The 72089-nt window shown below is 35.9% G+C and overlaps 1 long non-coding RNA gene across 1 annotated transcript; it reads right to left on the bottom strand.

Annotated features, from left to right (window-relative positions):
• Nucleotides 1-34966: 34966 nt before the first annotated feature.
• Nucleotides 34967-47994, bottom strand: LOC134738035 (uncharacterized). The gene is made up of 3 exons (XR_010123506.1): nucleotides 47864-47994; nucleotides 41656-41771; nucleotides 34967-35271 (listed from the first exon to the last, which is right to left on the bottom strand). It is a non-coding gene; the product is annotated as an uncharacterized LOC134738035 (long non-coding RNA).
• Nucleotides 47995-72089: the final 24095 nt, after the last annotated feature.

Raw genomic sequence — 72089 nt, 5'->3', positions numbered from 1 at the left:
GCACTAGGAACAGGGAAAATCAAGCAGAATAAAAACAATTGTTAAATTTAGAGGAAACAAGAGAGTGATGTAAAAGCCAGAGAATCATGTTGAAAGACTCAAATTTAAATAACATAGCTATAGTTTTTAAAATATAAAGATTAAATATTGATCAAACTAAAGTTGTTACATAAGAATATTGAGGCTGCTTTGTCTATGGAGTAGCCATTCTTTTATTCCTTTACTTTCTTAATAAACTGGCTTTCAGAAAAAAAAAAAAGAAAAAGAATATTGACTGAATTTGTATTAGGTTATTTACCAGGGGATAAATAAGATAAAAGTGAACTAAATGTATTTTCTATAATAGGAATTCATTAGGTATTGTGTAAAATGAAAACTCAAAATATAGTCATTTTAATGTACTATTTAGACATATAGAGGTGAATCCTAGACTTAACAGCTAAATTCACAGATAACAGATTTTAGAGTGGCCAAAATCAGGGCATGCAGGAGCTGGACGAAGAACTGCTAGAGTTTAAGATTTATCGAATTATTTAAACATTAAAATTGGGCACACATTAATTAAATAAGAATAAAATTTCAATTTAAAATATCTTACAAGAGGAAAATACACATAATTTTGTGGAAGATGAGAACATAAAGAAAACTACTGTTTAGATACAAAAGGGCAAAAGACTAATAAGCATCTGAAAAATTATAAACTCTGTTAATGATTAATACATGCTTATTAACACAACAAAAATAGTTTGTGTTTGTTGACCTGATACAAATTTCTTTCTTCAAGTTTTAAAATTATTTACTCATGTTTCTGCTGCTAGTCTAATTTTTGCAATCAAGGAGCTGCCTCTTCATCAAACCCATGGTCTAGTTACTATGGCATTTCCCATATGTTTGAACAGCCATTGTAGAGTTTTGACATCTAGCTTTACTTGTGCCCTTTGGAGATTTGCAACCTGAAACGTAAGTTTACATCTCATGGTGTAGTTGGGAAGAAGGGAGATGAGATGAATGATATGAAGGCATATGTGCATGTCTTGTTTGTAGAGCTCTAAATGCATAATTTTGATTTTAGTGGTTGCTGGGTAGAATGACAAGAGAATTGAATCAGTGAATAAAGTTCTTTCTTTTTTAAAAAGACTAAATTTTCTATACAGAGACACTCATGAATTCATTTACATATAATTAAATATGCTTTTTATAAAAATAATAAACTGTACATATGAAACAAATGCTTAATTACACTCTATCTACATACTTGTTTTTATCCAATGACTACTCTACCCAACTCTCCTCTGCTTACTTCCTATTTGGTTCTTGTTCTCTCTCCCATTCTCTTCCACTCATATCCATCACCCAGCACCAAACCAGAAAATCTATTTAGTAGCTATTATTCTCTGTTTTCCTCTAGGCATATATAATAATAGATAAGCATATATATATATATATACACACACACTATATATAATATATATATATAAAATGTGTGTCTTTGTGTATACACATATATGCACACATCTCCTTATCAATATATATATACATACACATATATAGGGAAGTTTTATTGATTTATAAAAGCAATAATTACTATATAATTTTTCTCTATTTTATTTTCTCACTTATTATAAACTCATGGAAATACCCTAATATGGTGACAGCATAATAATTCATGATAAAATAGGACTATTTTTACACAGCCATTTTCTTTTGATGACCATTCATTTATTTGCTGTTTTGTCTCTATGAATGAGACTTTGTAAAACAATAAGCTTTTATAACAAATATTATTAATCTCTTAATTTAATTAAATCAGCAAAATTAAATTAGATGTTTGGTTTAATCATAACAAATTATCATCACTTTATTATATATCATTGGCTAAGGTATTTTTTTCTCCCTTAGCTTATAAAAATAGAGATTCCTTCCTCTGTGGTTAGAGAAGATGCTCTTCTCTAGTTCTGTAGCTATAGAATAAGGATTTCAAAAAGTTTGACGTATAACCTGTACAGTAAATATGGTTAACAATGCTCCTGATAAAACTAATGTTACTCCTAGCTTCCCCTTCTCTCCTTCTGCCCTCTCCCTTCCTCTCCTCCTTTCTCTTTTCCTGTCTTCTCCCCTCCTTTATTTCCCTCCATTGTCCTTTATTTTCTCCTTTTTCGTTTTTCCTTCTCTGGATATTGTTTCAGATACATTATCTTCATACTCTTCACACAATCTTCACCTAACCTTGCCCCTTCAGCTAAAATAAAAGATAATTTTCAACTTCCTCCTTACAAAAGTAAGTTTCAGAGATTAAAATTTGTTTCAAACAGGTTCCACATGACGCATACTGAATTCATTCCCAGATGTATAAATGGCTGAACAACTACACCTGAATAAAGATTTACATGAGGGCTAAATCCTTCTCAAATTAAATGTGCATTACATGTACCTTCTTTTGGCAGACAAAGAAAAACCCATCCTTTACTTGCTGATTCAAAATGAGGCTGTGGAATGCTGAAGTTGAAATAAGCTAGAAGTTGTCTTTTAGAGTTTTATTAATAATAGCTAGTTAGTCCACACTACAGAAGGCTCCCGAAGTGGTGGTAGGTGTGAATGCAGAAAAGCTATGGCAAGAGAAATAATGGAGATGGAAAAAAAGGCTGGCTTGAGCAGAGTAGGGAGAAAAAACAATATGAGAAGAAAAAGGTGGAAAAGGAAGTCTAGAATGTAATAAACTCAAGGAAACACAGATCAAAAAGGTAGAGCTAAAATTTAATCAGTAAAATTAAAGGAAGAAGAACAGATTGTGGATAGTGATCTAGGTTCAACTGAGGAAACTCTTGCCAGAGTCTATGAGCCAGAGTAGTTGGAGCAGCCTTGTTTTCCAAGGCGGGGGATAATCAAGTGCAGAGTTTTAACTTTTATTTTGGAGCTGTGCCTGAAACCCGGACTGAAAAAGTTTGCTTACTTACATGATCAGAAGCTGAAAACAATGTAATTTAATTTAGGCAGCCCATGTGTGAATCTAGTTAAAAACCAATACATTTGGATTAATTATGTATTTTCCAGGTCTGTATCAAATGCAGTCCATTCAGAAAGCAGAGATAACATCTTCATACTGGATACATCAAGGGAACAAGAAAATCTATTTTGTATCCTTGGCATTTGATACAAAATGACTTGAATGATTCCTTTTAGAATGCTGTTTTGTTGAGAGTTACAATGTAATTGAAAAAGAAGCCTCCTACTTTGTCTGTTTCATGGGGCAGCATGGATGTGAGCAGTGGCCCAGGCAAGAATGTTTCCGCTGGATATTAGCTTTTGCTGTTTTAAAAAATGCTGATTTTTATTACTTTCTAAAAATGAGCTATGCCATGTAAAAAGGCAAGTTTAAACCAAAAATTGGAATTTTAAAGTTTCTCATTGGAGACATTGGTCAATAGCTGACTAAGAATGGCAATTTATGGCCCGAGGTATATTTAACAAGACTGTTTTCTGTGTGGGTAACTATTGATGCATGCATTTGGCTAATAATGGGCACTTGAAGGATGTGTGCTTGAGTCAATACGATTTCTTAATGTGTTCTCTTAATGGACCATTTACTTTCTATTTTGAAGGTTATCAAAGCTGCATTATTTATTTAGTTATATATTGGAATTAGAAAGTAGGCTTTCAAAGCCTATGCTGTGCATGGCGTTTATTGAGTACCTACTCTTCTGAACTCTTAAATATAATATGCTCACAGCTTGGTCCTTCCTTTCTAATAGCATGATTATATACTGTTTTAATATACTTATTATTTTTCTATTTGATAATATAATTCTTTAATAGCCATATGGGAATCTCCATGAAGCTAGTTAAACATGGAAAAACACTTAAAGAGAGCAATGTGGGTGAGCTTTTTCTCCCTTGAGCCACAAGAGGTTGTAAACTTCTTTTTCTTTCTGTTAAAACTCATTTCCCTTCCTGGTTCCCACTTTGTCTAACATTTTATTGTAATGTTCCTGGAATCTATTTTGCAGATTTTTGAGGGACTATAACTGTGCATTGCAGTTTCCATTAATATTGTTTTCTGGTAATGGACTCTGTGCCTTCAAAAGAACAATAATACTTAATCTTTTGTATTATAATTATGGATCCTTCTGTATGTAATAAATGAACAAAGAAATATAAGAAAATAAAAGATCAAAACTTCCGTCTGAGGACTAAATAATGTTTAGATTTTTTTGTTTTGCAGAACTGTGTTTTGAGCCAGAAACTGTCAGAAGAATAGATTTTTCAGCTTTCTTCTAGGATATTATTTCTGGAAAACTTCTCCAACAGCTTCCATCTTCCACTCAATTCCTGCCATTGACCATCTGAATCCCACAGACTTTCTGCCTTGTTAGGGTTTTTTGGTTCTTTATATTTCCTCTCTTTCCCCTGCCTTCTGCCTTCCTGTCATCAATCAAACTATTAGCAAATACTTCGTCCACTTTGCAAAGCTGCAAACAGAACACAAGACAGTAAAAATTCAATAAGTGCTATAAAGGGTAATAGAGTCTAATTAGGGAGATAAAAACATCGCACATGAATCGATTAAGTAGAACTAATTACCACCATTACCTATAATAACAGCTAACACTCAGACCCATTGCTTTATACTAAGGGCTTTATACACATCATCTCATTCAATGACTATGAGCCTGGGAAAGCTCTTCATACTTTCTGAATTGAGAGTTCTTCCCTTACACAAGTCAGGGATCTTACTGCCTAATAACATAGCACATATCTTAAGGCAAGGGTAGTTTTGTGAAGGGAGCTATTACTGTTGGATGCAATAACCAAGGAAGGCTACATGGGAGAGACAAAATAAATATTTATTGAAAGAATTCATAAACGTTGCCTAATAAGTATATGTGAAAGTAATACAAAATGGATAAAAATGCATTTGCGTGTATCTATGTGTGTTTTTAAGGACAAAGCCATAAGAAGATATATCTATCGAAGAGGTGTTTCTGCCATAACCTACATCATCAAGCTCTTTGGATTGTGGGACTACATTGTATAAAAGGGGCAGAAGACTCAGGAAAATTATGGGACTACACAAATCAAACAAAAAGATGCATTGTTTCTCTCTTTTTTCTTTCTTTCTTTCTTTTTTTTTTTTTTTTTTTTTTTGAGACTGGATCTTGCTCTCTTGCCCAGGCTGGAGTGCAGTGACACAATCATAGCTCACTGCAGCCTCTAACTACTGGGCTCAAGCCATCCTCCTGCCTCTGCCACCCAAAGTGCTGGGATTACAGGTGTGAGCCACTGCACCCGGCGCAGTATTTCTTCAAGGAAGATGGTGGCACCACATAAAACTATTTGATCCAATGACAAAATGAAATTCAACAAAGGATATTTAAAAAAGCCCCAAACACACATGAAAATATGGGAGACAGTGGACATCATGTCTAAAACACCAAAAGCAACGGCAACAAAAGCCAAAATTGACAAATGGGATCTAATTACACTAAAGAGCTTCTGCACAGCAAAAGCTGTGAACATCGGAGTGAGCAGGTAACCTACAGAATGGGAGAAAATTTTGGCAATCTACTCATCTGACAAAGGGTTAATATCCAGAATCTACAATGAACTCCAACAAATTTACAAGAAAAAAAAACCCCATCAAAAAGTGGGCAAAGGATGTGAACAGACACTTCTCAAAAGAAGACATTTATGCAGCCAAAAGACACATGAAAAAATGCTCATCATCACTGGCCATTAGAGAAATGCAAATCAAAACCACAATGAGATACCATCTCACACCAGTTAGAATGGCAATCATTAAAAAGTCAGGAAACAACAGGTGCTGGAGAGGATGTGGAGAAATAAGAACACTTTTACACTGTTGGTGGGACTGTAAACGAGTTCAACCATTGTGGAAGTCAGTGTGGCAATTCCTCAGGGATCTAGAACTGGAAATACCATTTGACCCAGCCATCTCATTACTGGGTATATACCCAAAGGATTACAAATCATGCTGCTATAAAGACACATGCACACACGTTTATTGCAGCACTATTCACAATAGCAAAGACTTGGAACCAACCCAAATGTCCAACAATGATAGACTGGATTAAGAAAATGTGGCACATATACACCATGGAATACTATGCAGCCATAAAAAAGGATGAGTTCATGTCCTTTGTAGGGACATGGATGAAGCTGGAAACGATCATTCTCAGCAAACTATCGCAAGGACAAAAAAACCAAACACTGCATGTTCTCACTCATAGGTAGGAATTGAACAATGAGAACTCATGGACACAGGAAGGGGAACATCACACACCGGGGAGCGGGGAGGGATAGCATTTGGAGATATATCTAATGTTAAATGACGAGTTACTGGGTGCAGCACACCAACATGGCACATGTGTACATATGTAACTAACCTGCACGTTGTGCACATGTACTCTAAAACTTAAAGTATTAAAAAAAAAATATATATATATATATATAATCAGAACCAGCAGCTTCTGGACAGAGGTACATAAAAATAAATGCTAGGATTGCCCATAACAGAAGGAGTGTGATCTTGGAAAGCATTAGGAAGATGAGGTTTTTTTTTTTTTTTTTTTTTGAGACGGAGTCTCGCTCTGTCGCCCAGGCTGGACGGGGTGCAGTGGCGCGATCTCTGCTCACTGCAAGCTCCGCCTCCTGGGTTCACGCCATTCTCCTGCCTCAGCCTCTCAACTAGCTCGGACTACAGGTGCCCGCCACCACGCCCGGCTAATTTTTTTTGGATGTTTACTAGAGACGGAGTTGCACCTTGTGTTAACCAGGATGGTCTCGACCTTCTGACCTCGTGATCCGCCCGCCTCAGCCTCCCAAAGTGCTGGGATTACAGGCGTGAGCCACCGCGCCCAGCCAAGATGACGCTTTTGAGCAGCATTTTAGGAAGAGATGGAAAAAAAAAAGCTCAGTGGCAAGGGTAGAGTGGGCAGAGGCAGAGATTTTGCTTAATGTAGATGGTCCAAGTCACTAGGCACCAGCGTTGGAAATAAGAAATTAATAAATTCAATTCATTTTGCTCCCTGCAAATGTGCATGAAAATGTTACCTAAAGGAAATATTAGTGTCAGGTAACTTTTTAACATTTATTGAAAAAAAATTTTTTTTACTAAATGTTTGCTTAGGAATATTCAAGTTAAAGAATGTTCTAAATTTCAGTTGCATTTCCTTTGAACATTTCTGTGTTTCGTTTATATTTGGTGTGCTTTCTCTTTTACATTGCCATGCCATTTTATTTACCAGTTTCAGAAGTTCACAGTCATCTTGCCTTTAGCCCTCCAGACACACACGCTTTCATGTTAAAGCCCTCTATTTAGAGTTCCTCTTGTCCTTCCTGGAGCACTCTTTCCTGCTGTTTCATAAGACAGCTGTTCTTCGCTGGTGGTCTCAGCAGCCACTTCTGATCCTTCCGCTCAGAGCCAAAGGAAAAGCAAGGCAAGGGCTTTTATTTTAACTTTTATTTTATTTTGAATTATCCGGTAGACTTTGAGTATTTTTAAAATTAGAATTCAAGAAAAATATGTGGTAGAAAATCCTCAAAAAAGACACCAAAACCTTGAAATACATCTTTCTGTCAAAAAGGCACATTTGAGAAAACACATAACTGATCTGTATTAAGTGCCCTGTTCAACTACGTTCTTATTCTGAAGTATTTACAACTAATAACCAGATAATCGTCTAATAGTGTAAAATTATTCTTTGAACCGTACATGAATTTTAATTAAACTCAGGGTTTTTTGGTATAATACCACAATATCTTATGATAGTGCTACTATTTTTATTAGTGTTCTGATGATCATTCTTCTTATTGATTCATCTGAAAAGGCCAGAATGCTTTTTATGCACTAGCTTATATTACTTATCCTTGACAAAATTAAAAGAAGCTCTATTTTTCCACAATTATGGATGGATGTATTTCAACAAGAAAAGATCAAACAAGAATCTGTACTCTTTATTAAAGCTAAGATAAGAATATAGGTGTTCCAAAGCAGGATAAGAACTACAGCTGCCATTCACGTTTCAAGTGTTTCTTACTTTCCCTTTTGGAAGTCAGACATTTCTACCTGTTCCTTTCCTGTAATCATTAAATAATAAACGCAATGGAGCCACATATATAAATAAAAGTATCAGAAGAGAAAAATGTGACTTTACGACAGTAGATAAACAAAATAATATTATTCATAAATAGAAACCAAAAAGGAAAACAAATAACAAAAATATCCAAACAAAATAACCTAGTCAAAATTTTATACATACTAAAGATTAGGTAAAATGTTATTTTTTCCTCTGAGTATAGAGTTCCAACTTTTGATATAATAATAGTTTTTTTTTTCTTTCTTGAGACAGATTTTCACTCTCTCACCCAGGCTGGAGTGCAATGGCGTGATCTCGGCTCACTGCAACCTCCACCTCCTGGGTTCAAGCAATTCTCCTGCCTCAGTGCCCTGAGTAGCTGGGATTACAGGCGCCCACCACCACACCCGGCTAATTTTTGTTATTTTTAGCAGAGACGGGGTTTCTCACTGTTGGTCAGGCTGGTCTCAAACTCCTGACCTCAGGTGATCTGCCCACCTCGGCCTCCCAAAGTGTTGGGATTACAGGTGTGAGCCACTGTGCCCAGCCTAATAATAGTATTTTTAAATAAAGTAATAGTAATAATAAATGGTAGATTAAAAAAAATTTTCTGTTTGGAAAAAATTAAAGTGGAATAACATCTATTAAAAATCAAACAAAAAATCTAATTACCTACCAAATACAACCTTTAGTTCAATGGCGGCAAAATAAAAACAATTTCAACTGAGTGTGGTAAATCCTCCAAAGAAGGAATCATTTATTCCAGGGTGTCAAAGGAGAAGTCTCAAAGGACATGACGCTGATCTGGCTTATATAAGAACAATGAGTGGAATTCATTGTTTAAAGAAAGAGGAACATGGGCTGGGCACAGTGGCTCATGCATGTAATCCCAGCACTTTGAGAAGGTGAGGGAAGAGAATCACTTGAGCCCAGGAGTTTGAGACCAGCCTGGGCAACATAGAAACATAACAAAAATAAAAATTAGTGAGTTGTGGTAGCGCATGCCTGTAGTCCCAGATACTGGGAGGGAGGGTGGGAGGATCCCTTGAGCCTAGGGGGTCAAGGCCGCAGTGAGCCATGATGGTGCCACTGCACTCCAGCTTGGAAGACCCCTGTCTCTAAAAATAACTAACTAACTATATGCTAGGCAGAGAAAACAATCCGAAAGCACGAAGTCATAGAAGCTACTGGCACTTCCCAAGAAGGGCAAGCAGTTTCTTATCGTAGGAGTGTGGGAAGGTGATGGAAGAAAAGGGAAGGAGAAGGAAGGGAAGGGAACGGACCAAGTGGAAAGCAGATTTAAGAGGTCAAGAACAACGATTGAGAAAACAAGTTCAAAACTATGATTATTATAATAGTTCAGTACAAAGGATAATGAAGGCCTGAACCAAAGCATGAAGAAGAAAATAACAGATAATTTTCAAGAGCTATTTAGGGGGTAGAATTCATAGGAACATGTAATTGAGTAGATGTGAAGAATTGAAGAATGAAATCTCTCTGGCATACACAAGAAAATCAATAGTAATTGTTGAAGAATATCAATTTTTAGAAACAGGTAAATCTAGTCTAAACAATGCCCAGGTAGATATACTTGAAAGAAGAAAGTAAGGCCTGCAAGTTTCTGTGGTTCACACCTGTAATCCCAGCACTGTGGGAGGAGGAGGTGAGAGGATCTCTAGAGTCCAGGGATTCAACGTTACAGTTAGCTATGATCACACCACTGCCTTGCAGCATGAGCAACAGAGCAAGACTCTGTCTCTTTAAAAAAGAAAGAAAGAAAGAACATTTATGAAGGCAGTTTTGGACATACTGAGTTTAAGCTCTGTGGAATAGCTAGACTATGTTACTATGCCCATACATGTCTTATATACATAAAGTGGAGGAAAATAGAAGAAAGACCCTAGTAGTCAAAAAAGGCTCTATAATAGAGGTAGAACTGTAAAGCATTTATTCTGTTGCATTTATTTGCATTTTTGTGATATTATAAATCACAAACAAATATTTGTCATCTCTTGCTATTTCTTTTGTAGTAAATTTATTAGTTGGTATAATATAATTCATTAAGCATTATGTTTACAGCTATATTTTGCTTTTGAAAAACCAATTCAAATTCAAAATAATAAAAACATTTTTAATATTTAATTATGAATTACATAAGGAATTTCTTTTAAATGAACAAGGAGATTTTACATATTTTATCTCCTGAAATCATCAGAAACCTGTGAAATATGACACAACAGCAACATCACTGATAATAAACAAATCGTATTTGATGTGTGCCAGCACTTGACTTACATTATGAGACTGACACACTGCCTACTGCTCTAAGGAGGCAACTAGACTTACATTAAATATTATAATTTCACAAGTCTATCAGGTAGTTGCTAGTATTTGCCCACTTTACGGACAAACGAAATGTGACACAGTTTAAGAAATTGGCTTTCAGTCACACAGTTCAAGTTGTAGACAGGTTTTGATCCTGGCTGTCTATGTCCTTAGTCACTTTGCATACCTACTTGACTCTAAACAAAAGAATATTTATCCCTACTTACAGACATAGAAACTCTGGTCTAAGTATTTTTTCAGTTGTGTTTCTATAAATTTCAAGTGAAACATTCAAATTTGGCATAATATTTGTTCAAAGAAAAGGTATTTAAAAATAGGTACCAATGAGATTATTGGGATAGAGGCAATTATGATTTACCATTTTCATCATACAGTTTTACTCCTACAACTTCTAAATATGAAAAATTTACTCTTCTTTTAGTAACAAATGCACCTTCTGTTTTTTAATGTGAATTTTCACATATGAGTGAAAATGTGTGATTATTTTCTTCCTAAAACATTTAACACAAATAAATAATATTTTAGTCCTTCTTGTAGAATCATATGATGGATGCTTTCCTTCATTAATTCTAGAAATTTAAATTTTAGTAACAGAAATTTAAAACACGATGCAATAATTTTATTTTTTCTAACATGTGTTTAAAATGTCTATGTTATAAATCTAAAGGACTGCTTGAAGAAACCTATCTTGAAGAAAGAAATAACCAATTAGAAGATTTGGAAATTACATATAGGTATCTTGATGATTGTTTATTTTTAGGTAGATAAAGAATTCATCTTTCAAATTTTAGCATAATTTATACCCACAAATCTGAATGAATACAATGGGTTATCTAATTAGCAATCAGATATTTTACTCATTAATGCCATTAATTATCAGATTTGTGTAAAATGTAAGCTACTTTTAGTTTTTAAAGAAGAAAAAATAGATCCATAGTATTATAAAAAACAAACTACATTTTTATTACATCAGGAATATTTATTCTGAGTGTTCAAACAAATCAAGTAAATATATTTTCATCACAATCAATCACTCATTCACAAACATGCACCTGTATTGTAAATACTAGACTTGTAGAAAAACTTCTGTTTAATCTTGGGTGGTCTCTTTGCTCAGGTTTGATTAAATATGTCTTTTCACAACAGGTGACTTTTTAATTGTTTTCTTATGGCAACCCATTTATTCCTTAGGCTTTGTTTGGCTTGCATTAGTTTTCAGAGTTAATGGCCATGTGTGAGAACATGCTGAGTACAGGTGGCCAATGGTTATGCTGAGAATGTGGGTGTTACAGCAAAGGCAGTGGGCAAGTGATTTAACTTGACCAATTAATACAGTGTTTGAACCCTCAAGGTCTTTCAAACAGAAAGCAAGCTCAGAATAGGCACTTGGTAATGCAAGTATGAAATGAAGAATAAAGTAGCTTGTTCTTTGCATTTATTGGGTTTTCTTTCTTTAGTGGGTTGAGCCTTTTTCGTTACACAGCTTAAGGGCTCGACTCAACTTTTTCAGAGTGGCTTCTTTTCTGTGTGGGCAGTTCCATTAGTATACTCGGTATTTTCCTCACTCTGACTTTTGCATTCTTATTTTGGTCCTTCTAGAAGCCTATCAGGCTAGCAATTTAAGCTCTGGGCCTGCTTTGTTTATTTCTTCCTGGCCAACAGGTATGGGAAATTCTATATAAGGAGCATTATGATCCCTAGCACCCAAAAATGAATGCTAATTTTATATATGCTTAAGATAAATTAAACAGTAGAAGCTGGATTAGGAGTAAAAAATTATGCCCAGGCAATCCTGACTGAGGAGAACCAAAAGGAAAAATGAGATCTTTGGATGACCTAGGCTACCAAAAACTAGCACCAAACACAGAAAGAGCTTTCCCACTGGGCTTAATTTTTTTCTTTTTTCTTTTTTTTTCTGACAAAAGGAACATTTGTTTGCAATTAGCTTAGGTAAAGAAATAGCATCTGAACTCTTATTTTCCAATTGGAATGACCCCATGACCTGCTGTGAAGACACTTGGAATATTTATTCAGTCTTGGTTAGAAATGTATGGGGTTGGGGTCAATTTTAACAAATGTGAATGCATTTGCCAAGTGTTTTTCAGTTTCAAAATTATCCAAGCACCAAATGATGAAATAGTCCTTAAAATTATTTAAAAGTGTTTTTAGTAATATGTACTGAATTCAATTACAGTACCATTGCATGCTGAAAAAAGCCCTTTGATGTGTGATAAATTGACAAATATCAATGAAGAAAGCAAGTTTCCACAAATGTCAATATAGTAATCTGCCAAAAAACAGGAGGAGGAGAGTTGAAAACTATGTCTACAAATAGGTGAAGTTGATTTTAAACCAACAAAGAAATAATAAACAAGAATCATGTAAAATACAGAGAAATCCATGTAAACTGTACTGCATCCAGTTTCTTTCAGTACATCAAAAATTGTCTGACACTAAAAAAGGAAGAGTTGGAATTTTACTTTCTTTCTTTTACAAACAGCCAACTACCTTTGAAATGATTTCTAAATGTTGGATTTTTCAGATGTGGCCATTTGGATTCTCTATATTGTTGTGGCCTAACTAACTTTAAAATTTTGAATACAAATAGTATATGCATTTTCCTTCTAGTATATTCTTTAATTCTGACAACATAACAATTATCTTAATAATTTATTTCTATAAAATTGAACTAATACAATTTAATGGGAAAAAGAAATCCTCGATACTAAAATAATTTAGGAAAGAACCAACCTGCTTCCCACCTTCCGCTATTCCAACTTGTCTTAATTCAGTGTTATTTGCAGTATATACTGTGTTCCTCATCTTGGAAACAAGGGAATAAATAATACATTGGGAAAGGGGAAAGGCGGTTCTCAGTTTCCTGCATGAAGATTTCTATAAAGATATTAGAACATTGTGGCATTGGGACAGGAGTTAAGATCTCTGCTTTAAGCTTGGAAGTGCTATTAATGTGACTGCATAAGACCAACATTTTTAAAAAATGTTTTTCTCCTTCCTTGTCCATGAAAGCTATGTTTACCTCTTAGTGACCTTGAGTATTCACTGCAGTAAGTTGGTGGTCAAAAAGTTCTTGTATATGTGAAGTTTTGGAAAACAAATGGTAGAAATTCAGATTTCTCCTAGCAATTAAGGTGGGATGAAGTTCACCCACTCACATGGGTGGCAGGGAAAATTTACTGGCTGAATTGAACACGCAAGACCAATGTCTTTTAAATATACTCTGCCAACTCCTTCCTAGATCTCCCTTCTTCAATCCCATAAATTACTTGTCATATATAAGCCTGATACAAAGTCATCACCTCTGCCCAGTCAAGTAAGAAAAGCCCCAAAACATTATTCTGCTTTTGTGGGTGTGAGTCTTATTTTTCTTCTGTAAATATTATGATTCCATAAACATTATGAATTGACAAGGCAATTTCCACCAAAAACTGAAGGTATTTTAATGGAGATTGTATTAATTTTATAAGTCAAGTTGAGAAGATTAATATCATTAGAACATTGCATTTTCATAGATAATAATACCATGTATTTCTCCATCAATTAGGTCTTTTATCATCAATGTTAAGTAAAATTTTAACTCAATTGATTTTCTATATTGATTTGTGTCCAGTGATTTTGCCAGACTTTCTATAAACTGTAACTTAACTTTATGTAGTTGATATTTTGGTTGTTTCTTTCTTTCTTTTTTTTTTTTTTTTTTTTGAGATGGGGTTTTGCTCTTGTCACCCAGGCTGTAGTGCAATGACACGATCTCGGCTCACTGTAACCTCCGCTTCCTGGGTTCAATCGATTCTCCTGCCTCAGCCTTCCGAGTAGCTGGGATTACAGGCACACACCACTACGCTCAACTAATTTTTTTATTTTTAGTAGAGACAGACTTTCACCATGTTGGCCAGGCTGGCCTCAAACTCCTGACCTGAAGTGATCCACCTGCCTTAGCCTCCCAAAGTGCTGGGATTACAGGCGTAAGCCACCGCGCCCAGCAATACTTTGGTTGTTTCTTGCTACATAACAAACTATCCTAAAACTTCATAGCTTAAAACAATAATTATTTTGTTATATTTCACAATTTTGTAGGTCAGACTGGCTAATAAATTTCCTTCCTTTATTATGCTAGTCTGTTTTGGTATCCAAGTTATGCTGACCTAAAATATGTTCATTGAGGAGGCTTACAGTTTCAGCTCTGCATTCAGTCAGCTTGAAATTCATAACTCCTATCCTCACAATAAGCGCAAACATGAACAAACTCAAAATCAATGACTTTTTATAGGCCTAGCAGGAAATTCACTGACTCCAGATTTAGGGAGAGGTGAATACACATAGAGCTGAGATTACCTTAACAGAATCAAGACACTGGAGATGATAATTGAGCACCAGTGTAATAACAGTGGATAACAATTGAGAGAACTGTAAGACACAGACTCTATTTAAGAAACAATTCTTGGCTGCATAAATGTCTTCTTTTGAGAAGTGTCTGTTCATGTCCTTCGCCCACTTTTTGATGGGGTTGTTTGTTTTTTTCTTGTAAATTTGTTGGAGTTCATTGTAGATTCTGGATATTAGCCCTTTGTCAGATGAGTAGGTTGCAAAAATTTTCTCCCATTTTGTAGGTTGCCTGTTCACTCTGATGGTAGTTTCTTTTGCTGTGCAGAAGCTCTTGAGTTTAATTAGATCCCATTTGTCAATTTTGGCTTTTGTTGCCATTGCTTTTGGTGTTTTAGACATGAAGTCCTTGCCCATGCCTATGTCCTGAATGGTAATGCCTAGGTTTTCTTCTAGGGTTTTTATGGTTTTAGGTCTAACATTTAAGTCTTTAATCCATCTTGAATTGATTTTTGTATAAGGTGTAAGGAAGGGATCCAGTTTCAGCTTTCTACATATGGCTAGCCAGGTTTCCCAGCACCATTTATTAAATAGGGAATCCTTTCCCCATTTCTTGTTTTTGTCAGGTTTGTCAAAGATCAGATACTTGTAGATATGTGGCATTATTTCTGACGGCTCTGTTCTGTTCCATTGATCTATATCTCTGTTTTGGTACCAGTACCATGCTGTTTTGGTTACTGTAGCCTTGTAGTATAGTTTGAAGTCAGGTAGTGTGATGCCTCCAGCTTGGTTCTTTTGGCTTAGGATTGACTTGGCGATGCGGGCTCTTTTTTGGTTCCATATGAACTTTAGAGTAGTTTTTTCCAATTCTGTGAAGAAAGTCATTGGTAGCTTGATGGGGATGGCATTGAATCTGTAAATTACCTTGGGAAGGATGGCCATTTTCATGATATTGATTCTTCCTACCCATGAGCATGGAATGTTCTTCCATTTGTTTGTATCCTCTTTTATTTCCTTGAGCAGTGGTTTGTAGTTCTCCTTGAAGAGGTCTTTCACATCCCTTGTAAGTTGGATTCCTAGGTATTTTATTCTCTTTGAAGCAATTGTGAATGGGAGTTCACTCATGATTTGGCTCTCTGTTTGTCTGTTATTGATGTATAAGAATGCTTGTGATTTTTGCACATTGATTTTGTATCCTGAGACTTTGCTGAAGTTGCTTATCAGCTTAAGGAGATTTTGGGCTGAGACAATGGGGTTTTCTAGATATACTATCATGTCATCTGCAAACAGGGACAATTTGACTTCCTCTTTTCCTAATTGAATACCCTTGATTTCCTTCTCCTGCCTAATTGCCCTGGCCAGAACTTCCAACACTATGTTGAATAGAAGTGGTGAGAGAGGGCATCCCTGTCTTGTGCCAGTTTTCAAAGGGAATGCTTCCAGTTTTTGCCCATTCAGTATGATATTGGCTGTGGGTTTGCTCACCATCACTGGCCATCAGAGAAATGCAAATCAAAACCACAATGAGATACCATCTCACACCAGTTAGAATGGCAATCATTAAAAAGTCAGGAAACAACAGGTGCTGGAGAGGATGTGGAGAAATAGGAACACTTTTACACTGTTGGTGGGACTGTAAACTAGTTCAACCCTTGTGGAAGTCAGTGTGGCGATTCCTCAGGGATCTAGAACTAGAAATTCCATTTGACCCAGCCATCCCATTACTGGGTATATACCCAAAGGACTATAAATCATGCTGCTATAAAGACACATGCACACGTATGTTTATTGCGGCATTATTCACAATAGCAAAGACTTGGAACCAACCCAAATGTCCAACAATGACAGACTGGATTAAGAAAATGTGGCACATATACACCATGGAATACTATGCAGCCATAAAAAATGATGAGTTCACGTCCTTTGTAGGGACATGGATGAAATTGGAAATCATCATTCTCAGTAAACTATCGCAAGAACAAAAAACCAAACACCGCATATTCTCACTCATAGGTGGGAATTGAACAATGAGAACACATGGACACAGGAAGGGGAACATCACACTCTGGGGACTGTTGTGGGGTGGGGGGAGGGGGGAGGGATAGCATTGGGAGATATACCTAATGCGAGATGACGAGTTGGTGGGTGCAGCGCACCAGCATGGCACATGTATACATATGTAACTTAAAAAAAAAAAAAAAAAAAGAAAGAAACAAACAAACAAAAAAAAAGAAACAATTCTTAAAGAAATTCAAAGACAACAGGGAAGAAAAAGCAACAACAATGAAGCTAAAGTCTCTGGCACCTATGGCTACACTACACATGAAACACAGCTTAGCTCTTAGCCAGGTTAACATGAAACTTTACAAAATGCCTAATTTTCTCAGTGCCCATGACTGACTTTCAACAAAAATTTACAGGTCATAATAAAATGCAAATAATAACACAGTCTATAGAGACAAAGTAAGCATCAAAACCAGAATCAGAAGAGATACCATTTATGAACTATCAGATAAAAAATTTAAAATAACTATAATTAATACATTAAGATCTCTCATAAAATATTAGACAATATGCAAGAATAGACAGTGTAAGCAGAATGATAGAAACAATGAGAAAGAAAAGGAGATGGTAGAAATAAAAAATTATGTGAGAAATATAAAGAATATTTTTGATGGTCTCTGCATTGGGCTGGAGATAGATGAATAAAGAATCTATTTGCTGAAAGACATATCAATAACCTCCCAAACTGAAATGCAAATAGAAAAAATACAATGAAATAAAAACAAAATAATATATTGTACGATGATTATAAAAGTTGTAATATATGTGTATGGGAGTATAAGAGGAAAAGAAAGAGGGAAATAAGAACAAGAAACATTTGAGGTAATAATGGCTGAAATTTTTCTAAATTTAATTACTGATACCACACAGACCCAGGACTCTGCAAACACCAGGAAGAATAAATGCCCAAATGATCTACACTTGGGTAGATCATATTCAAAGTACTGAAAATCCTAAAAGGAGCCAGAGGTATGAGGGGCACTTTAGTTAGAGGAACAAGGATAAGAAATAGACATCAGTTTCTCGTAAGAAACCACGCAAACAAAAAGAGAGTGAGGTAATATAAGGTATTGAAAGAAAAAAAAAATGAACCTACAATTTTGCATCCAGGAAAACAATTCTACAAAAGTGACAGAGAAATAAAGACTTTTCAAAAGAACAACTAAGGTAATTGTCTACTAGCAGACCTCCTGTACAAGAAATATCAAACAAAGGTTATTCAGGGGAAGAAAAAACATACAGGTCAGAAATGGGTACCCATATATAGAAAGAAAGAACATCAGAGATGAAATAAAGTTAAAATATTTCATGTTTATTTTTCTTAATTAATAGAATAGATAGCCCCTTGTTTTTTAAAAAAATAGTAACAATGTATTAGGTGATTTTAACACATGAAATAAATGATGGAAATGTTTTCAGTGAGAGGAGGGAGAAATTGGAAAGACTGTTATAAAGTACCTGCACTACACTGAGTGGAGTTAGATTAGTTGTGCATGTAAATTAAAAACCTAGAGCAACCACTTAAAAATTTAAAAAGAAGAATGACTGACACTAAGAGATGAACAAAAATGAAATCACTTAAAATGTTCCATTAAAACTAAAGAAAGTTAACAACACCAAATGCTAGAGAGAATATGAAACAATAAGCATTCTCATTCACTGCTGGTGGGAATGCAAAATGATACAGCCACTTAGGAAGATCATTTGGCAGTTACGTACAAAACTGAACACACTATTACCATAGGATCCAGCAGTCATGCTCCTTGGTATTTACCCAAAAAAGCTGAAAATATATGTTCAGGCAAAAATCAGAACATGGACGTTTATAGCAGCTTTATTCATAATTGCCAAAACTTGGAAGCAAACAAGATGTTCTTCAGTAGGTGAATGAATAAACTGTGGTACATCAAGACAGTGGAATGCTATTCAGTACTAAACAAATAAGCTATCAGAGACATGGATGAAACTTTTTTTTTTTATTGGTAGAGACGGTGATCTCACCGTGTCATCCAGGCTGATCTCAAATTCCTGGGCTCAAGCAATCTGTCCTCCTTGTCCTCCCAAAGTGTTGGGATTACAGACATGAGCCAGAGGACATGGATGAAACTTAAATGCCTATTACTAAGTAAAATAAGCCAATATTAAGTGGCTATGTATTATATGATTCCAACTATATGACATTCTGGAAAATGCAAAACTATGGAGACAGCAAAATAATCAGTGTTTTCAGAAGCTAGTGAAGAATGAGGAATGAATACACAGAGCACAGAGTATTTTTAGGGTAGTGAAACTACTGTGTATGATGCTATAATTGTGGGTACATGTCATTATACATTTGTCCAAACTCATAAAATGTACAACATCAAGAGTGAACCCTAATGTAAACTATAAATTTGGGATCATCATGATGTGTCAATACAGGTTCATCAATTGCAATAAATGTACAATTGTAGTGGGGGATGTTGATGAAGGGGAAGGTTATGCCTAATCAAAATATAGAATTATTTTCCTGATTGACAGACCTTTAGCTAAACTAAAAAAAAGAAAAATCTAGTTTAAAATATTAGAAATGAAAGAGGAACCATTACAATAAAAACTACACATATACAAAAGTCATGAAACTACTATGAACAACTATATGCCAACAAATTGGATGACCTGGAAGAAACTGATACATTTCTAGACCTATCAAGACTAAATCATGAAGAAATAAAAAATTCAAACTGATTAATACTGAGTAAGGAGATGGAATTAGTAATAAAACGTTTCCTATCAAAGACAAGGGCAGAACCGGATGCCTTCAGAGCTGAATTCTAACAAACATTTAAAGAAGAACTAATCATGCTTACATTCTTTCATTAAATTAGAGAGGAGATAATACTTGCAAACTCATTTTACAAGGCCAGCATTACTCTGATACTAAAGCCAGACAAGAAACTACTAGAAAAAAAAAATTACAGGCCAATATCCCTAAGGAACATGGATGCAGAAATCCTGAATAAAATACTAACAAACCAAATTCAACAGCAAGTTAATAAAATAAAATCATTCACTATGATCAACTGAGATGTATTCCACAGAGACAAGAATGGCTCAACATGCATAAATCTATGGATACACCACATCAACAGAATGAAGGACAAAAAACATATGATCATTTCAACAGATGCAGGGAAAACATTTGACAAAATTTTATATTCTTTTAGGGGAAAAAACTGTCAACAAAAGAGCTATAGTAAAATGTAACTCAACACAATAACGGCTAAAACAACAAGCCCATAGGTAACATTATACTCGATGAAAGGCTGAAAACTTTTCTTCTAAGATTAGGAACAAGAAAAAGATGCACCCTTTCCTCACTTCTATTCAACATAGTACTAGAAGTCATAGCCAGAGCAATTAGGCAAGAAAAAAAAAAGACCCAAATTATAAAGGAAAAAGTTAAATTGTCTCTATGGACAGCATGCCTTTATACCATAATCAGTACCTTAACGCAAGGATACATTCTGAGAAATGCATTATCAGGTGATTTTGTCATGTGTAAACATCATAGCATGTACCTACACAAATCTAGATGGTATAGCTTACTACACGCCCAGAATATATGGTATTGCCTATTGTTCTGAGTCTACAAAATGGTATAACATGTGACTGTACTAAATAGTGTGGGCAATAACACAATGGTAAATATTTTTGTATCTAAACATAACTAAACAAAGTACAGAAAAATTATTGTAGAGAAGGAAAAAACTAAAACACCTATATAAGGCACTTACAATGGATGCAGCTTGTGGGATTGGAAGTTACTCTGAGTTTGAAATTACTCTGAATGAGTGATGAGTGGATGTGAAGGCCTTGGGCATTACTGAACAGTACTGTGTACTTTCTAAACAGTGTACACTTAGGCTACACTAAATTTATTTTGTAAATGTCTTTCTTAAATAATAAATTAGCCTTAGATTAATGTTTTTACTTTAACTTTTGTTTTTTTTACTCTTGTAATTACACATTGTTTAAAATGTGTAAACTGTGTAAAATGTGTAATTTTAACACATTGTACTGGTTTAACAAAAATTGTTTATTTCCTTATATTCTCATTCTATAAGCTTTTTCCATTTTAAAAGTTTTTTGTTTTTTTTTTACTTTTTAAACCATTTTTTACTTTTTAAAGGTTTACAAAGTAAAAAAAACTTTTAAAAGTTTTAAAAACTAAGACATAAACACACACATTAGGCCAGACCTCACAGAGTCAGGATCAATATCACTGTGTTCCACCTCCACATGTTGTCTTTCTGGAAGGTCTTCAGGGGCAATAACGTGGAGCTTCCAGCAGGAGATGATAGCTCATATGATAACAATGCCTTCTGGAATACCTCCTGAAGTACTAGCCTGAGGCTGTATTACAGTTAACTTTTGAAAAAATGGGTAGAACAAGCACACACTAAAATAACAATAAAAGTATGGTATAGTAAACACGTAAACCAGTAACATTCATTTACTAGCATTGTCAAATGTTCTGTACTACACATAATTATTATACTTTTCCACAAGTGGCAGTGCAGTAGGTTTGTTTACACCAGCATCATCATAAATGTGTGAGTAATGCATTGGGCTACAATGTTACAAACACTACCATTTTAATAGGCAATGGGAATTTTTCAGCTCCAATACAATCTTATGGGACAATCATCATATATGCAGTCCATTGTTGACAGAAATATTGTTATGTGGATACATGACTATATATAACACCCTAAAGACTCCATCAAAAATGGTTATATTAGTAAATTAATTAGTCAAATCAGTAAAGTTGCAGTATAAAATATCAATGTACAAAAATCAGTAACATTTCTATACACTAACAACAAACTCTGAAAAAGAGATCAAGAAAACAATCCCATTTACAATAGCTACAAAAAAATACTTATGAATAAATTTAGCCAAGGAGGTAAAAGAGCTTCATTAAAAAAAACTAGAAAATATTGAATAGAAATATTAAAAGAGACACAAATAAATAAAATAAATGGAAACATACCTATTGTTTATGGATTAGAAGAATTAATATCATTAAAATGTCCATACTACCAAGACAATCTACAGGTTCATTGCAATTCCTATCAAAATTTCAATGACATTTTTCACAGAAATAGGTAAAACAATGTTAAAATTTGTATGAAACTACAAAAGACTCTTATAGCCAGAGAAATCTTGAGCAATAAAGCAAAGCAGAAGGCTTCACACTGCTTGACTTCAAAGTCTCCTACAAAGCTATAGTAATCAAAAGAGTATGATACTGCCATAAATACAGACACATAAACTAATGGAACAGAATAGAAAGTCCAGAAATAAACTCACACATTTACAGTCAATTGATTTTTTGACAAAGATACCAAGAACAAATAATGGGGAAAGTATAATCTCTTCAATAAATGGTGTTCAACCATTAAATGAAGAAAAATGAAATTAGATCTTCATCTCACACCATACACAAAGATCAAATAAAAATGGATTAAGAACTTAAAACCTGAAATTGCAAAACTACCAGAGGGAAACATAGAGGAAAGCTTCATGACATGGTTTAGACAATGATTTCTTTTGTATATGACCCCTAAAACGCAGGCAACAAAAGCAAAAATAGATAAATTAGATTACATCAAACTAAAACACTTCACTGCAAAGGAAACAATCAACAGGATGAACAGACAACCTACAGAATGGAAGAATATATTTGCAAATCATACAACTGATAAGGTATTAATATTCAGAATACATAAAGAACTCAAACACTTTAGTAGTAAGAAAATAAGTTCCCAATTTTTAAAAATGGACAAAGTACCTGAATAGACATTTCTCAAAGGAGTACATACAAATGGCTAACAGGTAACATAACTAATCAGCAGGGTAATACAAATCCAAACTACAAGGTCATATTACTTCACATCTATTTGAATGGCTATTATCAAAAAGATGAAAGACAGTAAGTGTTGGTGATAATGTGAAAAAAATAATCTGCATACCGTGGAAATGTTTTGTACAGCCATTATGGAGAACAGTATAGAGATTCCTCAAAACAATTAAAAATGGAGCTACTATATGATAGAGCAATCCCACTACTGAATAAATGTCTAAAGGATATGAAATCAGTATGTCAAAGATACAGTTACACTCTCATGTTGACTGCAGTACTATTCATAATAGCCAAAAAATAGAATCAACCTGGATATTCATGAATGGATGAATGGATTTTAAAATGTGATATACACACACAAAGAAATAATATTTAGCTTTCAAAAAGAAGGAAATGCTGGCCAGATGTGGTGGTGCACACCTGTAATTCCAGTACTTTGGTAGGCCAAGGTAGGTGGATTGCTTAAGCCCAGGAGTTAGAGGTTGCAGTAAGCTATGATGACCCTACTGCACTCCAGCCTGGGCAACAGAGCAAGACTCTGTCTCAAAAAAGAAAAAAAAAAAGAAAGAAAGAAATGAAAAGCAATCCTGCCCTTTGTGCCTTTTGGAGGATGCTGGGTTAAGTGAAATAACTCAAGCACATAAAGATAAATAATGTATGATGTCTCTTACATATGGAGTGTAAATGGTGGTTACCAAATGTTAGAAACAGGAGATGTTGGGGAGATACTGTTCAAAGGACAAAATAATTTCAGTTCAAGAGACCTATTGTACATTATAGAGACTAAATTAATAACAAATATTATATACTTGAAAATTGCTAAGAGAATAGGTTTTAAGTGTTCTCACCACACACACACAAAAATGTCATGAGAAGTAATATATATGTTAAATAGCTTGATTTGGCCATTCCACAATGTATACATGAATCAAGACAAAATCTTGTACACTATAAATATGTACAATTATTACTTGTCAATTAAAAAGAGAGGGAAAAACTTCACAAACTACAAATAGAGGAGAATTTTCTTAAAGTAAAAAAAAAAAAAACCCTACAAAAAATACCTACACCAAACATTACACATAACAGCAAGAAATTAGATGCTTTTACCCTAAAATGGAGATCAAGAAAGACTGTCTCCTCACCATTTCTTTTCAATATTGTACCAGAGGTCCTAGCCAGTGCACTAATATAAAAAATAGAAATAAAGATATACAAATTATGAAATAAGAGAAAAACTGCCTTTATTCACAAATGACATGATTGTCTATACAGAAAATCCCAAAGAATCAATCTGGAATTAATAAACAAATATAGCACAGTCACAGGATCCACGGTTATTACACAAAAGTCAATCGATTGTCTATATACCAGCAATGAACAATTAGAATTTAAATTAAAAACACAATACCATTTTCATTAGCGCGCACACACACACACACACACACACACACACAAAAGATACATTTGGGAATAAATCTTACAAATATGTACAGGATCTTTTTGAAGAAACTACAAAATTGATCAAATGAATGAAGAATCTAAATAAATAGAGAGATAGTACACACTTGTGGATACCAAGACCTGATACTGTTAAGATGTCAGTTTTTCACAAAATGATCTGTAGAGTCAATGCCATCCCATTCAAATTTCTAGCAAGGTACTTAGTGGATATTGACAAGCTGCACTAAGGTTTATATGGAAAGGCAGAAGAAGTAGAATAGCCAACATAATACTGATGAACAGTGTCAGAGGACGGAACTAACCAACTTCAAGACTTAGTATAAAGCTATAATAGTCAAAACATCATGATATTGGCTAATAAGTGTATAAGTGGATTAGTGGAACAGAATATAGAACCAAGAAATAGACCCACACAAATATAATCAACTGATTGTTGACCAACACACAAATTCAATGAAGAAAGAATTGTATGTTCAACACACAATGTTGGAACAATTGGACATCTACTGACAAAAAAGGGAAAAAAAAGAATTTAGATGTAGTCTTTATACTTCCCAACAAGAAAGATTCAAAATGGACCACAGAAAAATGTAAATTGACCATTTGAACTTTATTAATGTTTTTTCTCTGAAAAAAAATGCTGTTAGGAGAATTAAAAAGCAAGCTGCAGAATGTGAAATATTATTTGCAAAACTAATCTAATAAAGGGCTTGCATCCAAGTATACAAATAACTCTCAAAACTTAATGGTAAGAAAACAAAAAACTCAGTCTAAGTATGGGCAAAAGATCTGAACAAACACCTCACAAAGGAAGATACATATGTAGCAAACATGAAGAGATGCTCAACTTCATGTCATTGGCAAATTGTACATTAAAACAATGAAATACCACTACACATATATTAAAATGGCAAAAAATTAAAGTAACAATATCAAATTTTAGTGAAGATGCAGAGCAACCAGAACTATTTTTCATTGTTGGTGAGAATTCAAAATGCTTCAGTTCCTTTGCAAGACACTTTGGCAGTTTCTTCCATAGCTAAGCATAGTTATAGTACAGGATTAAATAATTATGCCCTAGGTATTTACCTAATTGAGTTGAAAACTTAGGTTCTCACAAAAACCTTCACACAACTTATAGCAGCTTTATTAATAAGCACCATAATCGGGAAGCAAACAAGATGTCCTTCAATAGGTGAATGGCTGAACTGTGGTACAATCTTAAAATGGAATATTATTCAGTGATTAAAAGATATAAGTGTATTAGTCCGTTTTCACACTGAAGATAAAGGCATACCCAAGAGTGGGAAAATGAAGTGGTTTAATCGGATTTACAGTTCTGCGTGGCTAGGGAGGCCTCAGAATCATGGTGGGAGGCAAAAAGCACTTCTTACATGGCAGCAGCAAGAAAATATGAGGAAGAAACAAAAGCGGAAACCCCTGATAAACCCATCAGATCTCATGAGACTTATTAACTATCACAAGAATAGCACAGGAAAGACCAACCTCCATGATACAATTACCTTCCCCTGGGCCCCTCCCACAACATGTGGGAATTCTGGGAGATACAATTCAAGTTTAATTTTGGGTGGGGACACAGACAAATCATGTCAATGAGCTTTCAATCCATGAAAACACTGGAGAAAACGTAAATGCATATTGCTAAGTAAAAGAAGCCAATCTGAAAATACTATATACTGCATTTCTCCAATGTTATGACACTCTGGAAAAGGCAAAAACTGTAGAGGTAGCAAAAAGATTAGTGGGGGTGCTAAGAGTTGTGGGGAGGGGAGTGGAAATTGATGGAATTTTTAGGACAGTAAAACGATTCTATATGATACTTTCATATAGAATGCCATTGTGAATACATGGCATTATGCATTTGTCAAAGTCCATTTAATTGTACAACACAAAGATTTTAGTTAATAATGGATTCATTAATTACAACAAATGTGCTACATTAAGCATACGGAAAAGGAAATATATGGGAACTCTTCATACTATCTGCTCCATTTTCCCATGAATCTAAAACAGTGATAACCAATAAAATCTGTGAATTAAAAAAAAAAAAATTTGGCAAGTAAAGGCACTTTTTTTCTATTCTGTTTTTTTTTTTTTTTTTTTTTTTTTGAGATGGAGTCTCGCTCTGTCACCCAGGCTGGAGTGCTATGGCGTGATCTCTGCTCACTGCAAACTCCACCTCCCAGGTTCACGCCATTCTCCTGCCTCAGCCTCCCGAATAGCTGGGACTACAGGCGCCCGCCAGCACACTGGGCTAATATTTTTGTATTATTTTGTAGAGACGGGGTTTCACCGTGTTAGCCAGGATGGTCTCGATCTCCTGACCTATTGATCCACCCGCTTCGGCCTCCCAAAGTGCTGGGATTACAGGTGTGAGCCACCGTGCCTGGCCTCTATTCTTGTTAAGAGTATATTGAGGACTTGACTATGTGATTCTTGGCCCTATGTGTTTTCATTTGTGGCCACTCATTAATATTCAGCTATTAGATGGGCTAGTCTGGAATGTCCATAATGGCTTCCTTCACATGCCTGGAGTTTTGCTAGCAATGAATGAACATCTGGGCTTATATGAGACTCAATGTGAGTACCTACACATGGTTTTCCCAGTAAGCTGTCTTCAGTGTCCTTAAACATTTTATCTGATGACCAGGACTCGGAAAGAAAGCACTGCAAGAAACAGGAAGTGGAAACTGCTAATTTCTTAAGGCCTAGGCTCAGAAGCTGGTGCAGCATCACTTCTGGCATATTCTTCACAGAGCCTAATGAGATTCAAGGCAAGAAGAAAGAACCAGCTCTTAATAGGAAGGATGACTAACAATTTATGATGATCTTTAATCCATCAAATTCTTAATGAGGATGCTAACATCATTTCATCTTAATTATAATATGATCATGGATGTTGCAGATGCTTTTATGCCTTTTACTGGGTTATAAAATTTTCTTCCATTCCCAATTCGATAATTTTTTAGTGAAACATTCTAAATACTTTTTCTTTATCTACTGAAATTATTGTATGGATTTTCCTTTAATATGGCATATTAGGATACAGATTCAACAACCATAAAAGAATCTCAAGTAAGAATGGGTTCAAGATCAAAGTTTAGTTTTATTTAATAGGCCAGTATGAAGAGTGCAAGTCTTGTACAGAACGTACTCCAGACTCCTTCTGTGTTGTTGTGGCTTCATATTTATATTGTTTCTAAGGGTATTATACATAATTTCAACATTTCTATAAGCACGAATTGAAAACAGAACGAAATCAGGTAAGCTTCTTACCATTTAAGAGAACTGACAGTTACATACATCATTCTGTTTCACAGCCTTTTGGCCAGAATTCAGTCCCATGGCAGCACGTATTTGCAAACAAGTCTGAGGAATGTAGTGTACCATTCTTGGAAAGCACATGCCCACATTTTTTAAAAAAAGTATTTCTTGGAATGCCTATGTTTAGATAAAAATTGCACATATATATATATGGAATAAGGATAAATTAAGTATCATGAAACAATAAATACCCCTAACATGCATGGTGAATTACACTAATCAATTTTTTTTCCTGCTACTAGATTATATAACATCTTTTAGTATAGAGTCCAATCATCCATTTTTATATATGATAAAATATTTCACACAGTATCTTAAAGGTAAGAGGTACTCAATGTCTATATAATATCTGTATGGATATAGACACTGATATGAAGGAATGCATGCATACATAAATCAGTGAATACCCAACCTTTGTAATAACAAAGTATCTCCTGCATTAATTCATGCTTTCATTTCTGGGGTAAATGCAATTGGCTCATTCTGAATCATTATTTTTTTAGACAGTGCTACTTTTCTTTGATATTATTTGGCTTAAGACTTTTTTTTATAAGAAAGATGTTTTTTTCTTAACCTGCCCTGGTCATTTTATCAAAGTTATGCCTGATTTGGGAGTAAAATTATTTTAAAAAATTTTTTATATGTTAGAATTATTTCCTTAAAGTTAGGACCACTTGTTGCCAGAAGAAACCATCAACCTAAAATCTCTTGAGTGACTAAGTTTTTCTTACCATAGAGATACCTGTATTAACACAACATGAAGTGAGGTTGACTGTTTTTCTTTCCTCCATATCAAGTTTAACAGAGGTTTTAGCTGTTATATTATTTGTTTGGTTTTGCTGTAACTTTCTGCTTAGTTTTATTCCCTTTTATCTTCATAATGCCAATAAAAATCATTTTCCAGCTTTACATGAGGAATCTCTTATTTGGTCTCCTCAGCTTTTATAGACTTTATCTCCCTACTCTCATTCCCAAACATCTGTCGGAGCAGAAATTCGAGTTATTTAGGCTTTTTTTTTCAGTAACCATGAACACAAAAGCAAACTTGGATGGTTTTATAGCTTCTAGATATTCTTCATTTCATTTTTATTCTCTGTGGGATTAGTTCTGTCTTGTCCCATCAGTGATGAAGGATAAACAGATTTAGTATCTCTGATACACATGCGCGCACTCACACACACACGCACACACACACACTCACACACACCAGCTTTTGCGTTGCTGCTAGTGGGAAAGTCAGTCAGGTACCAGGTCTGCTTTATTGCCAGAAAGAGAAGTGACAAGGTGACTAGACCATCTCGCTTCTTTTTCCTTCATTCAGAATCTTTTTCGTTAAATAGGATCAATTATTTAACAGAGATGGACCTCGTGGACATTATGCCAGGAACAGAAAGACAAATTCTGCATTATCTCAGTCATATGTGGAATTTTAAAATAGCCAGACTCATAGAAGCAGAGAGTAGAATGGTGGTTGCCAGGCACTGAGGTAGGTGGAAATGAGAAGGTGTTGATCAAAGGTTACAACGTTTCAGATAAGCAAGATGAATAAGTTTGGAAGATAGACTGTACAATGTAGGACCTATGATTAACCTCTGGCTTAAGTATTGTATACTTAACATTTACTAAGAGGATAAATCTCATCTTAAGTGCTCTTACCACAAATGAAAAAAAAACTCAACTGAAAATGAGGGGCAGACCAAAGGAAGCTTTTGGAGGTAATGGGTACATTTATTACATTGATTGTGGCAGTGTTTCACAGGTGCTTACTTATTTTCGAACATATCAAGTTGTATATATATATGAAATATCGACAGCATTTTATATTTCAATCATGCTTCAATAAAGAGCTTTAAAAATAAAGAAGTATACCTCATTACATGACTCAGTTGCTCATAAATCTTTCACTGTCCATCACTGACTGCAGAATGCTGTTCCTGCTCCTTAACTATGTATTACAGAGATGCCTAACATGGCCTCAATTGACCATTCTTTGGTTTCCTGCAACTTTTTTTCCCTCGATTCATGTTTCTTTGAATATAACGTGGGCTACTACTCAGAGCAGTCTCAATTACTTCATGAAAATTCTCTTCACTTTCTTGCTTGCTACCTGTGATACTGAGATGCTGTCTACCTGGATTGCTTTTCGTTCTTATACCTACCTATCAAAATCTATCTTACGTATCCTTAATAATAAGTTCAATGACAATCACAAACCATCTCTCCTTTCTTTATATTACTAAAACCTTTCTCAAAAGCTTTTCACAAAAAGCAGCCTCATGATTCACATTATAATCATTGCTCTAAATGCCTATCTATATCCCTAAACCCACCATTTCTGAGAACAGAGACTATGCTGCAATCGCTATGGAATCTTTCTAGAAACCTAGTGCTTCACTTATTAATGTATTTGTCAATAGATATTTATTGAATTCAATTATATTTTCCCATTTCTGTTTCTTTAAAATCACAACAAAATAAATGTAGATTCCTAAAGTTGTGCATGTTAGGCATTGGAGATATTCTACACAACACTTAACTTTTATAAAATAAATAAAATAACAAGCATAGAGGACACTATAACAAAACAACAGGGGTACTTTTATGAGTAGAAAGATTTAGCCTGAAAGGCAGGAGTCCCCATGAGCATCTCATAACTACGCAGCTGTACTGCTGGCTGCAGTCTGCAATTCAAGAGATATTTTCTAAGTCTGTTGTTGTTATTAATTTGAGGAGAAGAGGTCTCTGTAGAGGAAAAAAATCCAAGATTTTTTGTTTCCTTTTCCATCACTCACAGTCACTGTAATGTCAACACCATTTAGGTCAAATTTCAGGCATTCAAAAATGTGCAGCTTCATCCAGCTGCAAGAACTAAAAATCAACAGCACTATAGCCTAACCAATAAAATATGTCTGAGGGTGTTAGTAACAATTAACAGGTGTGTACCTTCCTGAGAAAGCTTGCATGACCTGAAATGTGTGAAGTAGTACACTTGGATTTCATAAGAATTATATATAAGAAAATATGTATCTTTTCTTACTAATGGATCTTAAATAAAGTAATTTAACGACATAAACCACTTAAACACATGTTACAAAAGGGTACCTTGGTCTTCGTCAAAGTCAGTAGGCTCATTGGATACGAGCATAGTCCCTGCTACCCAATTGTCTGTCCCTGAATCTTTTCTCTTTCACAACCAGGAGGATTAAAATTCTCTGCTAGGCATTTAATTTACCTAACTTTTAGTTTCCTCATGTATAAAATGGAAATAAAAGCACCAAACTCATGATATCTTATGAGAATTCTGTATAGTATCCCAATCTAAGTTTACAAAATTGTCCTCCTCTCTGACTCAAAAGAAAAAAAAATCTGTGCATTTCTCCTTCTTTGCTTTTGCATTGTCTTGAAGAATTTTTTTTTTTCCCCCAGGGAAGCAAAGTCTTGCTCTGGTTAAGGAAGCAACGTCTTGCTCTTCCATGTCTTCCTTTCTTTGTGATCTATCAATTCTATCATGATCTGCAGTAGTTTACTAATTTGCTCTTCTCAACTCTGAGTCACACCCTTCCTCTTCCCTCTGCCAAGACTCACAAAATCAATCAGGTCACTAATGCACTTACAACCCACGAATTCTCCCTCCTCTCTGTTCCTCTGTGATTTCCACTTTACCAATCCTCACATTTCAGTAACTCCTATTGCCCAATTCCTCTCCCCATATTCACAAACTGAATCAAATTACCAAACAATAGTGACTGATTCAACTGACCTCAGCTGGACCCTCATTGTATCTCAGAAATTCTTTTATTTATCACTTGTTGACTAACCATTGCATTCCTCCCTGCAGCTGTTTCAAATGTTTCTGTTGTGCTCAAGTCCCTAATACCAGCCCTCCTTCCTCCCTCTTAGCACATAACCTCACCTCCTACTGAGAAAATTAAAACCATCCCAAGTTTACACAATTGTCCTCCTCTCTGACTCAAAAGAATAAAAAAATCTGTGCATTTCGCTGTCTTTGCTTTTGCATTGTCTTGAAGATTTTTTTTTTTCCAGAGAAACAGCATCTTGCTCTGGTGCTTTGGGTTTGGAGTCAGGACAACCAAGTTTATATAATTTGTGTTGACACAGCATGACCTTGACGAATTTTCTCGTTTTGCAGTCTCAATGCCAACATCGCTAAAATGGAGGTAAAAATTTCTACTTCATACAGTAGTAAAGAATAATTAGCAAGTTTTGTCAGATAATATACGTTTAACAAACTATTGCTATGACTATTTGGAAACCCAAAGACTTCATTCTGTTTATTCTAATAATGACCCTGTTTTGAGCCTGTTTATTCTAATAATGATAATAATGATGATGAAAGTGATGACAGTAAATTATTATCTCCTTGCCTTTCTTAGTAAGATACTACTTCAATTATATCTTTTCTTTCTTAAATCTTTATTTCAATCTAGTTAATTGAATAATCTTTTTTCTTCCTTATATATGATCAAGCTGTCATTTTTCTTTAAAAGAAAAAAAATTTTTTACCCCTACACATGATTCAAGATAAAATCCCATTCATTGCCCAGTATCCTTTAGAAAGTTATCCAGTATCCTTAAGAAACTTGTTTATACTAGCTGCTCTTTTGTCTTTTTCAAATAGTTCTTAAAACCCTCAATGTAACTTTTCACTTTATTTTAACCAATCCTTGAAAAGTACCATTTAACTCATGCTCATCCACCTACTCTGTGACAGACCTAGGGGCATAGCAATGGGAAGAACAGAGTGGTTCCTGAATTCTTAAAGATTACGGTCTAATATGAAGGCACACATTAAGCAATTAATGTAAGTGCTATCAATATCAGAAAGAGAAGTGATAAAATGCAATGAAAATGAGAGTTAATTAGTTTAAAGACTGAGTAAAAAAGTAGCAATGAAAATTACCTAAAGGAAAAGCTATACATGAGAGGGAATTAGAGGAAGATCAAGAATACAGACAGAAAGAAGAGTATGTGTGAGTATCCTCATATGACAATAAGAAGGGGGATAAGTACCTAGGGGGGAGTGGTTTAAGAGATGATAAGCAGAAGTATGACCTTAAAGAGTTTCTAAGCCATGTTCGTATTGAAGAATTTTTTTTTAAGGGAAGAAAATAATTTGAGATGTCAAGTAAAGGACTAGGAAGATAGCCACATTTTTATTTTTAAAATATCAGTCTGACCTTAAGTACTGAGAGATCACTCATGAGGCTACTGTCCACAAAAGAGAAGAGGGAGACTTGGATGAAGGTGCTAGTGGTTGGGGTGTAGAGAATAAGAAGGTTCAAGAAATATTTTAAGAACTAGAATTCATAGGATTTAATGATTACTTACATATGAGGAGGCCATAAAATTATGGCAGAAATATGTATCAAGCAACATATTTTTTCTTGAGCAATTAAGTAGAGTCTGACACCACTTATTTATCAAAGTAGGTAAAGGAGCAAAGGTATATTAATAAAACAATAAACACCTATTGAACACTGATATGGTTTGGCTTTATGTCTCCACCCAAATCTCATGTTGAATTGTAATCCCCAATGTTGGGGGAGGGACGTGGTAGGAGGTGATTGGATCACAGGGGAGGATATCATGCTTCTTGTTCCTGTGATACTGAGCAAGGTCTCATGAGATCTGGTTGATTAAAGGTGTGTATCACCTCCCCCTTTACTCTCTTCCACTCTGATTGTAAGTTTCCTGAGGTCTCCCAGCCATGCTTCCTGTACAGCCTGAACAGTGAGACAATTAAACCTCTTTTCTTTATAAATTACTCAGTCTCAGGTGTTTCCTTATAACAGCGTGAGAATGGACCAATACAGAAAATTGGTACCAGAAGTGAAGCATTTCTATAAAGATAACTGAAAATGTGGAAGCAACAGCAGAACTGGGTAATGAGCAGAGGTTAGAATCATTTGGAGGGATCACAAGAAGACAGGAAGATGAGGAAAAGTTTGGAACTTCCAAGAGACTTTTTGGATGGTTGTGACCAAAATACTGATAGTGATATGAATAGTGAAGTTCAGACTAAGGTAGTCTCAGATGGAGATGAAGAATTTATTGGGAACCTGTATAAAGGCCACTCTTGCTATGCTTTAGCAAAGAGACTGGTGGCATTGTGCCCCTGCTCTAGAGATCTGTGGAACTTTGAACTTGAGTGAGATAATTGAGGGTACCTGGTGGAAGAAATTTCTAAGCAGTAAAGTGTTCAAGATGTAGCCTGGCTGCTTCTAACAGGGTATGCTCATAGGCGTTCCTAAGAGGATGGTCTGAAACTGGAACATATATTTAAAAGAAAAGCAGAGCATAAAAGTTTAGAAAATTTGCAGCCTGGCCATGTGGTAGAAAATAAAAACCCTTTTCCTGGTGGGAATTCAAGGCTGCAGAAAGTTTCATGAGTAAAGAAGAGCCAAATGTTAATAGCCAAGACAATGGGGAAAATGCCTCCGAGGTGTTTCAGAGACCTTCACAGCAACCCCTCCCATCACAGACCTGGAAGCCTAGGAGGAAAAAATGGTTTCATAGGCCAGACCCAGAGTCCTACTGTTCTATGCAGCCTTGGGACATGGTACCCTATGTCCTATCTGCTCCAGTTCCAGATGCCATGGCTAAAAGGGGCCAAAGTAGGGCTGGGCACGGTGGCTCACACCTGTAATCCCAGCACTTTGGGAGGCCAAAGCAGATGGATTACCTGAGTTCAGGTGTTGAGAACAGCCTGGCCAACATGGTGAAACCCCATCTCTACTAAAAATACAAAAAAAATTAGCTGGGCATGGTGGCAGGCGCCTGTAATCCCAGCCAGGAGGCTGAGGTGGGAGAATCACTTGAACCCAGGTGGCAGAGGTTGCAGTGAGCTGAGATGGTGCCATTGCACTCCAGCCTGGGCAACAAGAACAAAACTCCATCTCAAAAAAAAGTGAGGGGGTGGCACCAAAGTACAGCTTGGGCCATTGCTTGAGAGGGTTCAAGCCCCAAGCCCTGGTGGCTTGCACATGGTCTTGGGCCTGTGGGTCCACAGACACAAGAATTGAGGCCTGGGAGCCTGTGCATAGGTTTCAGAGGATGCATGGAAATGCCTGGATGTCCAGGCAGAAGTCTGCTACAGGGGCAGAGCACTCATGAAGAACCTCTACTATGGCAGTGCAGAGGGGAAATGTGGGGCTGGAGACTCCACAAAGCGTCCTCACTGGGGCACTGCTTAGTGGAGCTGTCATAAGAGGACCACCATCCTCCAGACCCCAGAATGGTAGCTCCACTGACAGCTTGCACTATGCACCTGGAAAAGCCACAGGCACTCAAGGACAACCAGTGAAAACAGCCATGGAGGCTGTACCCTGCAGAGCCACAGGGGAGGGGCTTCCCAAGGCCTTGGGTACCCACCCCTCACATTAGTGTGGCCTGGATGTGAGACATAGAGCCAGAGAAGATTATTCTGGAGCTTTAAGATTTACTGACTGTCCTACTGGGTTTTGGATTTGCATGGAGCCTGTAGCCCCTTTATTTTGGCTAATTTTTTCATTTTGAAATGGGAGAATTTACCTGTATCCACATTGTATCTTGGAAGTATCTAACTTGGTTTTTTATTTTACAGGCTCACAGACAGAAGGGACTTGCCTCGTCTTAGATGAGACCTTGGACTTAGCTCCTGGAATGAGCTAAGACTTTGGAGGACTGTTGAGAAGTCATGATTGTGTTCTGAAATATGAGAAGGACATGAGATTTAGAAAGGTCAGGGGTGGAATGATATGGTTTGGATTTGTGTCCCCACCCAAATCTCATGTTGAATTGTAATTCCCGTGTGTTGGAGGAGGAACCTTGTGGGAGGTGATTGCATCATGGGGACAAATTTTCCCCTTGATGTTCTCATAATAGTGAGTTCTCATGAGATCTGTTGTTTAGAAGTGCATAGCACTTTCCCCTTTGCTCTCTTCCTCCTGCTCTGCCATATAAAGAAAGTGCTTGCTTCCCCTTCACCCTTCCACCATGATTGTAGGTTTCCTGAGGCCATCCCAACCATGCCTTCTATACAGCCTGCAGCATTCTGAGTCAATTAAACCTCTTTTCTTCATAAATGTCCCAGTCTCAGGTAGTCTCAGGTAGCTATAGTCTATGAGAGCAGACTATAACAAACATCAACTGTGTGCAAGAAATCAACTACAAAATACTACATATATATACATATGGCTAATTTAATATATCCCTGGGATAAATTCTGCTTTGTCATGATGAATAATCTTTTCACTTTGCTGTTGAATTCAGTTTGTTAGTATTTTGTTGATAAATTTTGCATCAATGTTCATCAAAGGTATTGTCCTATAGTTTTCTTTTTTTGATATGTTCTTGTCTGGTTTTGGTATCAGGGTAATACTGGGCTTTTAGAATGAGTTTGGAAGTATTCCCTCCTCTATTTTTCAGAATAGTTTGGGTAGGATTTTTATAGTTCTTCTTTAAATGTTTAGTAAAATTCAGCAGTGAATCCATTGGGTCCCAGGCTTTCCTTTGTTGAAAGACCTTCTATTATGGCTTCAAACTCTTGTTATTGATTTTTTCAGGTTTTAAATTCCTTCATGGTTCAATGTTGGTAGGTTGTGTTTGTTTAGGAATTTATCAATTTCTTCTGTGTTTTCTAACTTATGGGCATATAGTTGCACATAGTAGCCTCTAACGATCCTTTGAATTTCTGTGGTATCAGTTGTAATATCTCCTTTGTCTTCTCTTATTTTATTTATTTAAATTTTCTTTTTTTCTTAGCCTGTGATATGGTATCAATATGCATCTCCACACAAATCTTATGTCAAATTATATCCCCCAATGTTGGAGGTGGGACCTGGTAGGGGCAGAGTTCTCATAAATAGTTTAGCACCACTCCCCCTTGATACTATACAGTGAGTGAGCTCGCATGAGATCTTGTGTAAAAGGTGGTAGCACCTCCACACTCTCCTCTTCCTGCTCTGGCCATATAAGACAAGCCTGTCTCCCCTTCACCTTCTGCCATGATTGTAAATTTCCTGAGGCCTCCTCCAAAACCAAACAGATGGCCAGCATCATGCTTCCTGTAAGTCCTGTGAAACCATGAACCAATTAAACCTCTTTTCTTTATAAGTTACCCAGTCTCAGGTATTTCCTTATAGCATTGTGAGAATTAATTAATATGGAAAATTGGTACTGAGAAGTGGAATGTTGCTATAAATATACCTGAAAATGTGGAAGCAGCTTTGGAACAGGTTAATGGGCAGAAGTTGGGAGAGTTGGAGGGCTCAGAAGAAGATAGGAAGATGAGGGAAATTTTGGAACCTTAGTGATTCGTTAAATGGTTGTGACAGAAATGCTGATAGTAATGTGGACAATAAAGTCTGGGCAGAGGAGGTCTCACACAGGAATGAGAAACATTTTGGGAACTAGAGCAAAAGTTACTTTTGTTGTGCAAAGAGCCTAGAGGCATTTTGCCCCTGCCCTAGGGGTCTGTGGAACTTTGAACTTTAGATAACAATTTAGACTACCTGGTGGAAGAAATTTCTATGCAGCAAAGTGTTCAAAATGTGGCCTGGCTGCTTCTAACGACCTATCTTCATATGCATGAGCAAAGAATTCACTTGAAACTGGAACTTTTATGTTTAAAAGGGACGTTGTGCACATGTACCCTAGAACTTAAAGTATAATAAAAAAATAAAAATAAAAGGGAAACAGAGCATAAAAGTTCGGAAAATTTGCAGCCAGGAGATGTAGTAGAACATAAAAATCTATTTTCTAGGGAGGAATTCAAGAAGGCTAAAGAAATTTGCATAACTAAAAGGAAGGCAAATGCTGACAGCCAAGACAATGGGAAGAAGTCCTCAAAGGCATTTCAGAGACCTTTGCAGCAGCTCCTCCCATTACAGGCCCAGAAGCCTAGGAGAGAATAGTTTTGTGGGCCAGGCCTAAGGCCCTGCTGTCTTGTGTAGCCTCAAGATGCTGCACTCTGCTTTCCAGCTTCATCAGCTCCAGCCCTGGCTAAAAGGGGCCCAGCTATACCTTGGGGTGATGCTTCAAAGGGTGCAAGTCATAATCTATGGAGGATTCCATGTGGTGTTAAGCCTGCAGGTGCACAGAGTGCAGGAGTTGAGGCTTTGGAGCCTGCCTAGATTTGAAAGGATGTATGAAAAAGGATGGATGTCCAGGCAGAAGCCTGCTATAGGGGTGGAACCCTCATTGAGAAGCACTAATAGGACAGTGTGGAGGAAAAATGTGCAGTTGGAGACCCCATACAGAGGCCCCATTGGGTCACTTGCCCAGTGGAGCTGTGAGAAGAGAACCACCATCCTCCAGACCCCAGAATGGTAGATTCACTGTCAGTTTGCACCATGAGCCTGGAAAAGCTGCAGGCACTCGATGATAGCTCATGAGAGCAGCCACAGGGGCTGGCACCTGCAAAACCACAGGGGCATGGCTGTCCCAGGCCTTGGGAGCCCATTCTTTGCATCAGTATTCCCTGTATGTGAGACATGAAGTCAAAGGAGATTATTTTGGAGCTTTAAGATGTAATGACCACCCTGCTGGATTTCAAACTCGTATGAGGCCTGTTTCTCCTTTCTTTTGGCCAATTTCCCCTTTTGGAACACAAGTATTTACCCAATGCCTGTACCTCCATTTTATCATGGAAGTAACTAACTTGTTTCTGATTTTACAGGCCCATAGTCAGGAGAGACTTGCCTTGTCTCAGATGAGATTTGGTAATTTTGACTTTTAATTAATGCTGGCATGAGTTAAGACTTCAGGGGAATGTTGGGAAGGCATGATTGTATTTTGCAATATGAACAAAACATGAGATCATGAGATTTGGGAAGGGCCAGAGGTGAATGATATTGTTTTGATCTGTGTCTCTGTCGAAATCTCATGTCTAATTGTAATCCCCAGTGTTGGAGGTGGAGATTGTATAATGAGGGTAGAGTTCTCATAAATGGTTTAGCACCATCCCCCCTTGTTACTGTATATTCAGTGAGTTCTCATGACACCTGCTTCTTTGAAAGTGTGTGGCACCTCCCTACTCTCTCTCCTTCTCCTGCTCTGGCCATGTAAGACAAGCCTGATTCCTCTTCACCTTCCTCCGTAATTGTAAGTTTTCTGAGGCCTCCTCAGAAGCCAAACAGATGGCCAGCATCATGCTTCCTATACAGCCTATGAAATGTTAGCCAATTAAACCTCTTTTTTAAGTAAATTACCCAATCTCAGGTTTATTTTACAGCAATTCAAGAATGAACTAATAGAGCCTGACTAAATGTTTGTCAGCTTCGTTTATCTTTTGAAAATCCAACTTTCCATTTCATTGAGCTTTCTTACTGTTTTCTTCATTTCAATTTGATTATCTTCTCTGATCTTTATTATTTATTTGCTTCTACTAATTTTGAGTTTAGTTTCCTTCTGATTTCTAGTAGCTCTTTATGATGCATTAATATGTTATTTGAAACTTTTCTACTTTTTAGATGTAGGTGCTTATAACTATAAACTTTCATCTTAGTGCTGTCACTGTATCACCCAGGTTTTAGGATGTTATTTCCATTATTATTTGTTTCAAGAAATTTTTTACATTTTGTTTGTAATTTCTTCATTGACACACTGGTCATTCAGGAGTGTATTATTTAATTTTCAAATTTTTCATAATTTCTGAAATTCCTCTTTTGGCTGATTTCCAGTTTTATTCCATTGTGGTCAGAGAAGATACTTAATATAATTTTAATTTTTTTTGAATATTTTAATACTTGTTTTGTGGCCTAACTTATGGTCTATCCTTGAGAATGATCCATGTGCTGAGGACAAGAATGCATATTCTGTAGCCATCGAGTGAAATGTTCTGTAAATATCTATTAGGTCCATTTGGTCAATAGTGCAGATTAAGTCCAGTGTTTCTTTATTGATTTTCTGTCTGGATAATCGTCAGTGCTGAAGTAGGGTGTTGAAGTCTCTGGCTATTATTGTATTAGGGCCTATCTGTCTCTTTAGCTCTGATATCTGCTTTATCTATCTGGGTGTTCCAGTGTTGGGTGTATATATATTTAAAATTATTATATCCTGTTGCTAAATTGACCGCTTTTATCATTACATCATTGTCTTCTTTGTCTCTTTTCATAGTTTTTGTCCTGAAATCTATTTTGTCTGATATAAGTATAGCTATTATATTTATTGTAGTCTTCATTGTCTGGGATTGTTTATGCCTTCCTTTCTTGAAAAGGTTTTCCAGGTATTCAGAGTGATTTGGGTTTTGTGATCTAAGTTTTTGGTCACTGAAGCCATTTTTGCATTAGAGAAAGCCCAGAATTACCCCAAGGCCAGTAACACTGTGGATCTTGCAGACCCGTAGAGGTATTGCCTTTGTGGTCATGGATATGATCCAAACAATTTCTCTGAATTCCAGGTAGAAACTTTTGTTCTCTTCCTTTACTTTCTCCCACACACACACACAAAAAAAAAGAAAAAAAAAAAATTGAGTCCTCTGTCTGTGGTGAGCTGCCTGGAGCTGGTGGAGTTGTATCATAAGCACTCCTGTGACCACCACCACTAGGACTATGCTGGGTCAGAACTGAAGCCAGCACAGCACAAGTTCTTGCCTAAGGTCTGCAGTAATCACTGCCTCACTACCACTTATGTTTGTTCAAGGCCTGAGGGAGCTATAATCACCAAGTGGCAAAGCTAGCCAGGCTCGTATCCTTTCCTTCAGGGTGACAAGTTCTCCCTGACACTGGGCAGGTCCAGAGATGCCATCTGGGAGCCAGGGCCTGCAGTCAGAAATCTTAGGACTCTACCTGGCACTCTATTCTACTGCAGCTGAGCTGGCATCCAAGCCATAAGACAAATTCCTTCCAACTCTTCCCTCTGCTTTCACAAGCAGAGGAGTCTCTCCATGACCACCAGTGCCCCTGAGCTATGGTGAGTATTCCTGGCTAACACCAATGTCCACTGAAGGCCATAGGGCTCTTCGTTAAGCTTATGGTGAATGTTGCCAGGCCTTGTACTCTCCTTTTAGGGCAGTGGGCTCCCTTCTGGTCCAAGGTGGCCCAGAAAGGCCACTCAAGAGCTAAGGCCTGGAATCAGAGACCCCAAGAGTTCTCTTTTTGCTCTACCCCACTGTCGCCAAGCTGATACCTAAGCTTCAAGACAAATTCCCCTTTACTCTTGCTCCTCTTTTCTCAAGCAGGCGTCTCTCCCCATAGCCATTACAGCTGAAAATGTTCTGTGTCACATCTGAATCTGGCATCTCTCTTAGTCTCACTCAAGTACGACTATGAGTACTTCCTGGGTACTGCTGCTGATTATTCGGGGCCCAAAATCTCTTTAGTTAGTAAGCAATGATGCTGCCAGGGATGGGTACTTCCCTTCAAGGCAGCAGATTTCCTTCTGACCCAGTGTGTGTATAAAAATATTGCCAATAAACTAGGGTCTAGAATCGGGGCCTCAGGACTCTGCCTGGTATCCTATCCTACTGTGGTTGAGCTGATTTCTAAGTTGTAAGACAAAGCCCTCTTTACTCTCCTTTCTCTGTTCCTCAAGCAGAAGGAAAGAGTAGCTCCTGGAGCTGCAAGCAGCACTGCCTTGGGTTGGGTTATGGGTGGTGCAAGAACTCCCTTGTCTGTCCCAATGGTGTCTTAATGGGTTATGTGCCCCACAAGACCACTGGCTCTGAGCCCAGCTCAGCACCTGGACTTTCCCAGGAATTGCAGACCTTGTGGCATAGACTGCCTGGCAAGTTTATTTAGGATCAACAGCACACTTTAGCACATTGTGGCAAGGCTTTCCAGAAATCAATTCTGACCACTGAGTTGGATGATTCCCTTTTGGCTAGGACTGGTCTAAATGCTCCTTCTGTGGGAGACAACTGAATTCTGCCTGGTAGTACTGTTCTGACAGGGCAACTCTGAGTTTCAATGCCAAAATCCCACCATCATTGTGCTCTCCCTTCCCCAAGTACAAAGATTCTGTCTCCACAACAACCAACCACTGCCAGGGGGATAGGAAAGGATTGGTACTGGTAAGTCAAGACTCTCTTTCTTACTCTTTTAAGTGACTATATCAGTGATATGAAGTTAAAACCAGGTATTGACTACTCACCTGATTTCTGGTTCCTATGAAAGTGCTTTTTTGTGTGTGTGGGGATTGTTCAATGTAGTATTCCCACAGGGACAATGATCAGTCAAGGATTCTACTAGCCATCTTGCTCCACATCTCTGCCAAGCAAAAAGTTTCGTATAAGATTTTCATAAGCTTACAAACAAGCAGGTGCTTATCTTTATAAAATGGAAAATTGTGGTTTTCTCAAAATGTTCTTAAGTTTAGAAATTTAAAAAGTTGAGTCACAGAAAACTAACAGAAAATACATAAGGACATAATTATTGAAGTAAATACTTGTGAGTAGAAATATCCCAAAATGCGAAAACAAAATTTACAGGAAAAAAATTAGTACTCACTATATCCCTAAACTGGGAAGAGTAGTAAAAAATAACTTTAGAATAATATTTAATAATATTATTCTTACAAATCCTGTCTTGCATGTGGCAAATGCTTTTTTAGATACATATTCAAAAAACGAAGAAGTTAATAGTTATCATTTATAAGAAAAAGGCACATTATACAATTACATAAACAAATTATGTTTAAAAATTTAAATACTGGCTTTAGTTCATGCTTTATTGAAAATCCATGGCTCCAACTCTACTGATGCTGTATGTATTAACATGAATTAGACATGTTCATTGAACATAGACTCAGCTTAATGTCCAAATCATTACAGGCTCTTCATTATGTGGCTTTGACAACGATGAACAGATATTCATTAGGGCAATCATATGCATAATAAATCTACATTAAAATTGACAAATAGGAGCTATCAGGGCTCAATGAACTTTGTCTATAGTGTTTTTTACTATAAAATGATATCAGTTTTTATTGCTATTGGAGTCAAAAAATAGAATTGGAAATCCAAGGATTTTCAAATTACTCTTTGTTGTGATGAGCTACAAAGTGTCCGCTGTTACGAGGCAACAAAGTGAGTAACTATTGTGAAAGGCACATTAGCTATGGCATCAAAATCTAGATTTTAGTACATTTCTGCCATTTATTATGCATCTGACCTTGGACAAGTCACTACCAATTTTAGATTTCAGCTTCTTCATCTATAAAACAAAGAGTATACTCTTTAGTATAAAAATTGAGACAAATTTTAGAATTCATCTAATGGTAATGTATTATTTTCTTTCATAAATATAAAAAAGTACTCAGCAGAAACTTTATCAGCCAGAAGAGATTGTGGTCCTATCTTTAGCTTTCTTAAACAGCATAACTGCCAACCAAGAATTTTGTATCCAGCAAAACTAATTTCATAAAAGAAGAAAAAAATACATTGTTTTTCAGACAAGCAAATGCTGAAGAAATTTGTCACTACTATATCAGCCCTACAAGAAATATTAAAAGGAGTTTTAAAGCTTGAAACAGAAGGTTGATATGCACCAGAATAGAACCTCTTAAAAGCATGAAACTCACAGGTCCTATAAAATAATAACAAAATGAAGAGAACAAAATACCTAGATAACAACCAACATGATGAGTGGAACAGTACCTCACATCTCAATATTAACATTGAATGTAAATGGTCTAAATGCTCCATTTAAAAGATACATATTTCCAGAATGGATAAAAAATTACAAACCAAACATTTTCTGTCTTCAGGAGACACACCTAACACATAACAATTATTTTAGATTCAAGGTAATGGCATGGAAAAAGAAAAAGATATTTCACACACATGGAAGCCAAAAGTCAGCAGGCGTAGCTATTCATATATCAGATAAAACAGACTTTAAAGGAACAATAGTAAAAAAAGACAAAGAAGGTCATTGTATAATGATAAAAGGATCAATTCAGCAAGAAGATATTACAATCCTAAATATATATGCACTTAACTCTGGAGATCCCAGACTCATAAAGCAATTGCTACTAGACCTACATGAAGAGATAGACAGTAACACAATAATAATGGGGGACTTCAACACTTCACCAACAGCACTCGACAGATAATCAAGGCAGAAAATCTACAAAGAAACACTGGACTTAAACTGCAATCTAGAACAAATTGACCTAACAGGTATTCACAGAACATTCTACTTATGAATTGCAGAATATACATTCTTCCCATCAGCACATGGAACATTCTTCAAGATAGAACATACTATAGGCTACAAAAGAAGTTTCAAGAATTTTTTAAAATCAAAATTATATCAACTATTTTCTCAGACCACAGTGGAATAAAACTAGAAATCAACTCCAAAAGGAATGCTCAAAACTATACAAATACACAGAAATTAAACAATATGCTCTTGAATGATTTTTAGGTTAAAAATGAACTCAAAAATGGAAATTTAAAAATTCTTTGAAATGAATGATAGTAGTGACACAAGTTATAAACACCTCTGGTATACAGCAAAAGCAGCGCTAAGAGAAAAGTGTATAGTGCTTAATGCCTACATCAAAAAGTCTGAAAGCTCACAAATCGACAACTTAGCATCATACCTCAAGAAATGAGAGAAACAAGAACAAACCAAACTCATAGCTAGCAAACGAAAAGTAATAACAAACATTAGAGCAGAACTAAATGAAACCAAACCAAAAAAGTACAAAAGAACAATAAAGCAAAAATTTGGTTCTTTGAAAAGGTAAATAAAGTCAATATACCATTATGTAAATAAACCAAAAAAAAAATAAAAAGAGAGAAGTTTCAAATTAGCACAATCAGAAAAAAAATGGAGACATTACAACTGATACTACAGAAATACAAAAGGTCATTCAAGTCCACCATGACCTCCTCTATGCATACAAATCAAAATTTTATAGGAAATGGATACATTCCTGGAAACATTCAAGCCTCACAGCTCGAATCAGGAAGAAATAGAAATCCTGAACAGACCAGTAACAATCAGTGAGATTGAATCATTAATATAAACATTTCCAAAAATAAAAAGGCCAGAGCCAAATGGAACAACAGCCAAATTCTACCAGACATTCAAAGAAGAAATAGTACCAAATCTACTGAAACGATTTCCAAATATTGAGAAAGAGGGACTCCTCCCCAATTTATTCTATGAACCCAATGTTACCCTGGTACCCAAGCCAGGAAAGGACATAACAACAACAACAATAAAACTACAGACCAGTGTCCCTGATGAACATAGATACAAAAACCCTCAACAAAATACTAGGGCATCAAAAAGATAATTCACCATAATCAAGTGGTTGTCATCTCAGGATGGTTCAACATACAAAAGTCGATAAATGTGATTCATCACATTAACGGAATTAAAAACAAAAATAACATCATCATCTCAATTGACCCAGAAAAAGCATTCAATAAAATCCAACATCCCTTTCTGATAAAAACCCTCAAAAAACTCGGCATAGAAGAAACATACCTCAAAATAATAAAGCTGTATAAAACAAACCCATAGCTAACATCATACAAAATGAAGAAAAGTTGAAAGCATCCCTTCTAAGAACTGGAATAAGACAAGAATGCCCACTTTCACTGCTTCTATTCAACATATGACTGGAAGTCCTAGTAAGAGAGATTAGTCAAGAGAAAGAAATAAAGTGTACCCAAATTGGAAAAGAGGAAGTCAAACTATCCCAGTTTGCTGATGATACAGTCATACACCTAGAAAATCCTGAAGACTCCACCAAAAGACTACTGGATTAGATAAATGAATTCAGTAAAGTCTCACGTGACAAAATCAATGTATACAAATCAGTTATTACTGCTATTCACCAACAACCAACCTGAGAATCAAATCAACAACCCAATCCCTTTTACAATAGCTGCAAAAGAAATGATACCTACAAATACACATAACAAGGGAGGTAAAAGATCTCTGTAAGATCAGCTACAAAACACTGCTGAAAGAAATCATAGATGACACAAAGAAATGGAAATGTATTCTATGCTCATGGACCACAAGAATCAATATCATGAAAATGACCTTACTGCCAAAAGCAATGTACATATTTAATGCATTTCCTCTCAATATATCAACATCATTTTTCGCAGAATTAGAAAAAAAATCCTAAAATTCATATGGAATCAAAAAAAGAGCCCCAATAGCTGAATCATTCCTAAGCAAAAAGAACAAATGTGGAGGCATCACATTACCTGACTTCAAATTATACTACAAGGCTGTTGTAACCAAAACAGCATGGCACTGGCATAAAAGTATATATATAGACCAATGGAACAGAATAGAGAACCCAGAAAAAAGCCAAATACTTAAAGCCAACTGATCTTTGACAAAGCATACAAAAACATAACCTGTGGAAAGGACAACCTGTTTAATAAATAGTGCTGGGAAAACAAGATAGCCACATGTAGAAGAATGAAATTCAATCCCTATCTCTCACCATCTAAAAATGTCAACACCGTATGAATCAAAGACTTAACTCTAAGACCCAAAACCATAATAAGTCTAGCAGAGAATGTAGGAAAAACACTTTTGGGCACTGGTGTAGGCAAAGAATGTGTTACTAAGATCCCAAAACCAAATGCAACAAAAACAAAAATAAATGGGACCTAATTAAACTAAAAAACTTCTGCACAGCAAAATAAATAATCATCAGAGTAAACAGGCAACCCACAGAATGGTAGCAAATATTTTCAAACTATACAACCAACAGAGAACTAATATTCATAACCTACAAGAAATTCAAACAAATCAGCAAGAAAAAAAATAACTTCATCAAAAAGTGGACAAATGGCATGAATAGATGCTTCTCAAAAGAAAATATACAAATGGCCAACAACCATATGAAAAAATACTCATCATCACTAATCATCAGGGAAATATGCAAATTAAAACCAAAATGACATACTACCTTACTCCAGCCAGAATTACCATTAATAAAACTTCAAAAATAATGAAGTTTGGCATGAATGTGGTGAAAAGGGAACAGTTATATACTGTTGGTGGGAATGTATATTAGTACAATCACTATGGAAAACAATATGCAGATTTCTCAAAGAACTAATAGTAGATCATTCAATCCAGCAATCCCACTATTGGGTATCTACCCAAATGAAAAGAAGTTATATAAAAAGCCACCTGCACACATGTTTATCTCAGCATACTTCACATATGCAAAGACACGGAACCAACCTAAGTGTCCATCAACTGATTGGATAAAGAAAATGTGGTATATATACATCATGGAATACTACTCAGTCATAAAAAAGAATAAAATCATGTCTTTTGCAGCAACCTGGATGGAGCTGGAACCCATCATTCTAAGTGGAATAATTCAGGATTGGAAAATCAAATATTGTATGTTCTCATTTATAATGGGGAGCTAAGCCATGGATACATGAAGGCATACAGAGTGGTATAATGGATAAAAAAACTACATATTGGGTACAATGTACACTACTCAGGTGACAGGTGCACTACAGTCTCCGACTTCACCACTATAAAATTCATCCATGTAACCAAAAACCACTTGTACTCAAAAGCTGTTGAAATAATATATATATAAAATACATATAAGAAAAAGTAAAAAAAAAAAAAACAACATTTTACCATTCACATAGAGAGAGAGGAAAAGAGAGACAAAGAAAGAGAAAGAGAGAGAGAGAGAAAGAATAAAATATATTTATCTTAATTGAGGACACACTTTGGCAGTACTCAAATACACTGAATTCCAGAAATCCTAGAAACAAAATGCAAAGCAGTAGATGGTGTGTACTATGCGACCAGCACTCCCCAACCTGGACATCCTAAGGCATTGCACAATATTCCAGAACTGACTCCAATTAGGTCAGGAGCTAAATGTGGTGAAATAAATTGAACAGATCAGCTACATCTGGGTAACCAGACTTATTGCATTTGGCTTTGTGGTTATTAAGAACCACACACCAGCTCTTATTTTCTTCCCAGTGAGATGATTAATGGAGCAAAGTTGTCTATGTTTTGCACTAGTGCTCTGTTCATTATTGCAAGTCTACCTTCAAAACTCACAAAACGTCCAAAGTGATAAATCATGTGGTGACCTTCACAAGAGTAAATTACTGAAGGGTAGTTACACTTTGACTCATTTGGTTAATGTGAACATCCAATTTAATAAAATATTTATTTCACATGCAAGGAAATACAAACTAAGCTACAAAGGCATAAAATTACTGTAATAAGGAGAGATTTCAAATTTGAATCCCTAGGCTGGTAAAATGCTTTTAATTGTAGTTTTGGTAAAACCTGAAATATTATTTCACTTATTAATAATAAACACTTACCTCGGATCTGCTCTGTGGAAGGCAGTGTTCTAAGTGGTTTATCCACATGAACTTATTAAATCTTCATTTACAAAATTCTTATGATGACATTTCCTGCTGTGATCAACAACATCCCAACTCCATCTCTGTCACTGTGAATAAATTCCAAATTTTCCTATGTCTTTTAAGCACTCTCAAATTTCTAAGTCACATCAGGAGCAAATGATTGGCTGAGCCTAAGTTATGTTTCTAAAGCATAGCTCCAGGGAGTAAGAGGAAGGATTATGCTCTCTCCACTCACTAAAACCAACGTAATAAATGATTTCTCTAAACAGGAAGGTAGTTCAGAACTTAGCTGGCCAAAATATGACAAGTACCCATTATAGCCCATTCTTTTGATTTCTCAATAGTTATGTGCTCCCTTCGTTTTATAACATAATATTTTCAAGTTTCAGACAGTTGAAAATATGTTCCTACTCTTACAAAAGGGAAACACCATCAAGTCCAATTGCGTATTATCACTGGTTTAAAATATAGGATCTCTAGGTGATAACTAGTTCTCTATTTCTGTCATAGCCTTAAATTCTACAACTTTTGGACTAAATTAAGAATACATGTATGATAAGGAAATCCTATTTACTTATAGAAAAATAGAGTGGATCATCTGTAGGGTAAATTTGGTGTATTTATGGGCAAAACTATCTTTTATTTTTTAACGATATGACCCTAACTATGTTTTAAAATGTGTTTAATTGTATACAAAATTATAGAAGGAAATACAAGAACCCAGTACAATTTTTAACTTTATAAATGAGAATTGTGAGTGGGCTCTGGGGACTAGGGTGGCGAAAGATTATTTTTCCTAACCATCTTTGAAGTATTTGCTCATGTTTCAAAGGTTTATTAATCATATCATATGCCATCTTCCATTCTGTAAACCTGAAATATGGAATTCCAGACTTGAAAGTAGAGGTAGTAAGGTTAGATTTGCCATCCATAGGTGACATTGGTACTGGTAGTAATAATAGAAGATTGTGGTAAGTTGATTTCTTGACATTTACTTTTGAGAGGAAGCCCCAGAAATCATTTTCCTATGAAGTAAGTTTTGCAGCATAATTTTAGATATTTATCTACAAGTTTAGCCTCAAATTTTGTTTTATTTTTTCTCTAATCTTCCTACTAATCATGTTAGATATACAGTATTTTTTATTTTTTTATTTTTTTTTCCAGTTTGCCTTTATACCTAGGATGTATTTTTTCTTTTCTTTTTTTTAATTTAATTTTATTATTATTAAAGTTTTAGGGTACATGTGCACAATGTGCAGGTTAGCTACATACGTATACATGTGCCATGCTGGTGTGCTGCACCCATTAACTCGTCATTTAGCATTAGGTATATCTCCTAAAGCTATCCCTCCCCCCTCCCCCCACCCCACAACAGTCCCCAGAGTGTGATGTTCCCCTTCCTGTGTCCATGTGTTCTCATTGTTCAATTCCCACCTATGAGTGAGAATATGCGGTGTTTGGTTTTTCGTTCTTGCGATAGTTTACTGAGAATGATGATTTCCAATTTCATCCATGTCCCTACAAAGGACATGAACTCATCATTTTTTATGGCTGCATAGTATTCCATGGTGTATATGTGCCACGTTTTCTTAATCCAGTCTATCATTGTTGGACATTTGTGTTGGTTCCAAGTCTTTGCTATTGTGAATAGTGCCGCAATAAACATACGTGCGCATGTGTCTTTATAGCAGCATGATTTATAGTCCTTTGGGTATATACCCAGTAATGGGATGGCTGGGTCAAATGGTATTTCTAGTTCTAGATCCCTGAGGAATCGCCACACTGACTTCCACAATGGTTGAACTAGTTTACAGTCCCACCAACAGTGTAAAAGTGTTCCCATTTCTCCACATCCTCTCTAGCACCTGTTGTTTCCTGACTTTTTAATGATTGCCATTCTAACTGGTGTAAGATGGTATCTCATTGTGGTTTTGATTTGCATTTCTCTGATAGCCAGTGATAGTGAGCATTTTTTCATGTGTTTTTTGGTTGCATAAATGTCTTCTTTTGAGAAGTGTCTGTTCATGTCCTTTGCCCACTTTTTGATGGGGTTGTTTGTTTTTTTCTTGTAAATTTGTTTGAGTTCATTGTAGATTCTGGATATTAGCCCTTTGTCAGATGAGTAGGTTGTGAAAATTTTCTCCCATTTTGTAGGTTGCCTGTATTTTTTAATGAACTCCCTTTTTTAAAAAACTGGCCAGCAAATTACCAGTTTTTTGCAACTTCCAAAATTACCTAAAGGATATTGATCCTGTAAAGTCATTGCAGGTATTAGACATTCAATGGTAGGAATCTAGGATTGTTAATCTGATATGGATGGATCTGAATACTGTGGAATAGCTACAACTGAAGAATAGGATGACACCAGTCCCTGACCTACAGTGGCAAAACAGTGCATTATTATCTGTGAACTCCTGTGCCCATGAAGTACAAATCCTGATTCAATAGCTGCTATCATTGAATAAAATTTTTATCCTGAAATTCTAGGACTCTGGTGCTGGCTTCCTTATTTTATAACTGAGTATGGGGCCTAAAGAATGAAAATGATAAGATTGAAACCCTTATCCAAGACCATTCAATATTAAGCTTTATCAATTGCAGCAGAACTGAAAAGGCAAAATGAGTTGAACAATTGACCATTAATATTTACAAACACTCCAGCTGAACTTGGGAAATTGGGAAAAAGGATAAACTGAGAATTAGAATATTTATAAGATTAGATTAGATCAAACCAATGACTATCAACCACTAAATTCTACTGAGCTCTTGCCAGCAGAAAGAAGTAACAACTGCTCTCCTGGCTGATAGGCTCATCCTTACTTTGTTTGAAGTTTCTGTAATGACCAAGCCTAAAGCATTTACTCTGCAAAAGCAAGAAAATTGTGTCTCAGTTTATCACCCCGCTTTATTTTCACATGTATAACTAGAATCTAATTCCAGCCTTTTCCAGGAGTAAAGTTCAAATTAAAACTTAGAGGAAAAAATATCTACACAAAAAGTGTACATATTATTGGCAATTTGTTTTAGCAAAAGCATGGAAATGGATGTAAAAAAAAGAATCTGTGGATGTTAGACTAATAAGTAAGGAATATAATCTTAGACTAGGTTGAATTTATCAATGCAGGTAAAATTACCAGTGTTTCTGAAATCAGTGTGCTAACTTGAACAACTAACAGTCAATGGTTTGATTGAATGAAAACCTGACTTAATATAACTGGCATGTCCTGACCTCAATGCAGATGCTTGAAATTCCTTTAAAAAATGTAGGAGAGTAATGTACAACTGTATTCCTAGCTACATGGGAGGCTGAGGCAGCAGGATCCCTTGAGCCCAGGAGATCAAGGCTGCAATGAACTATGACTGTGGCACTACCACTCTAGCTCCAGCCTGGGCAAGACCACTACCCTGTCAAAAATAAATAAATAAATAAATAAATAAAAGGAGCCCCAAAAACCCCAAAACTTAGAAGATACAAAAATTGCAAGAAGATATCTTATGGGACTCATTCACATACACCCAAAAGCTAACAGACTGGTAAGCCCAGAATACCCTCATCACAGGATGCAGGAACACACTACACAAAGCAGTGCAAGTATCTTTGAAACAGTTTTGATGGTTGTTCTCTGTAATCCTATAATGCAGGTGTATGAAATGACCATCTAATAGGTCTGTAATCATATCAAATTATGGTTTTAAACTTGCATTTGCCAAATGACTAATTATGTATCATATCTTTTAATGTGTTTATTTGTCCCCTGTATGTCTTCCTTGGTGGGATGCTTTGCCCATTTTGAAAATTGCTTTGTTTTCATACTGTTGAATTTTGAGATTTCTGAGTATGAGTACTTTATTGCTGTAGTTTGCAAAAATGTTGTCACAGCCCGTGTCTTACCTTTTCATTCTCAATATGTCTCAGAGCAGAAGTTTGTGATTTTTATGAATCTTCATGTACCTTTTCATTTAATAGATGTCTTTTGTTGACACATCTGAGATCTTTCATTAAACAAAAGTTACAAAAAATTATCTCTATGTTTGTTTCTAGAAGTTTTATAATTTTAGATGATACATTTAATTCTATGACTCATTTTGATACACCTTTTATGTAGTGTGAGGTAAAGATCTAAGTTTATTTTTTGCATATGCTTATCCAATTATTTCATATTATTCTTTAAACATAATGTCATTTCTCCACTAAAGGAACTTCGAACTTTTGTTAAAAATCAGTTGTCATGTATGCATATGTCTAGCCCTAGACTCTCCATTCCATTGATATATTTATCTATCTCTTGATTAATTCAGCCTTATAATAAATTTTGGAATCAGAAGTATTCATTCTCCAACTGTCTTCTTCTTTTTAAAATTTATTTTGGTAATTCCACTTCCTTGTATGTTAAATGTACAAATTAATTTTAAAGTAGAATTTTGATTGAAATCACACTGAATCTATAAATCCATTTGGGGAGAATTAACACTATAACAATACTGAGTTTTTCAATTCATAAACACAATGTATCTCTCCATTTAGGTTATCTTTAATTTCTTTTCAGAAATTAAATATCTTTAATTTTTTTTCAGTGTTTTGTAGATTTCATGGTATATGTCTCACATATTTTTTGTCATTTTTGTCTCAAATTTATCACATTTTTATGCTATTCTAAATGGTATTTTTAATTTAATTTCCTGAATAGGTCATTGTTAGTACACAGATAAATATTAAATTTTATATTGCTTTTACATGTGGCAAATGGATTAATTCACATATTAGTTCTAGTATCTTTTTCCATAGCTTCCATAGAATTTTTTTAAATAGATGATCAAATTATCTTAAATAATAGTTATATTTCATTTTTTCCAATTTAAAAAACTGATATTTCTTTGTCTTACTTTATGGAACGGCTAGTACAGTGCTTAATGGAAGTAGTGAAAGAAGAAATCCTGACATTCCTTTGATAATAAGGGAAAAATATTCAGTCATTCACTAGTAAGTATGATGTTTGCTAGCAGTAGGTTTCTCAAAGATGCCCCTTTATCAAGTTGAGAATTATTTTCTTCTATTCACATTTTTGCTGAGAGTTTTACATTAGGAATTTGTATTTGATATTGTCAAATGCTTTTTCTCTATCTCTCAGATAATCATGTGGTGTTACTTTATTTCATTTGTTCATATGGTGGTTAATATTACTTGATATTTTAATGCTAAACTGTTCATGCATTCCTGAGATAAATTTACTTGGTCATGATGTACTATCCTTTTTTTTTTTTTTTTTTTTTTTTTTGAAATGGAGTTTTGCTCTTGTTGCCCAGGCTTGGAGTGCAGTGGCGCAATCTCGGCTCACTGCAACCTCTGCCTCCTGGGTTTAAGCGATTCTCCTGCCTCAGCCTCCCAAGTAGCTGGGATCACAAGCACCCACCACCACACACAGCTAATTTTTGTATTTTTAGTAGAGATGGGGTTTCGCCATGTTGGCCAGACTTGTCTCAAACTCCTGACCTCAGATGATCCACCCGCCTCGGCCTCTGAAAGTGTTGGGATTACAGGCATGAGCCACCATGCCCAGTCCCTTTTTAATATATTTATACATTTTATTTGTACAATTTTAAGTTTAAAAAGAATATTTGTCTGCAGCTTCTATTCTTGTAATGTCTTTGGTTTTAAGAGAGGACATTGCTGAACTCATAGAATGAGTTGGGATGTATTCTTTCCTAAACAATTTCCTGAAAAATTTGTATAGAAATGGTGTTATATCTTTCTAAGTTTTTGTTGTAATAAAGTCATTCAGAGTTTTCCTATACATATGTTTAACTGCAAATTCAAATAGCTCTATACCCAAATAGATATAGGGCCATTCAGTTTAGTTTCATCATTTTTCTGTATTTTTAAATCATCTTCCATTTTATTGATTTTCACTCTAATATTCATTATTTTCTTCTTCTTACATTAGGTATCATTTGTTTTTGTATTCTAGATTCCTAAGGTGGAAGCTGTGGTCATTAATTCGAGACATTTATGTAAACATAAAAACAGGCCTTTAGTGTTACAAATTTCCCTCTAATGACCAAGTAAGCAATATTCCACAAATTTTCCTATGCTGGGATTTTTAAAAATATTCTATTCGGTTTAAAATATATTTGACAAATGGGTTACTTATAAGTGTGTTATACAGTTTTTAAGAACCAGGGATTTTCCAGAGATCTGTTAATAAATTTTAACTTCATTTTGGTAAGAAAAACTTTATCTGACTTGAATCTTTTTAAATTTATTGAGATTTCTTTTATGGCCTATATTATATTATATTCCATGATGACTTAAAAAGAAGGTGTATTATCTTGTTCTTCGATAGAGTATTCTATTAATGTCAATTAAGTTAATCTATTTAATACTACTGCTCAAGTCCTATATATAGTTACTGATTTTCCAGGTAATTTTTTGAGATCTCAATTTAATTGAGATAAGTGTGTTAATATCCCTGATTATAATTGCCAATTTTTGTTTTAGTCCTTGAAATTCTATCAATTATGGTTTCATGTATTTTGAGGTTCCATTACTAGTTGCATAAACATTTAGGTTTGCCATGACTTCTTAAGTGATCCCTTTATTATTATAAACTTACCTTCTTTAATCTTTAGTAATATTCCTGGTTCTGAAATATTCTTTGTCAGATATTAATGTAGCCTCTCCACCTTTTTTCAAATTAATGTTATCATGATATACAATTTTCTATCATTTCACTATTTACATATGTGTGCCTTATTTAAAGATTTCTTGTAGGCATCTATAGTTGAGTCTTGCATTTTATCTATTTTGGCATTATCTGACATTTTTGTTCCATTTACATTTAATGTGATGATTCTATATCTAAAATTTTCCTATTTATTTTCCATTTGTTCTATCTGTTCTTTGCTCCTCTCTCCCTCTTTTTCAGCTCTTTTGCCCCCGTTTTCTGCCTTTTTTAATTTAATATTTTTTGCAGTTTTATTTTACTTTATTTATTTCCTTTGTTTGCTATAACTTTGTCATGTTTCTTTAGTGGTCCTTTTAGAGTTTACTTTATATACCTTAAATTTCATAACCTGACTTCATGCACTATTATTTTATCCCACATGTAAGTAACTTAAAACAATATACTTCCTTTTTTCTCTCCCAGTCTTTGTACAGTTCCTGTCAGATATTTTACTTCTATATTTTTATAATCCCCACAATACATTATTATGTTTGAATAAGTCATCAATTGTTTTTTACATTAACTTAAATAAAAAGAAAATTTCTCATCTTATGGAGAAACTTTAAGATTTCTTGTTATTCAGGCCTGCTGGTGACAAATTATTTCAACTTTTTTTTTTTAACTTTTATTGTCAAAGATATTTTGGCTGGGTATATAATTCTAGGTAGAAAGTTTTTTTCTTTCAATTACTTAAATATGTTGCTCAGTTGTTTTACTGCTTGCATTGTTTCCACAAAAAACCTACTATCATGCTTACCTTTGTTCTAGACATAATGTGTTTTTTTCCTCTGGTTTGAACCAATTTGATTATGATGTAGCTTGGTGTGTGTGTGTGTGTGTATACACACATACACCAAGGTACATTATATATGTGTATATATATAATTAATATATAAAATTTATAAATATTTGATGTATAAAATTTTGTTTTGTTAACATTTTTGCAGTCATAATTTATAGTTTTCAGAAAATTTAGAAATTCTCATATCTTCAATTATTTTTTCTAACACTTCCCTTCACCTACCTGACAACCTTCATGCCTCCAGTTACAATTGTTATTAGGTTGTTAGAAGTTGTCCCAAGGCTTGTTGATGCTGTGTTTATTTTTTTAAGTATTTTTTAAGTATTTTTAAGTATTTTTAGTATTTTTTAAGTATTTTTCAAGTATTTTTTCCCTATGTGTTTTTTAAAGTAATTTCTGTTGCTATGTCTTAAGTTCACTGTTTCTTCTACAATATATAATCTGCTGTTTATAATATCCAGTGCTTTTTTCCTCTCAGACATCATAGTTTTCAACTCTAGACATTTGACTATATTTTTATATCTTTTTTGTCATTATTTAACATATTCAGCTTTTTCTCTAGCTTTATGAGCATATGAAATAAAGTTGTAGTAACTGTTTTAGTGTCCTTTTATGCCAATTCTAACATCTGTATTAGCCTCAACTGATTTAATTTTCTCCCCATTAGGGATTGTATTTTCTTGCCTATTTGCTTATCTGATAATTTCATTGGACAACAGACACCGTGAATTTTACCTTGTTGAGTGCTGGGTGCTGGATATTTCTGTAGTCTTATATTCTCAACCTTTGTTATGGGACATATCTATGCCACTGAGAAGTAATTTGATACTTTTTTTTTTTTTTTTTTTGAGACAGAGTCTCACTCTGTCACCCAGGCTGGAGTGCAGTGACGCGATCTCCGCTCACTGCAAGCTCCGCCTCCCAGGTTCACGCCATTCACCTGCCTCAGCCTCCTGAGTAGCTGGGACTACAGGTGCCCACCACCACGCCTGGCTAAGTATTTGGTGGTTTTAGTAGAGACAGTGTTTCACCGTGTTAGCCAGGATGATCTCGATATCCTGACCTCATGATCCGCCCGCCTTGACCTCCAAAAGTGCTGGGATTACAGGCGTGAGCCAGCGCGCCCGGCCTCGAGTTATTTTTTATTCTAATCCTTTCGGGTAATTCATACCCAAGCCTCAATTAGTTTTCATACACTTGCATTGATCAGTACTCAGATAAACACTTGAAGGGTCTTTCTACAGATCTCTAGAGTTGTCTCCCTTTGCAGCTCTCATCTCCAACACTGTCTTGTGAAATCTAGAAGCCGTGTTCTTCCTGGATGATTAGCAAAGTCTCCTCAACATGGAAAGTATGCCAAGCTCTACCTAGGTTTCATCTTCTTGCTCTGTTACCTGGAAATTCTCTCAAATCAGTCAACTTAGGCAATCGCAGAGCTTGCCTCATTTGTTTCCTCTCTCTTAAGGACTGTCCTCTATTGTCTCATATCAAATATCTTAAGAAGCATCTTTTTTATTTTATTTTGTCCAATTATTTATTTTTCTTATGTAGAAAATATCCAGTCTTTGTTACACATTTGCTATATGTGTTGGCCATATTGGCCAGAAACAATCTGTCTAAAATATTTTAAGTACTGACACAGTTCTCTTGTTGCCTTTTCCATTCAGGGAGTCAAAGCAATTTAGATATAAGGAACCACTGACAATCCACAGCTTTTTAAAATAGAAAACTAAAAGCAATTATTATATTCCTGAAGGAATCAATAATGTTATCATTAAATTTTTAAATCTTCAAGGATTGGGATCCCTATTACATTCTCATTTAAATTGCTTATTGGCTGGTATAGATTATGGTTATTCTTAGTATACATCAGAGAGTTATTATAATTAGCTGTTGACTCCTATTATAAATCAACACAGGACTAAGGATCTATTATGCATGTATGGATCAAACACTACATCAATAATATCATGATGATAGGGCCTGGTGAATCAGAACAGCCAATTAACATGAATGAGTTTTATAAATTATATTTCTGAACAAAGAGATAAATCCTGGAGCCTGATATCTCTGTACAGTTGTTAGCGAACAATAGTTCAGACTTGTAGGTTAGTTACTTCAAGGTGAAAAAAGCTAGTGGCATTTGAATTTTATCCTACATATGTCTCTTTGGATTGGAAGGTTACTTATCCCACTTTGGTGTACACTGTTTATAACAGGCCCATTTATCAAATTGACCCTAAAAAATCTGCCAACTTTCTGCGAGATCCAGAGCAAAATGAGGCTCTCCTGCTAGTCCAGGCTGCAGTGTTGTGCCACTTGGACCTTTCAAAGTCTGATAGCTCTTCTGTACATGTAAAAAGGATGCATTTCCATTTCTACTTGTATTTTGAAAATAAATTATGTAATCAAATAATTAAAGGAATAATTATTTTTTTAAAATGGCTCAAGAAAAGTTCAACAGTAGCAACAGAAAAAACAGCCCACAAAAAATCAAAGGTGGGAGTTCAACTAGGAAAATTTAAAAATAGAGGAACAGTGGATTTTTCTGGATGCACATTTGAATCTAAGTCATGCTTCAAATCCAAACTCCATCTGTTTCTTAGATTTCTGGAACAAACTCCTACTCATTCAGACCCACCCGTCCTCCACAGACAATTCCTTTTCCCCAGACATTCTTACCTCCCACATTTAGAACAGCATCACATATCAGTTGGAATTTGTAGTGTTTTCATTGTGCACATCACTAAAACATTTGTCTCTTAGGCAAAAGGAGAATCACTTTTCTTTTTGCCAAATTATGTACTTCTGTTTCTCATCCTGAAGGACATAAAATCCAGGATAGGAAACTTGACAACACTTACATCATCTCTAGGTGGCATATCCAAAATGTGTATCTGTGAACTCTAAGGGAAGAATAATACAAAAAATTCCAATTATAAATTTTTAATGGTAGTCAAGAAATTAAAAGGTTTAACTAAGTCCAATGACTTTTTAATGATACAGTACTAGAACTATTTGAGAAGGAAAAGTTTCTCTTGTCTTAAAGAGGTGCTCTTTGGAACAATAGATTTTTTAAAATATGAAAAAGGCATGCTTGGTAAGTATATAATAAGATCTAACTCCTCGAGGATAAACAAACATAAAACCTTCTCATGACTGTTCTATAGCATTTTTTAAATGTTAAGTATTAGTACTATTCTTCAAACTATAGTCATCACTCCACAAGCTGTCATATTAAAAATGTTCTAATTCTTAACTTCAAATTATAATGTCTTTTAACACAGCATGGTGAGATCTTGGTGTCATAAGTATTGTTTTTAATGTTAATAGTTAACATTGCATGATCAAAATAAAAGAAAACCTAGTATCTTTTTATTCACAATAATATTTTTAATTAAGTAGGCATATGTTCACTATTCTGAAAATGCAGTTAAATGAGTATTTATCAAATATCACTATCAGTTTACTTTTCTACTAAGTATCTTGAAAAGCGAACATATTTGCAGATATCTTGAATTCCTTTGTACAGAGACTGAAATGACTAGTATATAATTTTTTTTCAAATTGAGCTTTCTACTCCTGTTTATTTATTTTTCCCAAAGCATATAATTCTAGTAAAGATGTCTTTGAAAATCGAGCAGACATTAGTTTGAGATCTAGCATCCCTTTTTTAAGTTTTGTGATTAAAGCCACTTGCATAACTGGCTCTGCATATGGCAATGGAAGTAATGCAGTACTACTTCACAGAGTACATAAAATGCTTGGCTTTACACCTAGTTCATAATAACCAATCAATTAAAAATTCTAAGATTATGCTCCTCTCTTCCTTTTCTTCTCTATCATCACCTTATCTTCTTCCTCCCTCTTTCTCTACTTCTTTTGTAGTCATCATCATCATCATCATCATCATTGTCATCCTCAACATTGTCATCATCATCCTATCATTTCTCATGTCTTCAGGAATATTATAAAAATAAACGACAATGGGCCGGGTGCCATGGCTCACGCCTGTAATCCCAGCACTTTGGGAGGCCGAGGTGGGTGGATCATGAGGTCAGGAGGTGGAGACCATCCTGGCTAACACGGTGAAACCCCGTCTCTACTAAAAATACAAAAAATTAGCCAGGCGTGGTGGCAGGCGCCTGTAGTCCCAGCTACTTGGGAGGCTGAGGCAGGAGAACGGCATGAGCCCCGGGAGGAGGAGCTTGCAGTGAGCCGAGATAGCGCCACCGCACTCCAGCCTGGGTGACAGAGCAAGACTCCATCTCAAAAAAAATAAATAAATAAAAATAAAAGGGGGGAGGAGCCAAGATGGCCGAATAGGAACAGCTCTGGTCTACAGCTCCCAGCGCGAGCGACGCAGAAGACGGCTGATTTCTGCATTTCCATCTGAGGTACCGTGTTCATCTCACTAGGGAGTGCCAGACAGTGGGTGCAGGTCAGTGGCTGAGCACACCGTGCGCCAGCCGAAGCAGGGGCGAGGCATTGCCTCACTCGGGAAGCGCAAGGGGTCAGGGAGTTCCCCTTCCAGGGGTGACAGACGGCACCTGGAAAATCGGGCCACTCCCACCCGAATACTGTGCTTTTCCGACGGGCTTAGGAAACGGTGCCCCAGGAGAGTATAGCCCGCACCTGGCTCAGAGGGTCCTACGCCCACGGAGTCTCGCTGATTGCTAGCACAGCAGTCTGAGATCAAACAGCAAGTCGGCAGCGAGGCTGGGGGAGGGGCGCCCGCCATTGCCCGGGCTCGCTTAGGTAAAAAAAGCAGCCTGGAAGCTTGAACTGGGTGGAGCCCACCACAGCTCAAGGAGGCCTGCCTGCCTCTGTAGGCTCCACCTCTGGGGGCAGGGCACAGACAAAAAGACAGCAGTAACCTCTGCAGACTTAAATGTCCCTGTCTGACAGCTGTGAGGAGAGCAGTGGTTCTCCCAGCACGCAGCTGGAGATCTGAGAATGGGCTGACTGCCTCCTCAAGTGGGTCCCTGACCCCTGACCCCCGAGCAGCCTAACTGGGAGGCACCCCCCAGCAGGGGCAGACTGACACCTCACACGGCCGGCCAGGTACTCCAACAGACCTGCAGCTGAGGGTTCTGTCTGTTAGAAGGAAAACTAACAGAAAGGACATCCACACCAAAAACCCATCTGTACATCACCATCATCAAAGACCAAAAGTAGATAAAACCACAAAGATGGGGAAAAAACAGAGCAGAAAAACTGGAAACTCTAAAAACCAGAGTACCTCTCCTCCTCCAAAGGAACGCAGTTCCTCACCAGCAACGGAACAAAGCTGGACGGAGAATGACTTTGACGAGCTGAGAGAAAAAGGCTTCAGACGATCAAATTACTCCAAGCTACGGGAGGATATTCAAACCAAAGGCAAAGAAGTTGAAAACTTTGAAAAAAATTTAGAAGAATGTATAACTAGAATAACCAACACAGAGAAGTGCTTAAAGGAGCTGATGGAGCTGAAAACCAAGGCTCGAGAACTACGTGAAGAATGCAGAAGCCTCAGGAGCCGATGCGATCAAATGGAAGAAAGGGTATCAGCCCTGGAAGATGAAATGAATGAAATGAAGCGAGAAGGGAAGTTTAGAGAAAAAAGAATAAAAAGAAATGAGCAAAGCCTCCAAGAAATGTGGGACTATGTGAAAAGACCAAATCTACGTCTGATTGGTGTACCTGAAAGTGACGGGGAGAATGGAAACAAGTTAGAAAACACTCTGCAGGATATTATCCAGGAGAACTTCCCCAATCTAGCAAGGCAGGCCAACATTCAGATTCAGGAAATACAGAGAACGCCACAAAGATACTCCTCGAGAAGAGCAACTCCAAGACACATAATTGTCAGATTCACCAAAGTTGAAATGAAGGAAAAAATGTTAAGGGCAGCCAGAGAGAAAGGTCGGGTTACCATCAAAGGGAAGCCCATCAGACTAACAGCGGATCTCTCGGCAGAAACCCTACAAGCCAGAAGAGAGTGGGGGCCAATATTCAACATTCTTAAAGAAAAGAATTTTCAACCCAGAATTTCATATCCTGCCAAACTAAGCTTCATAAGTGAAGGAGAAATAAAATGCTTTACAGACAAGCAAATGCTGAGAGATTTTGTCACCACCAGGCCTGCCCTAAAAGAGCTCCTGAAGGAAGCGCTAAACATGGAAAGGCACAACCGGTACCAGCCACTGCAAAATCATACCGAAATGTAAAGAACATCGAGACTAGGAAGAGACTGCATCAACTAACGAGCAAAATATCCAGCTAACATCATAATGACAGGATCAAATTCACACATAACAATATTAACTTTAAATGTAAATGGACTAAATGCTCCAATTAAAAGACACAGACTGGCAAATTGGATAAAGACTCAAGACCCATCAGTGTGCTGTATTCAGGAAACCCATCTCACATGCAGAGACACACATAGGCTCAAAATAAAAGGATGGAGGAAGATCTAACAAGCAAATGGGAAACAAAAAAAGGCAGGGGTTGCAATCCTAGTCTCTGATAAAACAGACTTTAAACCAACAAAGATCAAAAGAGACAAAGAAGGCCATTACATAATGGTAAAGGGATTAATTCAACAAGAAGAGCTAACTATCCTAAATATATATGCACCCAATACAGGAGCACCCAGATTCATAAAGCAAGTCCTGAGTGACCTACAAAGAGACTTAGACTCCCACACATTAATAATGGGAGACTTTAACACCCCACTGTCAACATTAGACAGATCAACGAGACAGAAAGTCAACAAGGATACCCAGGAATTGAACTCAGCTCTGCACCAAGCGGACCTAATAGACATCTACAGAACTCTCCACCCCAAATCAACAGAATATACATTTTTTTCAGCACCACACCACACCTATTCCAAAATTGACCATATACTTGGAAGTAAAGCTCTCCTCAATAAATGTAAAAGAACAGAAATTGTAACAAACTGTCTCTCAGATCACAGTGCAATCAAGCTAGAACTCAGGATTAAGAATCTCACTCAAAACCGCTCAACTACGTGGAAACTGAACAACCTGCTCCTGAATGACTACTGGGTACATAACGAAATGAAGGCAGAAATAAAGATGTTCTTTGAAACCAACGAGAACCAAGACACAACATACCAGAATCTCTGGGATGCATTCAAAGCAGTGTGTAGAGGGAAATTTATAGCACTAAATGCCCAAGAGAAAGCAGGAAAGATCCAAAATTGACACCCTAACATCACAATTAAAAGAACTAGAAAAGCAAGAGCAAACACATTCAAAAGCTAGCAGAAGGCAAGAAATAACTAAAATCAGAGCAGAACTGAAGGAAATAGAGACACAAAAAACCCTTCAAAAAATAAATGAATCCAGGAGCTGGTTTTTTGAAAGGATCAACAAAATTGATAGACCGCTAGCAAGATTAATAAAGAAAAAAAGAGAGAAGAATCAAATAGATGCAATAAAAAATGATAAAGGGGATATCACCACCGATCCCACAGAAATACAAACTACCATCAGAGAATATTACGAACACCTCTATGCAAATAAACTAGAAAATCTAGAAGAAATGTATAAATTCCTCAACACATACACCCTCCCAAGACTAAACCAGGAAGAAGTTGAATCTCTGAATAGACCAATAACAGGAGCTGAAATTGTGGCAATAATCAATAGCTTACCAACCAAAAAAAGTCCAGGTCCAGATGGATTCACAGCCGAATTCTACCAGAGGTACAAGGAGGAGCTGGTACCATTCCTTCTGAAACTATTCCAATCAATAGAAAAAGAGGGAATCCTCCCTAACTCATTTTATGAGGCCAGCATCATCCTGATACCAAAGCCTGGCAGAGACACAACAAAAAAAGAGAATTTTAGACCAATATCCTTGATGAACATTGATGCAAAAATCCTCAATAAAATACTGGCAAACAGAATCCAGCAGCACATCAAAAAGCTTATCCACCATGATCAAGTGGGCTTCATCCCTGGGATGCAAGGCTGGTTCAATATACACAAATCAATAAATGTAATCCAGCATATAAACAGAACCTACGACAAAAACCACATGATTATCTCAATAGATGCAGAAAAGGCCTTTGACAAAATTCAACAACCCTTCATGCTAAAAACTCTCAATAAATTAGGAATTGATGGGACGTATCTCAAAATAATAAGAGCTATTTATGACAAACCCACAGCCAATATCATACTGAATGGGCAAAAACTGGAAGCATTCCCTTTGAAAACTGGCACAAGACAGGGATGCCCTCTCTCACCACTCCTATTCAACATAGTGTTGGAAGTTCTGGCCAGGGCAATTAGGCAGGAGAAGGAAATCAAGGGTATTCAATTAGTAAAAGAGGAAGTCAAATTGTCCCTGTTTGCAGATGACATGATAGTATATCTAGAAAACCCCACTGTCTCAGCCCAAAATCTCCTTAAGCTGATAAGCAACTTCAGCAAAGTCTCAGGATACAAAATCAATGTGCAAAAATCACAAGCATTCTTCTACATCAATAACAGACAAACAGAGAGCCAAATAATGAGTGAACTCCCATTCACAATTGCTTCAAAGAGAATAAAATACCTAGGAATCCAACTTACAAGGGATGTGAAAGACCTCTTCAAGGAGAACTACAAACCACTGCTCAATGAAATAAAAGAGGATACAAACAAATGGAAGAACATTCCATGCTCATGGGTAGGAAGAATCAATATCATGAAAATGGCCATCCTTCCCAAGGTAATTTACAGATTCAATGCCATCCCCATCAAGCTACCAATGACTTTCTTCACAGAATTGGAAAAAACTACTTTAAAGTTCATATGGAACCAAAAAAGAGCCCGCATTGCCAAATCAATCCTAAGCCAAAAGAACAAAGCTGGAGGCATCACACTACCTGACTTCAAACTATACTACAAGGCTACAGTAACCAAAACAGCATGGTACTGGTACCAAAACAGAGATATAGATCAATGGAACAGAACAGAGCCGTCAGAAATAATGCCACATATCTACAAGTATCTGATCTTTGACAAACCTGACAAAAACAAGAAATGGGGAAAGGATTCCCTATTTAATAAATGGTGCTGGGAAAACTGGCTAGCCATATGTAGAAAGCTGAAACTGGATCCCTTCCTTACACCTTATACAAAAATCAATTCAAGATGGATTAAAGACTTAAATGTTAGACCTAAAACCATAAAAACCCTAGAAGAAAACCTAGGCATTACCATTCAGGACATAGGCATGGGCAAGGACTTCATGTCTAAAACACCAAAAGCAATGGCAACAAAAGCCAAAATTGACAAATGGGATCTAATTAAACTCAAGAGCTTCTGCACAGCAAAAGAAACTACCATCAGAGTGAACAGGCAACCTACAAAATGGGAGAAAATTTTCGCAACCTACTCATCTGACAAAGGGCTGATATCCAGAATCTACAATGAACTCCAACAAATTTACAAGAAAAAAACAAACAACCCCATCAAAAAGTGGGCGAAGGACATGAACAGACACTTCTCAAAAGAAGACATTTATGCAGCCAAAAAACACATGAAAAAATGCTCACCATCACTGGCCATCAGAGAAATGCAAATCAAAACCACAATGAGATACCATCTCACACCAGTTAGAATGGCAATCATTAAAAAGTCAGGAAACAACAGGTGCTGAAGAGGATTTGGAGAAATAGGAACACTTTTACACTGTTGGTGGGACTGTAAACTAGTTCAACCCTTGTGGAAGTCAGTGTGGTGATTCCTCAGGGATCTAGAACTAGAAATTCCATTCGACCCAGCCATCTCATTACTGGGTATATACCCAAAGGACTATAAATCATGCTGCTATAAAGACACATGCACACGTATGTTTATTGCGGCATTATTCACAATAGCAAAGACTTGGAACCAACCCAAATGTCCAACAATGATAGACTGGATTAAGAAAATGTGGCACATATACACCATGGAATACTATGCAGCCATAAAAAATGATGAGTTCACATCCTTTGTAGGGACATGGATGAAATTGGAAATCATCATTCTCAGTAAACTATCGCAAGAACAAAAAAACAAACACCGCATATTCTCACTCATAGGTGGGAATTGAACAATGAGAACACATGGACACAGGAAGGGGAACATCACACTCTGGGGACTGTTGTGGGGTGGGGGGAGGGGGGAGGGATAGCATTGGGAGATATACCTAATGCTAGATGACGAGTTGGTGGGTGCAGCGCACCAGCATGGCACATGTATACATATGTAACTTACCTGCACATTGCGCACATGTACCATAAAACCTAAAGTATAATAATAATAATAATAATAATAATAATAATAATAAAATAAAAAAATAAAAAATAAAAAAATAAAAAATAAATAAAATAAAATAAAAAATAAATGACAATGATAGATGCATCTACCTATACTTTTAAAACATTGCATATATAGGTTATGGCAATTAGTAATCCTCTCAGAATTATGCATGAGAGGAAACAAGAACCATTTCAGGATGCTTGGGATTTCTGAAGAACAAAAGGGGACAGGTAGAAAGGCAATTGCTCCTTAGAAAACCCTAAGGTTTCTTTAGTGGTATAAAATGAAGCACACTCAATTGATAGTGGGCTCTGTTCAGAAACTGTTTTGTAAGGAATATTCGTATCTGGTTTTCTATATCAGGGTATCTCTGCATGACTAATATGCCAGAGAAGTCCACTTAAGTTAGACAACTCTTCTTAATAATGACCTGTTAGGGTCCTTTATAACTTATAGGAAGGTTAAGTTAATCAAGCATGAGTAAACCATTACAGAACCAATGTAAATATGCAGAAACCATAAATTATATATGAGAATTCTATACCATAATCCTATTGTTTACTAACATCTCACTAACAGACTGGTGAAAAGATGAAGTGGATAACCAGAAATAGCCAAGATAATATATTTTATTTGGACAAATCCAGATTCCTGTTTGCGATTTTGTGGATCTCCTGCATGACCAACAGTGACCTCTGAGGTTCTTTAAGTGTATTGTTAGCACAAAGTAAACACTGCAGAAGTGATGGTACTTATTATTGTTACAAAATTCTGTATTTATTGCTGACATACTTTTATTTTTCTGCAGCTGATAAAAATTCATTTTACATATGGAAATGCAACTATTTTTGCTAACTATTCAAACCTGAGTCCATCAATATACTAGAAACTCAGCAGACACAAGTACTTTTATGCAAAATGTTTTTGGCACAGGCCTGACTGCAACTGACTTCTAGGAAATGTTTCTATGATTGTGATGAGAATTGTTTTTTACTCCCACGGTTTAGACAAAAATAAGATTATATTCCAGAATATATATTTGGTTAGTGGGTTCCCAAATTTGGCTGTGCACCAAAATAGCTGGCACAGTATTTTAAAATACAAATATCTTTATCTCAACTTCAGAGATTTTTATCTTCTACATCTGAGGTAAGGTCCATATTCAGAGAATTTTTAAAAATCTCTTCAGGTATCTTTACTGCATAATATGAGCCAAGTGTGAAAAACACTGGTTGAAAAGACAATTATCTTTTATGAATAGGTCTTTACATACATGATTGCTTTTCATGCCCCACATTTATGTTGTCTATTCATGCCCTGTCTTCATTTGCTTGGGCGGCTATTACAAAATGCCATAAACTGGTCAGCTTATAAACAACAGAAATGTATTTCTCATAGTTCTAAAGGCTGGGAAGTCTGAGACCAAGGGGCTGGCAGATTATTTGTCTGATGGGAGCCCATTTCCTGGTTCATAGATAATGCCTTTTAGCTTCATCCTCGGATATTGGAAGAGGCAGCACAGCTCTCTTGGACTTCTTTTGCAAGGGCACTAATCCCATTCATGGGCTCTACCTTCATGACTTAATCACCTCCAAGGGGTCCCAACTCCTATTACCATCACATTGGTGATTAAGCTTCAATATATGAATTCTGGGAGCACACAAACTTTCAGGCTCATAGCAATCCTGTATTCCAAAAATTACCTGTTTGTCCTTTGAATTTATTTGACTAGTTGACATATTTGTGCTTAAGAATTGTGGATTATATGTGAAATCTGATTTCTTAACAGGGATATGTTTCTACCTTAATAACGAGGGGTTTTCTGGGGAGTGTTTCCTCTAGAAATGGTGCAAATAGCATAGATTGTTCTTTCTCAGATGTATTGGAAATACTTACATACTCCATAAATAAGTGAATACAGAAATGGCCTAACTTCATCCCAAGAAATTAATTTGCTCTAAGCTAGACAAAGCTACTAAAGTGATCAACAACTCTGAGTATGAAAAAAAAAATAAAATCATATTGTTCACAACAGCAAGAATAAAAATGTTTTGTTTGATTTACCCAGAATGACAAATAAACATCAAATATCAGGGTCTAGTAAACATTAAATACAGTGCATAAAGATGCAGTACATCCCTTTAATTTAGTTTTCTGCTTAGGGCTTCAGTGTTTTGAAAGGGCTGGGTTATCAATCTGACCTAGTCAGAGAATACTATAAACACCTCTACACAAATAAAATAGAAAATCTAGAAGAAATGAATAAATTCCTGGACACATACACCCTCCCAAGCCTAAACCAGGAAGAAGTCGAATCCCTGAATAGACCAATAACAAGTTCTGAAATTGAGGCAGTAATTAATAGCCTACCAAGCAAAAAAAGCCCAGAACCAGACAGATTCACAGCCAAATTCTACCAGAATTTGGCTACCAGAGGTACAAAGAGGAGCTGGAGCCATTCCTTCTAAAACTATTCCAAACAATAGAAAAAGAGGGACTCCTCCCTAACTCATTGTATGAGGCCAGCATCATCCTGATACCTAAACCTGGCAGAGATACAACAACAACAACAAAATTTCAGGCCTATTGGCCTGAAATCGATGAACATTGATGCAAAAATCCTCAATAAAATACTGGCAAACCGAATCCAGCAGCACATTAAAAAGCTTATCCACTATGATCAAGTCAGTTTCATCCCTGGAATGCAAGGCTGTTTCAACATATGCAAATCAATAAACGTAATCCATTACATAGAACCAATGACAGATACCACATGATTATCTTAATAGATGCAGAAAAGGCCTTTGATAAAATTCAACACCCCTTCATGACAAGAACTCTCAAAAAACTAGGTACTAATGGAACTTATCTCAAAATACTAAGAGCTATTTATGACAAACCCACAGCCAATATCATACAGAATGGGCAAAAGCTGAAAGCATTCCCTTTGAAAACCGGCACAAGATAAGGATGCCCTCTCTCACCACTCCTATTCAACATAGTATTGGAAATTCTAGCCAGGACAATTAGGTAAGAGAAAGAAATAAAGGGTATTCAAATAGGAAGAGAGGAAGTCAAATTATTGCTGTTTGCAGATGACATGATTGTATATTTAGAAAACCCCATAGTCTCAACCCAAAATCTCCTTAACCTGATAAGCAACTTCAGCAAGTCTCAGGATACAAAATCAATGTGCAAAAAATCACAAGCATTTCTATACACCAATAATAGACAAACAAAGCTAAATCATGAGTGAACTCCCATTCACAATTGCTTCAAAGAGAATACCTAGGAATCCAACTTATAAGGGATGTGAAGGACCTCTTCAAGGAGAACTACAAACCACTGCTCAAGGAAATAAGAGAGGACACAAACAAATGGCAAAACATTCCATGCTCATGGATAGGAAGAATCGATATTGTGAAAATGGCCATACTGCCCAAAGTAATTTATAGATTCAATGCTATTCCCATCAAGCTACCATTGACATTCTTCACAGAATTAGAAAAAAAACTACTTCAAATTTCATATGGAACCAAAAAAGAGCCTGTATACCCAAGACAGTCCTAAGCAAAAAGAACAAAGCTGGAGGCATCATGCTACCTGACTTCAAACTATACTAGAAGTCTACAGTAACCAAAACAGAATGGTACTGGTACCAAAACAGATATATAGACCAATGGAACCCTCAGAAATAACACCACACATCTACAGCCATCTGATCTTTGACAAACCTGACGAAAACAAGCAATAGGGAAAGGATTCCCTATTTAATAAATGGCATTGGAAAAACTGGCTAGCCATATGCAGAAAACTGAAACTGGGCCTCTTCCTTACACTTTATACAAAAATTAACTCAGGAGGTGCAGGCAGGAGAATTGCTTGAACCCTAGAGGCTGAGGTTGCAGTGAGTTGAGATCACGCCACTGCACTCCAGCCTGGGTGACAGAGCGAGACTTAGTCATTCAACCAAACACCATATATTCTCACTCATAGGTGGGAGTTGAACAAGGAGCACACATGGACACAGGGAGGGGAACATCACACTCCGGGGCCTGTCAGGGGGTGGGGGGCAAGGGGAGGCATAGCATTAGGAGAAATACTTAATGTAGCTGTCGGGTTGATGGGTGCAGCAAACCACCATGGCACAGATATACCTATGTAACAAACCTGCATGTTCTACACATGTATCCCAGACCTTAAAGTATCATAAATAAAAAAGAAAATGAAAGAACACATTTCTCACAAAAAAAAAATTTGCCGAATTAAGAGACTAATTTTGGATGTATACGTTACTAGTAAATGGAAGGCCAAAAGATCCAAATTATTCAATGAATGCCTGGACAACACTTTCACACTTCTGTTTTATTTCTTCTTTTAACAAAGAAGATTACTATTATGAGGGTCAGAATACTACAAAGCTTTCTGAAATCATGGAAATATTATTATCCCCAGCTTAGAGATGAAAAGTCCCAGAATAAGGAGATAAAAAGAATATTAAAACAAAAGTGTCCAAACTTTTAAAGAGCATGGTAGTGTTAGTAGGTATCAAATGAAAATAGTATAGCAACCTTACATTTTGATAAAACTGAATGTTACATTTTTAACTGATTTACCTTAAAAAATTATCGTGAAAGTAGATAAAGAGCATATTCCACATGCAGTCATTATCTTTTGATTTCTGGAACAGGAACTTCTCAGCAGTAAATTTTATGATGAAGATTACATTTAGATGAAAGTGTTTTCCTTAATAATGTCCATACATTGCATCATTGGAAATAGCAAAATAACAGAAGCTTGGCTCAAGATAAAAACATAAACATATAAAGTGCTTTGTATAATGTATATTAAAATAATTTTCAATAAGCCATTTATATGCAACCAGGTTCCCTTGTCTTAAATGACAGGAGAAAGTAAGTTGATGGGCTCACAGAAAGTTCTTAACTTTAGTCCGAAGAGTTCTAAAATAAGTGCAAATGGAGATAGGCAGCTGCAATAGCTTCTGTGCAACAAGTGACTTAAATTTAATATAGTCATATTTAGTTGTTTGTCCTCAAGTGTTATAATTTTACAGTTAGACAACTCTCAGTGGGACCAATTTCATAAAACAGTTAAATAATAGATTGAACAAGAATAGGTTTCACTGCCATGCAGTGCTGTCTCACTCAGTTGTAAACTGGTATGAATTACATAATTAATAAATAAAGTCCAAAAATCAACCTTAAACTTGTTGATGAAGACAACAGCAGTTTCTCTTTACTTTGGTCTATTTTATCATTAAATAGTTCAAATATAGTGAAAAGTGTAGAGAAAAATATTATAAACTTCATTTTACGAATCAATCCAGGTTCAGCACATCTTTATATGTTGTTTATTTATTATGGGTTTTTAAATAATCTTCTAATTGTCTATTCCTCCCTAATTTTAATTCCCTCTATCTCTCCTCTGAGGTACTCAGTAATCTGAATTTGGTGATTCTCATTTTGAAGAGTTCTTTTTATACTTTTACTATATATCTATGTGGCTGTAAACAATATTGAGCTGCATACTGAATACTTTTAAACATATCTAAATGTTGTCATATTATATGTATTATTTTTCATCTTATTTTTGGCACTACATATTATACCATTAAGATCTGCCCCAATTAATATACATATTGCTTGTTCATTTATTATAATTGTTGTACAGTAATGTGTTGCATTATTACACTTTGGTTATCCTTTCTGTTGTTGTTGATGGATATCTGGAGTATAATATCATACTTTTTCATGTTCATTATTCAAACCAAATCAATCCTTCAATGAGTAATCATGCACGCAGCTTGTTCTTTTTTGTACATATGCTAGAGTCTTAGAGTCTGGGTTTTATACGTAAAATTAGAAAGCTAAATTATATCAGGAAATATCTTCAACAGTTACAAGCTACCAATAATCACCCTGAGTCATGACTTTCTATTGCTTCATATACATGCCAGATCTTTTAAAATTTTGTCTCTCTAATGAGAATAATATGGTATTATATTGTTTTCATTTGCATTTATCTGTTTACCAGTAGTATGGGATATTTTACACTATGTTTATTGGTCTTGTTTATTTCATTTGCTATGAGTTGTATGTTTGCATCATTTGCCCAAACTTGTATTGGGTTCTCTTGATGCTTTTGTCCTTCTAATTTGTGTGTGTGTGTGTGTGTGTGTGTGTGTGTGTGTAACTGAATATATTCTAGATATTTATCTCATCAGATATTAAAATCAGTTTTAACTTGTTTCTTACTTTTTAATTTTTATGGTGTCTTCATTTGTAAATGGTTCATTTTTTCTGAAATACATACTTTTCAAATGAGAATTT

This window comes from Pongo pygmaeus, chromosome 14, assembly GCF_028885625.2.
Source record: "Pongo pygmaeus isolate AG05252 chromosome 14, NHGRI_mPonPyg2-v2.0_pri, whole genome shotgun sequence".
Classification (NCBI taxonomy): Eukaryota; Metazoa; Chordata; class Mammalia; order Primates; family Hominidae; genus Pongo; species Pongo pygmaeus.
The sequence above is the reverse complement of the archived record's forward strand: the minus strand, read 5'-3'. Positions and strand labels throughout refer to the sequence as shown.